The 72,089-nt window shown below is 38.6% G+C and overlaps 2 protein-coding genes across 2 annotated transcripts in view; both read right to left on the reverse strand.

Moving 5' to 3' along the window:
• Nucleotides 1–1,080: 1,080 nt before the first annotated feature.
• Nucleotides 1,081–48,813, reverse strand: LOC114668975 (aminoacylase-1-like). Its single transcript, XM_028825031.2, has 15 exons — nucleotides 48,618–48,813; nucleotides 41,882–42,039; nucleotides 36,605–36,669; nucleotides 36,189–36,293; nucleotides 25,843–25,937; nucleotides 25,522–25,598; nucleotides 24,354–24,443; nucleotides 21,788–21,844; nucleotides 18,123–18,196; nucleotides 16,774–16,823; nucleotides 16,021–16,165; nucleotides 9,530–9,598; nucleotides 6,517–6,596; nucleotides 6,367–6,427; nucleotides 1,081–5,751 (listed from the first exon to the last, which is right to left on the reverse strand). Exons 2-15 carry the CDS (start codon nucleotides 42,012–42,014, stop codon nucleotides 5,587–5,589), a joined length of 1,266 nt encoding a protein of 421 aa, XP_028680864.1. The 5' UTR covers nucleotides 42,015–42,039; nucleotides 48,618–48,813; the 3' UTR covers nucleotides 1,081–5,586.
• Nucleotides 48,814–56,924: 8,111 nt separating this feature from the next.
• Nucleotides 56,925–72,089, reverse strand: part of abhd14a (abhydrolase domain containing 14A) — a 15,789-nt gene continuing 624 nt past the window's right edge. Inside the window, exons 2-5 of the mRNA XM_028825033.2 lie at nucleotides 67,668–67,928; nucleotides 65,463–65,578; nucleotides 64,831–65,066; nucleotides 56,925–57,792 (exon numbers count right to left, since the gene is read on the reverse strand). Coding sequence (XP_028680866.1) covers nucleotides 57,610–57,792; nucleotides 64,831–65,066; nucleotides 65,463–65,578; nucleotides 67,668–67,909 — 777 coding nt within the window. The 5' untranslated portion in view covers nucleotides 67,910–67,928 and the 3' untranslated portion in view covers nucleotides 56,925–57,609. The remainder of the gene's footprint in view (nucleotides 57,793–64,830; nucleotides 65,067–65,462; nucleotides 65,579–67,667; nucleotides 67,929–72,089) is intronic.

A 72,089-nucleotide genomic window follows, 5' to 3' on the forward strand; every position in this document is an offset into this window, starting at 1 on the left:
TATAGTAAATGTGTGTACTTTAAAAGGCAAAAAAGCTGTACTGAAATTAATTAAAATGATTAAAACCTAAAAGTGCATGTGCATTTACATTTAAGCAGTTTACATCAATTAGTTTAATCAATGTGTGAGAATATATTTTTCTTTGCTAGAAAAATGGTGAAAACTAGTTTTTTTTTGTTTAATTAAGCTTTGCCTCGGATAAGTACATTACAGAAGAAATTAAACAATATGACAGCTTGTAATTATGAGAAGCAACACATTTTCTTTTATGTCATATACTGCATATTATAAATACTTTCTCTACATATTTTATTAGTTAACAAAAGTATATATTTTAAGAGAATTGTATTTAATTTAGCATGTTTATGGTCTCTGAACAATAAGCCTACAACATTTAATTTTGTTAATAAAAACCCACTGTGGTCTATAGTTCAATCCTAAAAATACCAAAGTTAACAGTTTAATGTAAACCATAAGGCTTATGCAGAGCTGGTCGTTCAGAAGCTTAGTGTAAAGTTTAAAGGGATAAAAGGAAAAGGGGAAAACAAATTTGAATCCGCCAATTCAATAACATGAAATCATTGATCGGCATCAGCCCACAAAAAAACTGATTGGAGCATCCATAATAACGGATTTGTTAAGAGCAAAAGAAAATCAGAAATCATACAAAACAAAACAAAAAAAATCAAATCAAAAGGTTACGGTGCAGGGGTTCTCTCTTCCGATCATCAGATACGACGACAATGGGAGGAAGAGTGCTTACTCGGTCTGAAGGGCTAAAGAGGCACACCAGTACGGTTCGACTGGCCGTCTTTCTTTGCTAATGATCGTTCACAATAAGTGAACTGTGCTGCACAGTCACAACTGAGCGTTGTTAGTTCCAATAATCAATCTGTGGTTTTCCAGTCCTGCTTCACAGCAACTGGGCCACACACTGAGCTGAATGTTAACGTTTGGTATTTAAATCTCTGCATCCCTCTCCCATTACAAGAACCTATAAAAATCATTTGTGTAACTGCCTCACTTCAGATCTTCCAGAATTTGAGCATTTATAAAATAAAATGACCAAATAGCAATTGATAAATCATTACAATCATTTAATACAGCCAACATTAAATACATTATAACACATTTTGAAATTAACTGACAACTGCGCTCTACAAAAGTGCTTAAATGAAAGGTACAATGAAATTAAAATTGGAATAAGTCATTTGTAATGATGAGCAGCAGAGCAAATCAAGTAAAAACAGGAGACAACCGACTCAGAAGAGTTTTCATTTATCCTTTCAAGGCATCGGTCACATTGTATCATTTACCGCCATCTCCTAAAAACATTCAAAGAAAGGATTCATCAAGTATTCAAGTTCCTTGATTTCTGCCTGATGTTTATTACCTGTAATCTGCCAGTTGAGGAGTTCGAGGAGGAGGAGGAGAAGAAGAAGGAAATGAAAGGGCAGGGGATGAAGGGAGAGAAATCAGGCCTGGCTGAACTGGGGACAATAAACAAAACTGGCAGACTCGAGGTGTTTGAGTTCTAAACTAAAAGCACCCGCCACTAGAAGCTACCAAGATCATATCTCGGAACGTATGTTCAAAACTACCATGAGCATGACAAGAGTTTGGTTAAGCTGGTGAGTCGTAGAAGTGATTTGTTTTGGTTTAGTTTTGCAGCAAGTATTTAGCGACAGGCGTTTATTGTCGAGTTCTTTATACAGAGTTAAGTTTGATTTTGTGCTTTGTAAAAGATTTAAGTCTGACAGACACTTTCACTTAGGAATGAGATTCGGTAGAAAGGTGACGTTTGCCAATATGCACCCTGGCGTTCATCCTGAAATAAAATATTAAAATACACACCCTGCAAAAAATGGCTGTGTGTTTGACTTGTAATATAAAACTGAAGACAAATATTGCCCTCCTGTTCGGTGTGACCAAACTCCAGTCACACGAAAGGCTATTTATTCATCAAGTTTTACTTGAAAGGCACTATACAGTCATTCTGTTTCTCACTCACTTTGTGCACACCACACTATACAGCTATTGGCATTAAATACACAAAAGCAACTGAATTACTAATGATCTGCTCATTTAGACAATAAAACAATACATGTAAAATGATTGCACATTATGTCTTTGTCATCAGCAAATTACAATTTAATTAGTGTTCACCCGCACTACACACCGTAAGTGATGAACAGCCAACAGGGACTCTCGCATGGCCTTTAACGCCTGTCTATAGAATACCCAAGTTTATTGCAACCAATACAACAGATCTTACAGCATTTGCTTTGGTAAATCTTTGGTCTAATGTCAGTTTCATATTTGCAAATGCAAACGTGATTACCAGATTCACACATCGCCAAAGTGCTTTGTAATATAACTTGCAATACCAAAAACATACTGCATATATGATTAACATCTGCACTTGTTGGTGCTTTTCTTAGACACGGACTGTTGATGCAATATGCCATTTCTTCTAAAAAGGTTCATAAAAAGATATGGAAGTCTCTAAAAACTTGATATCTGATGATTGGCCAGGAAGACCTGTCATCATTACCTCATTATTAGCAAGTTTCCACATCAGTTTAATATGCGATATGCAAAACAGAATTGCAATTTCGTGGAACCTGACCTGAGTAACACAAAAACTTGAATAACACACTTTAGCATCTTGTGTTTCAACTCTTTATGCTCTCTTCAGCATTTCATATATAGGAAGTACTGAATTCAGAGGGAAAAGAATGTCCTGTGGTGTTCAAAGGGATAAACAAGTCTGATATCCCATAGACAAGGGGTGAGAAAAGTCATTCCTGGAGGGCCGCAATGGCTGCGGGTTTTTGTTCCAACCCAGTTGCTTAATTAGAAAACAATCCTTGCCAATAATTACATTTCATGGCTTATTAGTGCTTTAACTCTGCTATGTCAAGTCATTCTCATATCCTAGATTTTTTTTTTCCATTCTAAGGATATCATCCAAATACTTTGAAGTGTAAAACGGATGGGTAATTCTCAATCCTTCACTTTTTTCTCTTCTCTTTCCTTCCAAGTATTTAATTAAACCAAATAGTGCACAATAAATACACACAGGTGTAAAGGGTAACAAGCAAAATGGATAACTGCTGGTTTCTTTTGTCATTTGCATCTTATTGCTAATAAGGAACAACTAAAAACCGAGAATGCAGCTGTTTAAAACTAAAATAAGCAATAAGGGTTCAAAATCTTAATGAGGGAGATAACTAAAATGAAGCAGAAGTGTTTCTAGAGCAATAAGTGCTTCTTATTAAGCAATTGGGTTGGAACAAAAACCTGCCGCCACTGCGGCCCTCCAGGAATGACTTTGCCCACCCCTGCCATAGAACTTTCTGAGCGATTACTATGGCCCTAGTGTGTGTGGTCACCCTGCCACCCTGTCCAGGATTTGCTTCTGCATGGGTTTCCTCCCACAGGTTAGGTGTGTGGGTTCACCCTGTGATGGGACTGGCATGCTGTCAAGGCTTTGCTCCTGCCTGGCACCCTATGCTAGCTGGGATAGGCTCCAGCACCCCCTTTAGTGAATTTTTAGTTCAACCTAAAATGCTGAGTTTTGATCTTTTAAAATTTAAATTATTATTTTTTTTTTTTTACACAGCAGATAAACTCTAAAAAGAAATGCGGATTGCATTTTATCATTTTAGCAGTAATGTCGCACAAACACTTGACTTGCTGCTTCCTGAGCAGCTCTTCTGTTCTCCACACTAGCGGCTCACTTCTTCTCTTCTTTCGTCGGCATTCTTTTGCGTTAAAACTGATTAAGTCAGTGTTTGTGTTGCAATTACTTAGTACGTTTTCTTTAATTTGTACTTTAGCTGTCACTTCAGTCTTCAATCTGCCTCTAGAATGATTTAAGATATGAAGAGGTAGGAGAAGTGATGGCGAAGGTGGTAGGGAGTGAGGATGGCGCCTGTACACATGTGCCACCCTGCTAAGAGTTGATTCTACAATAAAATAAAATGAGGAATAACCTTGGAGGTCAATCATCACCCCGAAAGCGGATAGTAGACGTCACGTAGTATATGTGTGCCAAATTTCAGGTCAATAGGGCAAACTGTTTGCGAGCTACAGGTGATTTAAAATCCTGGACCGACAAACGAACAGCTACAGTAGCGTATCATATATAAAGATTAAATCAGCAGGATGTCTATTTGTTTGTGGTTAGTGCTTAATTTTTTTTTGTTTGTTTAAGAAAACCAATTTCTTACTTTAAGTTTGAACTCCGCAGAATCAATCAGTTTATGAGTTGGTGCTTTTAGCCCCAAGGATATCCAAGCTGTGGGATGAATGGCATGGGTTTCTTCTATGCCGCCTCCTCCTCCTCTTCATCTACTTTTTAATATCTTAAATAAAACAAGCCATTAGTAGAGGAATTTATAGACAATACCATAGTAACAGGTGAATTGATTCTTTCATTTTTTTTTAATTTACACCAGTAGAGTGCAAGTCCAAATATTTCATATTTTTAGTTAAATTGTTTTGATTATGTTGCTTTTAAAGCAGATTAAAATGCATGCAAAATAACCTTGGGTGATATTGCATCGTGCATATATTGGCTCTGAGGGTTGAGATCTGCACTGACAGTCGGAAGGTTGCCGGTTCGAATCCCGTAAATGCCAATAGGGACTCTGCTCTGTTGGGCCCTTGAGCAAGGACCTTAACCTGCAATTGCTGAGCACTCTGAGTAGTGAGAAAAGCGCTATATAAATGCAAAGAATTATTATTATTATATTTTTGTAAATTCACATCATCAACTGTACTCATGGAAAAAGTTTTGTTGGCCACATTAGATTATTATTATTTATTTATTTTAACAGTTTGGCTCCTAAAAGGTGGAATTGTAGATTACATTACATTTCAAAAATTAAACCGAATCTCCATTGCTGGACTTTTTTCCCCAAGTATATGTCAACTTATCAAGGTGGTAGTGGTTGATCAGAGTGTGGAGAGAGGGAAGAAAACACACTTTGGGACCATTGACAATAAAATGAGAGGCAACAAGAGAAAATAAACAATGAAAAGCACAACAAAGGGATATTCACTCCTAATTCCCCATTTTGTCCTAAATGGAAACTGAAAAACATATTTCAAAAAGTGATGCATAAATAGTATGTGCTCTGTCTACGCGTTTCCTACAATCTTGGCGTCCATCCTCAGCTACCTTCATATTATTTGATTTTTTGTAATCACATTGCTTCATCTACATATATCGTTTATTCGTGATTTTGAATATGCTGAACAGGAAACCTTAAAGAAACCTATTCCTTTTCTGAATGATATATTGCTCAATTAACAATTTCTCTTTAGCTCTGAAACCCAAAATGGGTGCTATTGTTTTGTTTTTTTTATCAAATTAACTCATCTGAACTATAAGTGGAGTAGTAGATTTATTCTTCTTCATGACCCCTCCAGCTATCTGACCAGAACAGGACAAATTTGGCCTGTAAAACATTCGTCTTCATAAATGTTCAAGACAAGAGCAGGCTGAAGCTTGATGCGCTCCAGGAGGCTGTGGGTGCCACTTGAGATTACAGGATTTCAAGAGTGTGGCGAGAGTTTTTAGGCTTCACCAGGCTGTGGTGGGACGCTGGCCAAGGCTGGTATGACACCAAGGTAGATGTCGATGCCCCGAAGGAAGACCTTCTCATTTAAGAACTCATTGTGATCATGCAGGAGGATTGGAGTGAGATTAATGGGAGAGAAGCCAATGGCAGGTAAACCAATCTGTAGACAAAAACACATGGTGGGGAAGTGGGTAAGTAGAACAGGAAGTGAAGCACAAACATGTTTGTTTATCTTATTACATGGATGACAGAAAACAAACAGAATTCTGCATTAGCTGTTTAACTGACATATCAAAGGCAAACACACAAGCATGTGCCACAGAATGGAAAACATACACATATTTTGTAAGCAATATTCAACAAAGACACTTACTTCACTATTTCAAGTAAGTTAACATTATTACATGCTTTGCAGGAACATAGTGTTGTATTACTCAGTTACAGTTTGTGTGGATTTTGCATATTCTCTCAACATCTGCATTTTGTTTTCTCTGGGTACTCCGTTTTCTCCCATATCCCAAAAACTTGCCTTATGGGAACTGTTGACTATTACTGCATTTCCAGATTTAACTTGTAGCTGGGTTCCTGAATTGCATCGGATACCCCTATAATCTTAAACTAGAATGCGAGGTTTTGGGAATGTTGTTTGCCTCGCAAAAGTAAAATGACAAACAAAGTTGCAAACATACACACAAACAAGAACTCGCGCTTTCCATTTCCAGGATTATTCTGCTTTAAATCAAACAGACTGTATAGATGTATGCACGTAACTCACCGATCGTATAAAACGACTGTCTGTGGCTGCTGGGAAGATTTCTTTTTTAAGCACTGCATTCCTTACCAAAAAAAAAAAAAAAAAGTTATTAGTTTTTCTTTTTATTATCTTACATTTTGCAGAAATGCTTTAAAGAAAAGTCAGGCTTACTTATCACAGCAGGCACTGCTAAATGCCTTCCACCAGGGGTCAGATTCACTTGTGGAGGTCATTTCTGTGCTCATGAATTTCTATGGCAAACATGAAAGCTGTCAATAAAATACCCTCCATACCAGTTAAAACAGAGTCAGGGAAAAAAGCCCCCTTTTATTACTTTCATACAAGCTGGACAGAGGGTCCCACAAGAAGAACTTTAAGGGGAAGAGAAAAAGACAGCCCACCAGGGTTACAACAGAGGGCAGGTTATGTACTTACTCAGGGGAATACAGCAAGTCAGTTCCTGGAACTGAATGGGAAACTTTTTGATGTATAAAAAGTATTATGCCAGACCTTAGTACGGCCCACACATTATTTCAAGAAAAGTGGATGTGAAGAAATTAGCTCAGATGTACACAAAAAGACAAACAAAAAACTCAATAAATGAACACAGTAATGCATAGCTTCTGACAGCTGGAATATTATAACACTCAACAATAATAAGTGAATCTAGTTATGAAATTAGTCAAAAAGCTGAATTTAGGATACTCCCTCCTCTTCCTCCTCCTTGTGAACAGCTGGATAAAATGTTCTCAACAAGTGAGTCAGTTAACCTGCCCCACCTGGAAACAACGTTGGATATTCACAAAACACTAACCTAAAAACCACATGCCGCATGAATTGCATGAATCCCATTGGGATTAGTAAAGTGTCTATCTATCTATCTATCTATCTATCAAATGCAGTGGTGCATACAGAGGACCTCAAACATCTGCACAGCCTTAGTAACATTTCACATTTTGATCATTTAAAGGCTGAAATCAAGATAAACTTCAGACCTTTTTTAAACTTTGATAGCAAAGAAAAAAACAGGAACACAACAAAAATATCAAGTAACTAAACTTGGTTGGGGTGGCACGGTGGCGCTGCTGCCTCGCAGTAAGGAGACCCGGGTTCGCTTCCCGGGTCCTCCCTGCATGGAGTTTGCATGTTCTCCCCGTGTCTGCGTGGGTTTCCTCCCACAGTCCAAAGACATGCAGGTTAGGTGCATTGGCGATCCTAAATTGTCCCTAATGTGTGTGCTTGGTGTGTGTGTGTGTGCCCGGGATTTGTTTCCTGCCTTGCGCCCTGTGTTGGCTGGAATTGGCTCCAGCAGTCCCCCGTGACCTTGTAATTAGGATATAGCAGGATGGATGGATGGATAAACTTGGTTGCATAAGAAGTCACACCATTTATAGTAAATGTTATGATACTATTGGGAGTTTACCAATCATATTCCAAATCATGTGTAAAGGGAATTTGCCTTCATCTGACATGAAATAAAGTCATTTTGAATAGTCTTAAATTAAATGTTTCTTTATTTCTCTTACGTTTTCTTGGTTGCAAAGTGTAGAGATAACCAAGGCCCAGACCTATTTAACAAAATATTATTGAAATGTACAGATCTAGAGTAAGCTATATATAAAGAATCTTAAATAACTGTGTGAAGACTATCACTAAGAAGTGAAGGAAAGTTGGCTCATTGTAAAGATCAAGACATCCCTCAAAAAGCAAGTTACTACTCCTTGCATATTACATCCGTTTTGTGCGTTTCCATAGGTTTGAGCTGGGGCATAGGGTGGCAGGAGAGCAGGCAATTCTCGCTAAAATACAACATCAATATGCATACACATTTTACAAGACGCCATATTCAGTCTCTCCAAACCAAGTGGGAGAATGCCCTATGAACTGTTGAGACTAAAGGAGAAATGCTTAATCTTAACTCCAAAAGACATGTTTGACAGAAGCCCAACATCAGCTGCTCAAACAACAGGGCACCTACAGTCAGTTATAGCGGTGGCAGCATCAAGCTGTATATTTCCCTTCAGTGGAGGCAGCAAATCTGGACAGAAAAAAAGGAAAATCTGCTGCTCTGCCTCCAAAAGTTGACTTTAATGAGAAATATTTAAAAGCCAGCCAAAGCAGGGAATGGCTAAAAGAAAAGAAGTGGACTGGTCAGACACCAGACCTCAATCATGCATGTGAATCGTATCTATGGACTCTCTCAGAAAAGGCTGTACTGCTAAAAAAAAAAACAACCCTTGTAGTTTAACTAAGCTTGAACTCTTCTACAAAGAAGAGGTGGGGTAACCGTTTCAAAATACTGGTTGAATGGGATCTAAACAGACTTATCACTGCAATAAAACCAAAAAGGTGTTTTGACAAAGTGTCAAAGAATGTATATTTATGTAACTAAAAATTATCCTTTTGTTTTTCACCCAAATATTGTTGGTGCAAAGCTCTTGGTAAAGATGAAAAAGATAAAAACATTTTTGGTAAAGATTTTAGCCTTAACATCAAAAAGCCGAGATTTCAATACAAGTATGTATTCTCGATATCTACTATACGCACCATAGGCATTCACTGAGACACTGATTAAAAATGTGTGTGGTCTCATGGCAATCCACTTCCCTTTATTATCCCTTATACTAGGGGTCCTCAATCTCGGTCCTAGAGGGCCGCAGTGGCTGCAGGTTTTTGTTCCAACACTTATTGCTCCAGTAACACTTCTGCTTCACTTTAGTTGTCTCGCTTGTTAAGATTTTGAACTCTTATTCCTTATTTTAGTCTTAAACTGTATTCTTGGTTTTTAATTGCTCCTTATTAGCAATAAGATGCAAATGACAAATGAGACCAGCATTTCTTCATTTAGCTTGTTACCATTTACGCCTGTGTGTATTTATCGTGCACTACTGGGTTTAATTAAATACTTGGAAGGAAAGTGAAGAGAAAAAAGTGAAGGACTGAGAAGTACTCGTCCATTTTAGCACTTCAAATTATTTGGATGATGATCTCTGATTTGAGAATGACCCGACATAGCAGAGTTAAAACAGTAACAAGCCATGAAATTAAATTATTGCCAAGAATTACTTTCTAATTAAGCAACCAGGTTGGAAGAAAAACCTGCAGCCACAGCGGCCCTCCAGGACTGTGATTGAGGACCCCTGCCCTATACCAACGTCTTCCTTGGTTTTAGCATGGCTCTTACCTGAGCAAATTCATAGGTAACACCATCCCCTGCACTCTGACACCAAATCTGAATTTGTTTTTCAAATTCCTTTCACAGAGAGAGAGAGAGAACAAAAACAAAAATTAAAATATTGATTTACAAAGAGAAGACAGTGAACTTACACATTCAGTCAAACACTAAATTAGGGATAACTTTAAAATCCTAGTTTTATGGTTGAAACCACAAACATCAACAAGTAGCCATAATTGAAAGTTTCATATATGACAGTTTAAAACATGCTTTGAAGATCACCTGTGATCTTCATGAGTATACAAGAAGATTAAAAAATAAGTTTTTAGCCTGACTTACTAAAAACACACATTAGAAAACCAAAATAGTTATAAATTCTCAACCAAATCCCTGTGAGGACTAACACATGTTAAAATGGTCACAAAACTTGTCAGTAAGATGTCTACCTTGCTCAAGCAGCCACTCTTCTATAGTTAATCTGACATTTTTATCATTGACATAACTAGGCATATCACGTAGTACTCCAGATCAGGCAGCAAGTGGTAGTTATACAGGGCAAGGTCTGGAGAACAGGATGGGTACAGTATTTATTTATTTTAATTTTATTGATTTTATTGTCATCATTCCATACAAAGAGATCAATTTTTATAAAAAATAGGATTGAAAACAAATCAACCTCCACCCCTGAGAAAGAGAGCATGGCCAACAGAGTAAAACTTAAAGCTAGTTAAAATAAATGAATTGACGTGTTTAATAAGCAGATAAAGATAAATGGAGAAGAAAAAGAAATAAGAAGAGAATCTACTTCCTCAGTGCTTTAAGAGCTCATTCTAAAATGTTATTAATTAGATCCTGCCAGGTTTTGAAAAAGTTCTGCACAGATCCTCTAAGTGCGAATTTGACTTTTTCCAATTTCAAATAATATAAAACATCAGTTACCCACTGACTTAAAAGAGGAGAATTAGGATTCTTCCAGTTTAGCAAAATAAGTCTGCATGCCAATAGTGTAGTGAAGGCCATCACAGTTTGTTTGTCCTTCTCCACTTTAAGCCCATCTGGAAGAACACCAAACACATCTGTTAATGGGTTAGGAGGGACTGGGACAAGGCTGTCTGATTGGCACTTAAAGATTTTGGTCCAGAGTGATGTTAATTTGGTGCAGGCCCAAAACATGTGACCCAGTGAGGCTGGAACTTGATTGTAGCGTTCGCAGGTTGGATCTTGCCCTGGAAACATTTTGGACAGTTTTAAGCAAGACAGATGTACTTGATATATAATTTTGAGTTGAATAATTATATGCGTTGCGCATATAGAGCTCGAGTGATTTCTCTGCATTGCTACCTTCCACTCCTTTTCTGATATGTTGAGTGAGAGATCCTTTTCCCACTGTCCTCTTGGATCTTTGAAAGGGAAGGACTGTAAAATAATTTTACTGTATATTGCAGAAATGCTGTCTGAGTCCTCAAAAATGAGCAATATTTTTTCCAGCATAGAGGAAGATGAGAGGTGAGGAAAAATCGGGCAGGTTCTGTTTAACAAAGTTTCTAATTTGAAGATATCGAAAGAAATGTGTTGCTGGAAAGTTAAATTTGGAATGTAATTGCTCATTGGATGCAAAGATGTTCTCTATATAAAGATCTCTAAGCAATTTAATCCCAAATCTTTTCCAGATATTAAAAACTGCATATGTTTGCGACGGTTGAAAGAGGTGGTTCTCATGCAGAGGTGCCACAGATTAAAGATTATCCATCTTAAAATGCTTTCTACATTGGTTCCATATTCTGAGTGCGTGAAGCACAATTGGGTTATTAGTGTATTGGCGATAACTTGCATTTATTGGGGCACAAAGCAGGGAATATAAATAAGTACTGCAGGATTTTATTTCTATTGTGGAACAAGCCTGTGTATGTTCTTTTATTTGTGTCCAGGTTTTTATAGCTTGTATGCTTGCTGCCCAGTAAAAAAAAACTTAAAGTTAGGTAGAGCCATGCCACCTTCCGCCTTAGGTCTTTGTAGTGTCGCTCTTTGGATACGTGGAAATTTTAAGTTCCAAATAAATGAGGTTATGGTTGAATCTAATTGCTTCAAAAATGATTTATTGATGTATATTGGTATGTTTTGAAATAAAAAGAGAAGCTTAGGAAGGATATTCATCTTAACAACATTAATTCTTCCAGCTGGAGTGAGATGAAGGGTTGACCATCTATGCAAGTCTTGCTTAATTGTTTCCATACAGATGGCAAAATTTTGTTGATAAAGAGCTTTATGTTTACTTGTGATATTTACCCCTTGGTATTTAAATGGATCTGCAATAACAACAGGGAAGGTGTCCAATCTAATATTGCATGCTTGAGAATTCACTGAAAAGAGCACACTTTTATTCAAATTAATTCTGAGACCAGAGTTTTGAAATTCTGTAAGTGCTGTTAAGACTGCAGGCACAGTATTTTGTGGGTCTGATATATACAGTACCGTATCATCTGCATATAGAGAAACTTTCTGTTCAAGTCCTTCTCTGATAATCCCCTTTATCTGATAAGTATTTTGACAGTGCACTGCCAGTGGTTCAATGGCGATTGCAAATAGCAGTGGTGTCAAGGGGCATCCTTGTCTGGTACCACGTTCTAGTTTAAAGTTGTCTGAATTAATGTTGTTAATACAAACTGAAGCTTCTGGATTGGTATACAGTAGTTTGATCCATGAACAAATGTTTGGGCCAAACCCAAATTTCTCTAATGTAGTGAAAAGGTAGTTCCATTCAATCAAATGAAATGCTTTTTCTGCATCCAACAATAATATCATCTCTGTAGTGTTTGACTTTGCAGGTGAATATATTACATTAAACAGGCATCGAAGATTGGAAGCTGTCGGCCTTTAATAAATCCAGTTTGATCTTGTGATATTATTGAAGGCAGCACTTTCTCCATCCTTCTAGCTACGACTTTGGAGAGTATCTTAACATCATTATTCAGAAGTGAAATCGGCCTGTATGACGCACATTGTAATAAGTCCTTATTTTGTTTAGGAAAGATGGTGTTTAATGCTTGGCGAAAAGTTTGAGGTAGAATTTGATTGCCTCTAGCTGCTGTAAATGTTGCTAATAAGAGGGGAGCTAGCTGAGTGGAGAATTTCTTATAAAATTCTACAGGGTAGCCATCAGGGCCTGCTGCTTTCCCGCTCTGAAGTGACTTTATAGCATCTAGTAATTCTGATAGCGCCAGAGGTTTATCCAGTTCCTCTGCACTAAAAGTACTGTATCTATTTGTGGTATCTGTAATGTATCCATAAATGCATTAGATTGTGTGTGGTCTTCTTTAAACTCAGTAGAATATAAGGATTTATAGTAGTCTCTAAATTTGTGCATTATATTTTTATGGTCAATGATTTTATCTCTGTTTGTGCTGGTGATTGCTGGGATTGCATTGCGAACTTCTTGCTTGTGGATTTGTTGAGTTAAGAGCTTATTAGCTTTCTCTCTGTGTTCATAGTAATGATGTCTTGATTTTAAAATGAGTTGTTCAGTTTCTTTGGTTATTAAGAGGTTGAGCTCTGAATGCAGAGCCTGCCTTTTCCTATGAAGAGCCTCACCTGGACACCTGGCATGTTCTTGATGTATTCTAGTTATTTCGCTGCTTAGCTCTGATACCTTCTTGGTGTCTAATTTTTTTCTATGGGAAAGATATGAAATAATCTGTCCTCTTAAGATGGCCTTTAGAGTTTCCCCAGAGTATTCCTGCAGAGACCTCTGAGGATGTATTTGTCTCTAGGAAGAAACTAATTTGTTTTGATATAAATTCTGTACTGTTCTCGTCTGCTAATAGAAGTGGGTTAAGACGCCATCTGTGAGATGAGTATGTGGGGCATAATGATTTTAGCTCCAAGATCAGAGGGGCATAGTCGGAAATAACAATAGTGTCGTACTTCCAAGATTTAATAGTAGGCAAGAAATTATTATCTATAAAGAAATAATCAATTCTTGAGTATCAATGGTGCACTGGTGAGTAGAATGAATATGTTCTTGAGTTTGGGTTTAGAAACCTCCAGGGGTCTGATAAGTTGTGGTCAGCGGTACAGTATCTCTTAAAATCCCAGAGGAAACTTAGCAATCTATTGAGCGTAAGCATTATCGTAAAGCACGTGGGGAATGATTGAAACGTTTCCCAAACAAACTGTCACAAAGATCAAAGCAAATCATTTTACTACTGAGGCTTATGCATGCTATGCTTCTTGAGGAATGTAATTAAGGTGGACTACAGCCTTAATATCATAAAAACAACTGTGCACACGACCACCTTAACATTTGGTGTTGAGGAATCATCAACTTTTCCTTGTTTTATTTGTGTTTGGACTCTGGAGGTTTCATCTACAGTTCCAGAACCTCTGCCAAATCTGAATGAATTACTCAAGAGTCTTCTTGGAACACTAAATGCTTTATTCAGAGGCAGCTTTCTGGGCATCCAAACATGCACAGGCCATGTGCATAGTTAATTGTTCAGGATAAAAAGTGGATTCAACTGGCCAATAGCTAATCTCTGCAGGAACATCAATCTTAAATTGTCTATTGCAGTTTGTTCCATGGTGGCAACATTTTATACCTTCTTTCATGTCAAAAAGCTGCTGGACACTGGTTCATCTACAAGGGACATTGTGCCATGAATTTAGTAGCCCATCTCTTAGCAGAGCCATAAGAGAACTAGTGGTGGTACAAGTTTACTGGTGAGAAGAAATCTCCAGAAGGTATTGCATATGGCTACCTACTGTGATGCCCAGAGGCGCATACAGCCGCCCTAACATAAGTTTCCCACACAGCACACAGGTTTATTTATAACTGTGGAGCTCTATTTCCCTGCTCCCCACAGCACAGTACAAAAGCACCTCAGTACACGGCACACTTCGTCCTTACACTTCCACTCCTTCAGGCAAGCTTCGCTTCGTCCACCTCCTCCCGACTCTGGCTCCTCAAATGGAGTGAGGTGGCCTCTTTTATAGGGCACCGGAAGTGCTCCAGGTGCCTAACGAGCTTCTTCTGGCAGCACTTCCAGGTATTGCAGAAGTGTTGCCAAATAGGGCCCCAAAAATGTCCATGCACCCCCACGGGGTTGAGCTTCTATCCTCATGACCCGTGGCCCCGCTGGAAACCAAGGGGGCTACCCTCTGTTGGTCCAGGGGAGAAACTGTGTCTTGGAAATACTCTCTCCCCTGGTCTTTCCATAATCAGGAAGTCCTGGCCGGGTAAGTGCCCCAGCTGTCCGCCACACTACTTTCAGAAATTGAATGACAGCACAAAACCAGATTTTGTGGTTTTTGGCATGCATGTTGATTTGGTTCTGAAACAAGAAATATATTGTATAAACTATCAACACTAGAAACTCATAATTCACATGTTGTAGTACATACAGTAGGAGTTAAATCTTTGGCCACCTATAACATCTGCACTGCAGAATATCCCCTTTCAGTCTCAAAATGTTTTGATAGTTGCACATAAGACTGGAAGCCTACAGATTTAATACTTTTGTACCTCTAAACCATACGATTTATGGAAGGCAAATTGATTGTCATTATGCCTTAGAATACAATTAAAAGAATTTTGTGCTAGCCCTTGATGTATGGAAACAACGATCACATATCACAAATATAGCAAATGGTGCATTATTACATAGCACAAAAGACGCAAGTCAGTAGGCCGCAACATCTATAGCATATTTTGTGAGCCCCAATCTGGTGAGATGGCTTGGCTTAAGGTCTCAAAAACGTAAGGTGCTGAGCTAAGGTTTAAACTAGGGTCATTTGTTTTGACACAAACCTTTTGGTGTGAAAGAAGCATTAAGTACGTTCCAGGGAATTTGTCCCAAATCCTACCCGCTGCCCTCCCAAATAAAATTCACAAATAAATTGATGATCATTTCACAAGTCCAGTCTCCAAAAATACATTTTTCAACATTATTTTTTCCAAGCAGATCTAACTGTAATTAAGTAAATATGCATGAGAGTATTGCATAATTGTTTCTATTTGACACATGGAAATGTGTTATGTTATTTTGTTAAAGTGACATGTGTTAAAAGGAAAGCCAATACTGGAAAGGAAAAGTGAAGTGCAATTCCTGTGGATTTGCAGAAACAGTGTTGCCAGTCCAACGCATTACTTCTAATATATTAATGTTCTGAGAGGTTCAAACACTTATTACTTTATTGATGAAAGCCACGAATAAACAAAGCCATGAACTATACAACCGCAAAAAGCAAAGAAATTAAGTCACATTTACAACCCAAATCACACACAAATAGAGAACTACAGGCTGAATGTTTTAGGGGCATCTTTAATCGCTTACAATTCATCAGCAACTGGAGGGACCTTCTGGCTTTACTTGTGCATAAGAAACTTAAAGGAGACAGTTACAATAAAAAACATTTCAGCTGCATGTCTTTCCTCCATGATAAGTTACACAGATTGCTGAAATAAGCCTCCCATAAGCCCCTCCTCAAAAACTATGAAACCATACCTGTAGATTTACAGTTGGAGAGATGCGAATGTCAAAACTAACATCTATATCAGAAGGGATCACGTTGTAGGACACACCTCCTCGTAGCATGGTCATGTTGACAGTTGTAACATCACCCAATGTAAGACACACGTCACCATCTAACCTACAAAACACAGAAGGTAAGCCATGTTTGTATTTGCTTAAAAAAAAAATTAATAATTTAATATATATTAATTATACCTGGCTCTTCTGTTCTATAGATTTTTTATATGCACACCCCATACTTCCTCTTATTCACTCACACAACACCACAATTTGATTTTCTGATTTTCCATTCTTTTAATTCTTAACCTAAAAACCACACACCTTCTGTCCCAGATGCATGCATTCTCTCCTTATCTACTGTACACTCTGTTGTTCTCCCGAGTTAAACATCCATTCTCTTTTGCTAACTTTCTATGTCTAAACATGGATAGTAAAAATGTATATGGACACATCAGCTGTTACCCTCTTGACCACACTGCATGAATGCTCTCAACAACTCTTCCCATTTCGTGGTTTATAGCCAGACACCAACCCCCCAATGAACGTCGAGCCCTCCAGCTTAATAAATCTCATGCATGGTTCTAACTCCAATAATCTTCTTCTTGCATAGTCTACCAATCCATCTTCTATACATATTTATAGTGGACATCAAGCCCAATGCATTCAAACCTGCCTCTGCTAGGGGTTTTAAGGGCAAAACAGGGCAGTGTTCTCAATTCTTCTTACCTGCTTTTCTCCTTTTCCCTGAATTCCAGAAAGGAATTTATAATTCTTTGCTATGGAAAGGAATAATAGGATGTCAGTTGTCAATAAACATCAAACCATACAAGGAAATACGGTTAAGCAAGTGTGAACATTGTAGTGTAACTTATAACTTAGTGAAGTGTAGCGGATACAAACGTTACAACATATCAGCTAGTTCATCGCCCCTACTCATTGCACTACAAACATCTGCTAAATGATGCACGATGTAGTTGTCAAAGAGAATTGTCATCCAAAGATTATAGCAAGACATAAAATGTGACCAGTTGCATATTTAATTAAACAGCATTATATTTTCCATTTGACATGATCAATACTATAGACAGGCAATGGCTACCAAATGCAACATTTTGTTCAGATCAGGGTGTCAAACTCAAGATCCTTTAGGGTCATAGTGACCATCTAATTAATAGTTCATTGAAGCCAACAGAACATTTTATTTTGCCTTTATTTCATTTCATTTGCTTTTTATTATAGATACTTGTTTCTACCAGTAGTGAAACAATAACGAGATGCCACACTAGCCACCAAATGACCAGCTAACCCAGGAGTCTCAAACTGACTTCCTGCTGTGCCACCATTTTCCTCTTCAAACAAATCCTTAATTAGAAGCCATTTGTAGCTGTTAAAGAAGCACGTTATTTATTCCCATCGTTTGTTCCTGCTCTCACTTTGCCAAACCTTTTAACACCATCCCAGTGTTTTGTGCACCAGAAGAGAATCTCTCGGACTTTCACTTTTCTACTTTCAAATATTTTATTGAAACAGATACTGTTTGATGGACACATGCATGCAAAGGACATCTCCGGTTTAGCTGGTTAGCTGCTGGTTAGGGAAAAAACAAGCAATTAAGGATTATGAACCATAAAATGCAAGAAGTCTATTCCATTAGCGGTAGTAATTGCGTACTAATTAAGAAAGCAGCTCGAGAGAAACCTGCAGCCACAGTGGCCTCCAGCATTCAAAGCAGACACCCCTGGTTCAGGCAGTATTTTTCAAATGTTCATTATTTATTCTTATATGATTTTAAAACATGAATTGTTTGCCTTGGAAACAGCTGTGACTGTGTTATAAATACTACGACATTAAGACTATTCTAGGTCTTACACCCCTGAGAATGATACTCAAAGGGTTCATCATAGTGATACCACCATCCCATTGGGATAGTGGATTCCAAAAAAACAATCAACTAGATAACAGTGACCAGGCCCTGTCAGTTGTTTTGCAGCAGCATGCACATACTTCAGAAATAAGTAAATCATTTAAAAAAAATTTAAAATCTTCCACCTACATTAAAGTTAGGCACTACCTACCACCTTCTCAGCTGCTGTGTTCTCAACAAATCTTGAACCATGTCCAGGGCTTCCAGTGCACTTTACTGTGATCCCTGTGAACAGAAGGAGATGCAAGATATATCTGGTAGTACTGGAACACCATGTCCTATCATGCCTAAAGAAAACTACACCATGATCTTCATGAATGCATTAACACTATTAACATGAATGCAGACACGATTTCTAAATTACATTAAACATACAGGAAATCCAAGTTAAGTGAACACAGATAACGCAAAAGTTTCATATTCAATACTATCACCAGCCGAGAACTGAACAAGGGTCCAAGATCCCTTAGGGACTGTCTGTTACACAACTGTGCAGCTTGAAAACAGAATTAAAAAGGATACCAAAATATGTAACTGTCTAATAAAAACAAGTTCTATTCAAATATTTCAAAGCATAAATGAGATTTCATTTTGAATATCACGTGTACAGAACAAGTGGAGGTGGAAGCAGCATGAGGATAAAGACCGAGGAAAGCGAATCTCCTCAGTCACATGCAAGTTGTCAAAATTCATAAAAGCTATTAAGAAACTAAATTAAAATTCTTTCAGCTAAACTGTGAAATGCACACTCAAATTCCAACAAATTTACCATGACAAATCAGAAACAGAAAAGTGAGCCTCTAGGACAAAATGAGGTTTTTAAAGAAGCTTCTGTACTGAGCGAGTTCTCATGCTTTATATTGCGATCAGCGCTTTCATCTGAATGAGAAGCCACTTCCCTTTCTTCAAAATTGATGCTAAAACTGCTTGTGTATTTTCTTTGTTAATGTAAGGTGACCTTGCAGCGTGTTACTTTACCCTAACTAATAAATCTAGACAGTGTGAATTGTATTTAACAACTCCCCCCAGAACTGCTTTGTCTTCCTGACCAACTCATTAAGAGCTCTCTCCCATTTCATTGTCTTTTTAAGCTACAATAAACATTTCCAATATAAAGTAGCAGTGATTTTACAGTCTTCTTCAGCTTCTAAATGAACACTCCCATGGATTTTTATTAGGAGAAGTATAAATTATACACATGTACCTATGTGTACTTGTTTATAATGTATATTGTTTAACTTAGCTTATTTATGTTATTTGTATATAATGTTGTGAGAGAAGTATGTAAGAGTTGTACAGTATATGTATGAGGGAAGTGTGATCGTGGCGAGGTCTGTGGTAGGACTGATGGATGCATTCAATGTAGATGTAGGATTACATCAGGGATCGGCTCTGAGCCCTTTCTTATTTGCAATGGTGATGGACAAGTTGACAGACGAGATTAGACAGGAGTCCCCGTGGACTATGATGTTTGGTGATGACATTGTGATCTGTAGTGATAGTAGGGAGCAGGTTGAGGAGACCCTGGAGAGGTGAAGATATGCTCTAGAGAGGAGAGGAATGAAGGTCAGGAGGAACAAGACAGAATACATGTGTGTAAATAAGAGGGAGGTCAGTGGAATGGTGAGGATGAGGGAGTAGAGCTGGTGAAGGTGGATGAGTTTAAATACTTGGGATCAACAGTACAGAGTAATGGGGATTGTGGAAGAGGTGAAAAAGAGAGTGCAGGCAGGGTGGAATGGGTGGAGAAGAGTGTCAGCAGTAGTTTGTGACAGACAGGTATCAGCAAGAGTGAAAGGGAAGGTGTACAGGACGGTAGTGAGACCAGCTATGTTGTATGGGTTGGAGACGGTGGCATTGACCAGAAAGCAGGAGACAGAGCTGGAGGTAGCAAAGTTAAAGATGCTAAGATTCACATTGTGTGTGATGAGGATGGACAGGATTAGAAATGAGGACATTAGAGGGTCAGCTCAAGTTGAACGATTAGGAGACAAAGTCAGAGAGGCGAGATTGTGTTGGTTTGGACACGTGCAGAGGAGAGATGCTGGGTGTATTGGGAGAAGGATGCTAAAGATAGAGCTGCCAGGGAAGAGGAAAAGAGGAAGGCCTAAGAGAAAGTTTATGGATGTGGTGGGAGAGGACATGCAGGTGATGGGTGTAACACAGCAACATGTAGAGGACAGGAAGAGATGGAAAAAGATGATCCGCTGTGGCAACCCCTGACAGGAGCAGCCGAAAGAAGAAGAAGAAGTATATGATGTTGCGCTCTGCTATAAGCATCTCCACAGCCACTATGTTAAATTCCTGTACATTAAAGTACTGGCAAATAAAAGAGATCCTGAATTGCAAGATTTGAAAAAGAACAAGACATGTGGACATAACAGAAATAATGAACAAAAAAGTAAAGAAAATGAGAAGGATCAGAAAGCAGGTGAACTATTCAAAATATTTGTCACTAGGTGATGGACACGCCAAGCGCAGCAGATCAGTTTAAAAGGTGGCTGTTCAATTAACTTCATTGCATATATCTTACCACTTCCTCTGAAAAAACGTGGCTGCCAGTTCAACCTTGCTTTGCAAAAATTGACTTCTCCACATACAGTGCTGTCAAAAAGTATTTGCCCCTTCCTGAGTTCTTATTTTTTTTCATGGTTATCACACTTAAATGTTTCAAATCATCAAACAAGTTTAAATATTAGACAAAGATAACCCAAGTAAACACAAAATGCAGTTTTTAAGTGATAATTTTATTTATTAAGGAAAAAAAAACTATCCAAACCTACATGGCCCTTTGTGAAAAAAGTAATTACCCCCCTAAACCTAATAGCTGGTTGTGCCACCCTTAGCAGCAACAACTGCAATAAAGCGTTTGTGATAACTGGCAATGAGTCTTTCACATCGCTGTGGATATTCAGGCTATTTTGCTTTCATGAATACATGCAAGTATCAGGGTCAAACAAGAATGTCAAGATCCTGTATGCAATCTTTTTTTCAAGAAAGTCAAAATGAGTTCAGGCTACAGAGATTTTACAACAAATCACACTGAAGGGTGTAGTGCACTTAAATTATATATTTTTTTTACTTACATTGTTGCAATCTGTGATTAGCTCGCTCCGTTTTAGACAAGAGGAAGAAATGCGTCTTAAATATTCACTAAAGGCAACACCTCATTTGAATAAGCTGTTCAAAGTGATCTATGACTGGCTGGTTCCATTTTAAAGTGTAATATGATTGATCAGCAGAGGGAGTCATCTAAAGTGATCTGTAACTGGCCAGCACTAGCACTGATTTCCCTATCTGACTACCTTGCTAGCTACCTTTACTTAACTTAATGGAGAGTGAGGACGTCTTTATTTAGAGCCACTCCTGGAAGCTCTGCAATACCAGGATCAGGCCTTGGCCCACTGAAGCAAACCCCACATAGCAGGACCAGCATTCCCAAACATCTGCTTAATATTCAGCAAACAACCTCAGAAGAGGAAGTCCATCAGATATCAAACTGACAGGAACAAGGCTGCATACAAAATTACAACCCAGTAAATACCACGATACTGTGTTGGCTAGATATGGCCCGACTGCGGGGTGGGGCTCGAAGAAAATCGCTTCTCACATATCACACTATTACAGTGGACATTAAAATAATAAAATATATAAGAACTTGGCTACTTTTACAGAGTTTATACCTTACTACCCATCCTATTCTGCAAGCCACAAATAAACTGAACTTAAGCAGTCTTGAGCTACCAAATAAATATTTTCTGCCCAAACGAAACAAAAAACGGTCTGCTTACAGCAGACTGCAGCCATCTTACTCACACCATGGGTTTCTTTCTCCATAGAACACTGTATACTTATCTTCAGGATTTGCCAAACCTAAAGAGAAAAAAAAAAAACAAAACATCAGAGGGCAAGATTGCCTGGGCTGTTATTCAAGAATTCTCAATCAACCCAGAAACACTAAAGGTTTTCAATTATATAACCATACAACACTCCAGAATTCCACAAATATCTCTCTCTGTTATAAAAGATAATTTTGAGACGATATGAGACTATTGCCAAGAGATTTTTTCAAGTCCCGCCATCCTCTCAACCATTTCCGGTTTACAGCCCACACCCACAGTCCTCTCACCTCTCATTTGTGTGAATGCTTTTGTCAGACACAGTTCCTGCGCTCTTAGCTCTTACAAATTTTTACGTTTTCCTCACTTTCAGTGCCCAATAAAAGAAGACTTATTATGTCCAAATCTTAATGAAGAATTTCAACCCGAAGAAGGGTTATCAACAGAAGAAATGAGTATAAGGGCAATTCTAGCACCGAAAAACGATGAAGTGAAACGAATTAATGCGAAAATTGTCAATCGGTTACACGGCAAATTGTTCAAATGTGTATCGATAGACTATGCTGAAACAGTTGGTGGTGATAGTGCAGAAGATGAAAACATCCACTTACAATATCACGAAGAATATCTACAAACATTAACACCGTCTGGCCGAATTACTGTTGAAAGAAGGATGTATTGTAATGTTATTATGTAATTTATGTCTAAATGGGATGGGCTAAGCAATAGGACAAGATTAGTTGTATTCAAAATTGGTTGATCAATTCTGACATGTTGTTGTGATGTGAGATTTTACATATAACTTGATAAATATTTTGTATGTCTTTATTTGTAATTTAGGCAAAGCAATGTAATTTAGTGTTTGTTTACCCCCCAATTAGGAATGGGTCTGTTTGAATTTTATGACAGGATTTGGGGGATGTGTCTTAAACCAGTTTGCCGAGTGTTTCTTCGCTAAAGTCATTTCTACCCCCCACAAGTAGGCTAAGGTGTACTTTAACATATGGTTTAGGGGCAGGTTTTAAGATGTTCTATTCCCCCATTGGTCTCAGGTATGGCTGTTTGGAATTGGCTTGTCTCAGAGGCCTTTAAGTACCATGATGTCCTATTGGCTGCAGGGGTTGGACAGAACATCTATAAATGTACGTGTTTAATCTCACAATCTCTCTCTTGCTAACCTGTGATGATGTAGAAGTATCTCTCTCTTACTAACCAACATCTGAAAGAAGCATCTCTCTTGCTAACCTGTGATGATGAAGACAACACAATGAAGAGCACAGCTCAGCAGCCATTTTGAACAGACATGTGGCTGAAAGCTGAGCACCAATGATGCCTTAGCTAGAGACATTTAAGTAACTACAAGCCTGTGTGCCGCCTGAACTACATATCACCATTTAATCAGGTTGTATGGTTGCCAATATTCAAATGTACTTTGCATTTTGTTATTATTTATGAATATTATCAGTAATACATTATTTTATATGTAACTTAACTTCTGCTTGTCTTTTTACTATATCTAATTGCCTGAGGTTATAGATATAGAAGGGAAGGTGGGGATAAGTTATATACAATAATACCTTATAAACAGTGGTAAGTCTGTGAGATTTGGCATTCTAAAGCTACATATTAATAATACAATAAGGGAAAGTAGAGCAATATATATTACTCTACCAAGACAAAACACATGTAAAATTTTAACAGGCGACAAGAAAGGTAATTTAGTACATCTTCCACAGAAAACATTAAACACCAAAAGAGATCTTGATTTTATTGATGGTATTAAAACGTTTACAAAATTCCGTTAGAATAGCTTTTGCTATGACAATTAACAAATCACTGGGACAAACATTTGAAAAAGTCGGTTTATTTAATAGACAGAAAGAAACGATATTCACATGGAACATGGAATCAAAATTCAAAGCGTTATTGACAAAAACTTAATTCCAAATATTGTTTTTACTGAAGTTTTACAGTAAAAGCGTAAGTGTAAAAAGTATTTGTGTGTTAATTTCAAAGCCAAACAGAACAAAAACGTATAACGCAACGGATACCTCTATCGCAATATGAAACATCATTTTCTGTCAATTTATTACATTTTACTGTGGTTAATTGCTCGCTGTAATGTAAAATAGTTAGTTCTATTATGCATATGTAAGTATTCCAATGAAAATAACAATCTGTTTAAATTGTACATCCGCTTCCCCATACGGGAGCGGCAGAACTGCGAAGTGGCTAGCACGTAGCATCCGCACAGGGGTTGGTGAGCGAAGCGAGCAGGGGGCAGAGCCCACTAGTCTACTTAAATTGAAACTTAAATTGTTTTCAATTTTACAAAACCAATAGCTTTTAACTAAAAACTGGCACAACACCATAAGAACACATACAGACAAGTAAAACAGTACCAGGGTCTTAAGATTAGAAAATGAGCAATCACTTAACACTTCTCATTTAAAGGGTAGGATCCCAAAATGCAGGAAATAAATGAACAGGTCTCTCTTTAAGTCATTTCCATGCATATTGTATATAATACTGTAACTTCCTACCTTCGTCTAGGGAAAATCCAACATTCAGGGCTTTAAACTCCGGGTGCTGGATAAAGGTTTCCATACCTTTGTGACCACCCACTTCTTCATCTGAAATACAGCCATAAGAAGACAAAAATTTAAATTGTAAAGATCTTTGCTACATCTCAGGTTCACCAATACATTTATTATTTACAAAACCCTCTGACAGGTGCCCCAATAGGGAAACACAGGGACAGTCCAAGATGGCTGAAATACTGCCAAGGGGCATTAAGAACAAAAGTCAAGAAGAGAGTCTGAAAAGTAGTTATGTAGGGGTATAAAGATATTGACTTATAAGTGGCAGAAGTAAGGTTTGTAGTACAGCCCCATCTGTACAGGGCGACAAATACGTCATGGCATTAGCCTTGCCCTTTTAAGAGTAGCTGGGGCTCAGGACAATCACCCGAGGTTAGTGATAGTGGAGGAGGCTCTATGAGTAGGCCCCCAGGATTTTCAGAGGTCCTGCATTACAATGCTAGTAATTTGAAGTTTCTACAGTACAGCAAGATATTCCTTTTCAATGTCCAAATGAGCGTAAATCTAGAAGGCTAGACAAACCATGCGCTCAAAAGGCAGTAGACACGAGGTTAGTGGGTTGAAGAGAAACCATATGGGAGATCAAAGAGAGTGTATTGGATTTTGTTTAGGAAATCCCACAGACAATAAGGTTTGTCATTTTCTCTTACTTTAGACATTTGTCTCCCTCTGTCCGCTTTCTTTGCTGTGTGTTTTATTTTCCAATGGAAACCTTTCTAAAACTTCTTTTTGGCTTTCAATCGACTTTCAGGGACTGCTCATAAGCACCCCCTCCTTTTCAATACCTCTAAACCCCAAATAAATGAATCTTGGAGGTTCCAATCAACAGTTGGGAAATTTGCATTGGCTTATAAAACACCCCACCACATGTACACTAAATATTAACAGCCTGGTCTCAATGGGCTACACATTACACCAAGAAAGGCAAAAGATTAGTGTAACACCGAGAGTCCATGGAAGAGCTTGGAGAATAGGGAACACCGCAGAATCTCAGCACACAGACAGAGGGGGTCAAATACACACACACAGATAAACACCCTAAAAATGGACAGTACTTGGCTACTACATTTTAAAAGTTGACTATAAAATAAACATAAAAGGATCATATAACCTGGAACAAACAGGAGGTGAACAGTGCGAGCAAATCTCTTCCCCTCAGATTTCAGTTTTCTAATTGCTTCAATGTACCTGAACAAACAATTTCTGTTAAGAATTTTGTGTATGTACTTTTCTGATAGGTGTAACAGTAAAATAAATAAATAGATGATAAATAAATAAATATACAATGGCACTAAAAACAAAACAGCCAGCAATGTCACAAATAAAACATTAAAAAGCAGAATCTGTATTTCAAAGTAGTGGTTACCAAAAAAAAAAAAACAAACTACATAGCACCAAAAAATAGTATAAAATGCCTACTCATTAAACTCACTGGATGGTAACACACTTCATGTCCTGGGAACCCCTGCCATAAATATTCCCCTCTCCATCTTTGTAGGCAGCAAATGCATCATATTTCCAGTGTTCCTACATTAAAAAAACAAATAAATAATAAAAAAAATTAAATTCCAACCACAAAGCCATAAATTTTACCATTTTAAGAGATCGAGTTGCAATTTCTTTACAGAACAACAACTTGACAATCCTTTCCCTTGCTACTAGATCCTCTGTCATTGCTACAGAGTTTAAATGAACAGTTCAGGAAACAATCACTTTATTATTGAATTAGAAAAATAGGTGAATTTCCCAATCACTCTCATATATTTATATTAATCAATGTCAAGGAAAATTATGTTTTGAAACAACTGTTTCTCATCTTTTAAATTAGATACTCTAGATCAGGGGTGGGCAAAGTCAGTCCTGGAGGGCCGCAGTGGCTGAAGGTTTTTGTTCCAACCGTTGCTTAATTAGAAAACAATCCTTGCCAAACATTTAATTTAATGCCTTGTTAGTGCTTTTAACTCTGCCATGTCAAGTCATTCTCATATCCTGGATTTTTTTTTTCCTTTCTAAGAATATCATCCAAACAATTTGACGTCTGAAAATTCTCAGTCCTTCACTTTTTTCTCTTCACTTTCCTTGCAAATATTTCCTTAAACCAAATGGTGCACGATAAATACACACAGGTGTAAATGGAAACAAGCTAAATGGAAAAATGCTGGTTTCTTTTGTCATTTGCATTTTATTGCTAATAAGGAACAATTAAAAACCGAGAATACGGCCGTTTATGACTAAAAAAGCTACATGTGTTCAAAATCTTAATGAGTGAGACAACTAAAATGAAGCAGAAGTGTTACTTGACCACTAGTGGGTTGTAGCCACTGTGGCCCTCCAGGAATGACCTTGCCCACCCGTGCTCTAGATCTGTGCTCTGCAACCGGTGTGCCACGGCACACTGGTGTGCCTTGAGCCGATACAGGTGTGACGCGGTCAAATAAGACAATGTTCTAACTAAATAATATTTCAATGGTCCTCCTTAGAAACACAATAACGAGAATACGTGCAATGAAATATTCGCGTAAACAGCCTTTTAAAGGTTTCATAATTTTATGTGTCATTTCTCTGAAATAATAAATCCCATCGCCTGGCGCCTACGACTTAGGCCCTATGTAGTCGCCAGACAACTCCGTAGTATGCTTTGATAGACAGAGCGTTCCGTGCCCTCACCTAGATTCAATTCAAGCCGACTTATTAGTCGTGCTACGTCGCATTCACTCGACTTGCGACAGTAGTTATCACTCATTACTATTAGTTGTGTTGCTGAATTGTGTATGGTTAACGTTCTTCGTGTGATTCATATTTAGTTTTATACCCCTTTAAATATGGATAAATTTTTACGTGGAAAAGATTCGTCTTCACGTACAGATGATGAAGAACCCAGCACAAGTGTTGCAAAAAAAAAAACAAAAAAGATTGTGAAAAGGAAGTACAGTACAACGAAGACTACATTCGATATGGATTCTCGTGGTGTGGCGACGAAACGGCTCCAAAGCCACAATGCATCATTTGCGGCGATCAGCTATCAAACGAGGCAATGGCACCCAGTAAACTAAATCGCCATCTAAATTCAAACCATCCCAGTTACGCCAAAAAAGACAAACAACTCTTGTTTTAATTAAAAATGATAAGCGGTCATGCTTAAAAGATCTTGACCAAGAACTTCGGGTTGCGCAGTCAAATATTGAGCCGAATATAAAACTTTTGTGTTCATTGAAACAAGTGCAGGTATCACATGTTATAATAATTATTAAGATTGCATAAAAGTAAATATAGTATAGTTTTTATGTATGTATACTTATAATAAATGTATACTTATAATAAAAAATGAAAATTTATTGTAAAATTTGTGTATTAAATTAATATCTATATATCAGTGGCGTAGCTGGAGATCATGATGCCCGGGGCGGTGAAAAATTTGACGCCCCAAAGCTGAAAGAAATTTTTTTTTGCGCCTCCTCAAGGAACAAAAAAAAAAAAAAGGAAAGTACCGTAGTTTGGACGCCCCTAAATAGCTGGAGCTCGGAGCGGACCCCCCCCACCAGCTACACCACTGCTATATATTTTAGCTTTTGACATGCCACGGAATTCTAGGAAGAACTTTGGTGTGTCGTAGGGGAGAAAAGGTTGCGGAGCACTGCTCTAGATGAGTGTAGCAACAGTAATCACCAAATACTAAACACAGAAATGACCGGGTCAGTATGGTAGGTACAAAGCATCAATTATTGAAGAAATTAAAACTAGGGGAGAAGACCTGAAATACACAGTTAAAGGTAGTGATGTGCACAGACCTTCTGACAGGCAGTGTCTGAAATGGGGAGAAGATTTGTTACGTTTTATTTGAGAACACAAATTAATACACGATCATCATCAGTGTTTATTAACTTCTCAGGGAAATCTATTCTAATATTTATAACCCTTGCAAAAATATTCTTTCTAGATTGCTGGTTATGTTACAAATCTTAAGATGAAAGACCAAATAAATGAATTTCCATGTAGTTCTATAAAATCCCATTTGCAATTTCTTTCCATCCCAACAGAAAGAGTTTAGAACTATACTAAAATCATTTCAATCAAAGTCTTTTGTTCCTCCATAAAATGCCTTTTGAGAGTCTGATATTTAGGAAGCCATATGAACTGATCAACTTGTACCACCGATCAAGTTCAGACTCCCTGTAAACTGCAGGTTTTGATCTCAACCAGTTTCACAACTGACCAGTCATTTTACCTGTAACTGATGTCATTGCCTAATTAGCTGATCTTTTATCTTACGAAAATACAGAAACAAAGCAGCAGTTTGAGATTTACAGGTATTAATAAACTCTGAAATCTGTATTTTTGCCCTAATGCGTAACTACCTATTGTCAAGTTTTCTGCTCTCTTAATTGCATCCCGCTGTTGACAATTAACAACAAACAGAGCAGGCACAAGGGAAAACGCTTAATACTGGAAGACTGCAGCTTTTTCAGTGTTATTCCTGCTAGCATGCGCTTTAGTAAATAACAGCTTAAATAACCAGAACACCTGGAACAATGGAATGATGATGCTGGTAAATAAATGAAGATCATCCCAGATACGGAAAAGATTGCTACAGTCCAATAAAAACGTAGGAAACAGAGTTTTGTAATTTCCATGTTGACACCAAAACATGGAAACTAAGAAATAGCAGTTTGCCTAATTGCAGTACTACAGTCCAATTAAAATCAGGAGATGAAAAACTGCAGTTACAGGGGTCCCCTGGGACTGAACTTGGAAACCAGTGCCATATATCACCAGTCTTGTTTGTGCATTAGACTTTCTGCAAGGAAAAGTAACATTATCAGCATACACGATGGATTCAATAGTGTATACAATGTTAAAGGGTTACAGGTTTATACACACTGTATGTATATTTCTCAGTAATAAAACAAAAACAGGGCTGCTCTTTGATTAAACAATTTAATCATGATTAATCATGCAATTTTTTTTTTTTTTTTATCAAACGTAACTGCATATTAATTGCAATTTGTTTTCCCTTCAAGCATATTCAAATTTTTCTATAAAAACAGAAATAACTTAGAGATTAATTTATAATGCAAAAACAGTTCTAATAATCACTTGCCTAAGAATACTAATTAATTCCAGTCAGTTTATTGAATAGCTTTGTGTAACAGAAACAATATTTGAGAAAACCAGCAGATTTGGTATTAAATGCTGTTGCAAGACAACATACCAAAAAGCAATAACAATTACACAATTAAATATTAATAAACAGTAACATTAAAATCATGGTTTAGTTTTTGTGCACAATCAGCAGTGTGCGTGATACACACAAGTCAGCTCCGCAGCTGTTACCAAGAGGGGAGAAGTCATTAATTAGAATGAAAATGTGCAGAAATTAGGCTTTAAAATAGCAAACGATGTGCCTGACAGGGCTATTTATTTAGAGGTTTTAAATTGCACACCGAATGCATTATTTATGAATTATAAATAAGTCTAACCAACCTATTTAATCTTCAGTCAGAAAGATGAAAATATTAGCGTGATTAATTTGCACTGATTACTGCCTAGTTTTATTGGTTACAGTATAATATAGGCTACATTGGGATTAATAAAGTATCTATCTATCTATCTATCTATCTATCTACAGTAGGTAGCATAAAATTAAACAACAACAACATACTGTGCCATGCCTGCTTTGGTGGAAGTCTGAGTGAGGTAGAAGGAATCGAGCAAATCCACTCTGTGTCATCTGTTCTTTAGCTGCTTAGACATGGCTAGCACCTGCACCGTGCTGTTTCAGGTCAGATATCATTCAGTGGGCAACCAACAAAGCTCGATGTCAAGCACATTTGAGGCCAGGGACAGGGCTGATCCACTTACCCAATCGGACCTACACCTCGCCAGCCTCTTTTACAAGCGAACTTGGATTAGCAGACATCAACATTGTAACATTTACACTGCAGGAGGCAGGAAACAGCCCTAGATACGGCACCAGGCCATCACGTCTTCCTGCCATCCTCATGGACATTCCCACATGTATGCTCTCACAGGGGCCAGTTTGGAATTGCCAGTTAATCTAACACACATATCTTTGGGGGTGTGGAAGGAAAACCGATGCAAACATTCTGTCCAATATCAAAATGGACTCCAGCCTCCACACAACACTGAATTAGTTTAAACAAGATTGAGAATGTTATGATATTAAACAGGAGGAGACACTGGTGATCAAATATTTACTGTGTTCAGCAGTACTGGATTTAATGTATTTATTTATTTTTTTTAAGTTTCAACAGATTGTATATGTACTGAAATATCAAAAACTTTGTGAATTTGAAAAAAACAAATATTAAGTTGCTAATTTTCTCTGATTTTTTCCAGTTTTCTGTCCAATGCCATCTGATGAAAGTACTGTACTGCTACCTGTGATGTTGACCGTCTGTCAATGAGACCTACTGCACTGAATCATCTAGGACAAAGCGTGAAACAAAAGGAACGTCTTAGGCACATTTAATGTTCGATAAAATGGCAAGTGGGTACTGGGAGGGCTTACAGCCTGGGAACCCCTGCAGATTTTTTTTTTTTTTTTTAAACTCTCTCCAACATCTCGTCAGCTGGAATCATTTTTTTTCTGTCTCCCTGGCCATTTAACCATAGTATCATACTTAGCACTACAACCATAAGAGGCTTAAAAACAAATCCAAAATTATGTACTCGACAATATCTGTTACTTGTATGTCTGTATTTAAGCATACAGTGTATTGATTTTCCTTTTTTTTGGTAAATCATTTATAATTACTGATAATTTTTGTTCGTTTTTCTTCAACCTTTTGTATAACACGTTCAGTTTGATGTCTTGTACGAAAATGTTACAGAGAAACACATTTTCTTCTCGTTGTCCACAAGACAGCATACAGATCTAATAGGGTCAGTTGCAGTGTACTCGAGATAGTACCATATCATATTAGCAGAAGATCAACACCAGACTACGTGCTACAGTGCTAAGAGGATAGGATCCTCAGGTCCAAGCGCTGTTGCAGTTAGCAGTTTAACAAAATCAGTACCAAGTTGAACTAATTTTCAGGTAGTCTTATTGTGTTTCAGTTTCTCCTCAGTTTGTTCATCTAGCCATCTCACTGGCAGCACACCAAATAACATCTCAACCTCTCTCAATTTGGAACTTATAGTTACACATTCTGTTCAATTAAAAGGGAGGCAGAGTACAAGGAAAGTATGTCCTCATGTAAACGCAATAAAAATAATCGCATTTGTTAAGCTACATTAGATGGAGACGAGTGTTGCCGTCATTGTAAATATTATTCACCTGGAGCATCTGAAAAGGCCATGAAATCTATGGAAAGTACGTAGAAAGGAATAACAACTAAAGGCAAACTGAACTAGAACAGTACCTGAAGCATACCCATGTCTTTGTAACTCATGGGAGGATCTACCATCAGGGTGACCCGAGTACACACCCTGGCATATGCAAGAAAAAAGTAATGCAGGTGCTGGGATGAGTTCATCCTCTCCTACCGTATAAACACATCAGTATGTCATCAAAAACCAAAAGGTGCTATTTTATCTTCCTTAAGGTAAACAAGTAAGTGCTACTGATTCATTTTCCTGATACTACAAGGAAAGCCTAAAGCAATCGTAAGATGACATTTAATTTATACTTTGTGTGTTACTGCATTTAACATTAATAATAATAATAATAATAATACATTTTATTTATACAAGGCGCCTTTCAGGGAACTCAAGGACACTGAACAACAATAAATAAATAAATAATTAAATAAAAGACACAATTATAAAAAACTTAAAACATCAGAAAATCTAGAAATTAAAACCAAACAAAACCATTATAATCAGGAGGAAAAAGAAAAAGCCATTTTAAACAGATGCGTTTTAAGTTTACATTTGAAGGATGAATATGATTTGATATTTTGGAGATCCGCAGGTAATGAATTCCAGAGCTTGGGAGCAGAACAGCTGAATGCTGTGCTCCCCATGGTGGTTAGACGGGCGGGAGGGACGGTCAGATGGGTGGAGGAAGAGGATCTAAGGTTACGGGATGGAATGGCAACATGAAGAAGGTCAGACAGATATGGAGGGGCGAGGTTATGGATGGCCTTAAATGTTAATAGTAGAATCTTAAAATCAATACGAAACTTAATCGGGAGCCAATGAAGCTGCTGCAAGACCGGAGTAATATGGTGAACAGATGGGATTCGAGTGATGATACGTGCTGCAGAATTCTGGACTAACTGAAGCTTATGAAGAGATTTATTCAGGAGACCAAAGAGGAGTGAATTGCAGTAGTCCAGCCGAGAAGTGACAAGACTATGAACAAGAATGGCAGTGGTGTGAACTGTAGCTGCAACCGGATTTTAGGATGTTGATATCTCCCATGCCGAAATAATCCAGCCCCTTAATAATAATAATAATAATAATAATACATTTTATTTATATAGCGCCTTTCCCATGCTCAAGGCACTTACAGAATATAATAAAGAACGGCAGAATATACAGTATATAGCATTGTACAAACCAGATAAATAAACAAAGAAGATTAAGACAGTAAATTCTGAAAAAAAAAAAAACAGACAACATAATTGATGGTCTAGCACACACACACAGGTTACATTAGCATCTTGACAGAGATGTAAACTGAGAGAAAGGTAATAAAGTCAAATAGAGCTAAAAGCCTTCCTGAACAGATGAGTTTTGAGTTGTTTTTTAAAGGAATTCATGGAGTCAGCTGACCTGATTAATTTCGGTAGGTCATTCCAGAGTCTGGGCGCTATACAGCTGAAGGCCCTGTCACCCATGGAGTGTAGATTAGTGAGGGGCACAACAAGATTACCAGAATCAGAGGACCTTAGTGGGCGGGCAGGCACATAGTGATGGAGGAGGTCACTGATGTAGTTTGGTGCGAGGTTATTTAAAGCTTTGTAGGTTATTAGTAGGATTTTATATTCGATTCTGTAGGACACAGGGAGCCAGTGAAGACGGAGCAGGATGGGTGTGATGTGCTCGCTGCTGCTGGTCCGTGTAAGGACTCTTGCAGCTGAGTTTTGAATAAGCTGGAGCTGTGATATAAGATTAGAAGGGGCACCTGCCAGTAGGGAATTACAATAATCGATGCGGGATGTGATAAAAGCATGGACAAGTTTCTCAGCATTAGAGAAGGAGAGGAAGGAGCGAACACGGGATATGTTACGGAGGTGAAAGTAAGAAAGTTTCTTAATGTGATTTATGTGGGCGGAATAAGTGAGGGAGGAGTCAAAAATGACACCAAGATTTTTTACAGTAGAGGCAGGTCTGATGAGATCACTGCCAAGATGGACAGGGAAGGAGCTCATTTTATTAAGTTGCATTTTAGTCCCAATTTGCAGGAGTTCAGTTTTATTGCAATTTAATTTTAAAGAGTTCTGCTCCATCCAGGTTTTAATTTCACTAAGGCAGGTTGTGAGCTGAGAAAGCTCTGATGAAGTTCCACTTTTAACATTGAAGTAGAGCTGAGTATCATCTGCATAAAAATGATAACCCAATCCATAACTACGGATAATATGGCCAAGGGGAAGCATATAAATACAGAAAAGCAGAGGACCAAGGACAGAGCCCTGAGGGACTCCTTGTGTGACTGGCACGGAGTTGGATCTGCTGTTGCCAAGACTAACAAACTCTTGCCTATCAGTCAGATAGGACTTGAACCACTGGAGGGCAGTGCCAGAGATACCCAGCATGTTCTCCATTCTGGACAGTAGGATGTCATGTCTGACTGTGTCAAATGCTGCACTGAGGTCTAACAGAATTAATATGCTGGTTAATGTCAGACAGGAAGGTCAGGATCAGTTCAGATGTCACCCATTGACACCAAATGGCATGTAGATTATGCCTGAGGTCCTGCGGTGGGTTGGCACCCTGCCCAGGATTGGTTCCTGCCTTGTGCCCTGTGTTGGCTGGGATTGGCTCCAGCAGACCCCCGTGACCCTGTGTTCGGATTCAGCGGGTTGGAAAATGGATGGATGGATGGATTATGCCTGAGAAATTTCACTAATTGCTAAAAGTAGCTGTTGCAGTCGTGAAATTACAGGGCAATTATAACATGTCACCCTCTCACTTTTTACTTTTTCAGCAGTACTTTGTGTTCTTCCACTAAACATATGTATGTGGCTACTCACACATTATATCACCACCCCTCCATCTCATCTAAAAGTGACCACAGGCTTAAATCTCCGGCAAGCAAAGGAGACTGGCGAAAATTGAAGTGAAGAGAGATCATTTATAAGAATTATAAAAACACACTGGAACAAAGTTTCAGTTTCTGCAGATGATTATGCCAACCCTGTCATCTTCAAGGAACAAAACTATCGGTTTGCCAACTGATAATCAAAAAAATCCGCATGGAATGTTCCATGCAATACTTCCATGTAGATTTCCTGTGGTATCACTAAACAGAGGATTTTTACAATACAACCAACTGTACTGTGCAATAATATACAAACAAGTATATTAACTTTTATAATAATATGTACACAAATATATGCAAAATAAAATGAACAGGAAATTTAATAAAGTGAATGAACTAAATATTTAATTTGAAACTAAACACATTGGCTCAAATGAAGTAAACAAGCTGCATAGACGGACAGATTAGTACAGAAATGCCTTAAACACTCGCTCTACGTCCACCTTTACAGATCTCGGTGTGTGTGTTTGTGTCCTTTTCTTTCTCTTACCATGCAACATGTGCTTTAGCAGGGATGAACTGCCAGCTATCTTCCCTTATAAATGTATTTGACTGTGTATGTGAATGCATGTACAGTATATTTAAATGAATTATATGCCTCTCAGAAACTGCTCATGCAAAAACTTTGCAAATCAATACAGTAGGCCTGTACCCATGGAGCACACGGCTAAAACCTCGCCTAAAATAAACAAACCCCATGCAGTTATAGTTGGACATTGGCCAAACTGTTTTTGAAGGTTATTAGGATAAGTACTAGTACAGAAATAATTGGCCTGGAGCCTGTAACAAAATAAAAAATTATAAAGCTTGTTAGAGAAAGGTAGGTTATTTTTTTGTTTTGGAAGTTAACATTTTTCATAGGTCTCGGTGTTCAAAGCTTGTTTTTATATCTTTCCTAGAGTTTTAGTCATCCAGGAGCACTACACAATAAAATTTAAAAAAGAATCATGTATAATTTCACCGTTGATTTTCCACTAACGGACACAGACTTCATTTCGGTGTAGTGTCTATACAACATTTCTCAACATTTTAAACAAATATTGCAGAATCAGAATCTAAACTTAACTTGATTAACAGATTTTTGACCACATCAAAACTCCATCTACATGAAAGCAAAAAGAAGATTTGACTATTTTCTGCCATTTTTTTTTCTAAATGTGTTTCACTACTATAGACACAACATAAAAAGGGCAGGCAGTAGTGTAGCGGTTAAAGCTTTGGAGGTTGTGGGTTCAAATCCCGCTACTGACACTGGGTGACCATGAGCAACTCACTTGATCTGCCTGTGCTCCATTTGGAAAACCAAATATAATATAACCAATTGTATCATAAATGTTGTAAGTCACCTTATATAAAAGGTGCCAGCCAAAAGGGTGAATGCAAATAAGGAAATGGAAAAATAATCACCCAGAAACCTGATTCGTCTTCTTATAGTTTATGCATGTGGTGAAAACATCTTCGTAAGAATCGAACTTTATAAAGGCATTCTGCTATTCAAAATTACATTACATACACTGTTCACTGTATTCAAATATACACTGCCTTACCTGGAACACAGGCACAACATCTGTATGGGAGTTTAACAAGATGGACTTCAACTTAGGGCGAGTTCCTTCCCAGGTAATAATGGCCACAACACGTCTGGGGCACACCTTAGCAGAACAAGCAAGTAGGGTTTCAAATTTTAAATGATAGCAAATACTAATTCAACACATAACAGAAAAGAGGACTGTGTAACATTTCACCAATCTACTAACAGTCAAAGGAAAATACATTACAATGTACTTCTTATACCAGTCTGAAGATCTAGCATTCGTTATACAGTAAATCAAGTGAACTGTAAGAGCGAAGTGTAAAGTCAGAGACATTTTTGAGAAGTGTTCTCTAGTACACATTCATTAGCCGAGAGCTTCCTCAGTGACAGTACTGTGGAGGCAACTTTTGCCCGATTATTTTTACATACTTCAACTTTCTTGAATGGCAATCCTAGCTCTGTTGCAATCCTCTCCAAGAATTTCAGTGCGGTATCTGGAAAGAGAAAAAGGCACAGAGATGACAACGAGGCAAAAGCAAGTCTTTAAATCACACAACCTAAGTGCCCTACTCTCCGTGCAGATTTAGAATGGCCAGGATTTCATTTTTCAGACAATTTAACCCAAGACAGCTTATAAATCACCATACATTATTATACTACTTCTTCACTATATTATTATCTTTAAAAAAACAAAACAACCCACAAACAACTGAAGCCCTGGCAGATTTAGATAACTGCTCAGCCTAACAATGTGAGACAGGGGCAAGGTTCAAATCACTCTGGATTTATGCCGCAAAATTAAACTAGGCAAAGTGATGTAAATATCAACATTTAGCTTGTATTTGAAGCATCCCAAACACAATAAAAAACGCGTTCAAAGAAGAATGACAAGTATAGTTTAACACAGCGGGTGGAAATTCAAGTCAAAACAGCGTATGTTTTGGAAGCTAAGGAAATTTTCAGGTGGAAAAGATGCAAGATTCTATTTAAACAAGCAGAATTCCAATGTTAACAATACCGTCCACACTTAAATTAAACTGAGTAAATATTAGTCTGAAAAGCAGCACGGCAAAAAATGTTTGATTGTACAACTAAAAAAAGATCAGTAATGTAGGAAAATAAGAGATTCCTGTTTCTGCCCAACCAGGGATACCAAATAAATGTAGGAAATTGCGTATGGATGCAAGACAAAAATTGATTGATTGACATTAATCAATCACTTAATCATCAGTCTTGCCTTTGCCAATGCCTTTAATTAACTTTCGTAATTTGGTAAGGCTCCCACTTTATCTTCCTTACCTTTCTCTGTAGGAGGGGTTTCCGACCATTAGACATGTTAAGATAACTGAAGCACACTTATTTTTAAAACCACATAATACACAAATATGATAACTGCATACATATTGACAAAGAATACAGCTTACAAACACACAACACAGAAGAGGCTGGCTGTTTATTAGCTATTTAGAGCTCTAAAATATTCAAACACAAATCAACAGCTTTATGATACCAAGTCTTTAAGCATAATGTGCAATAGCGTGTGGAGCTGTTCATTGTTGCTCCGGGTTCAAGTGGTGAACTCTGCTTGCGTTGGAGTGCACTCTGTGTTTGCTACACGGTCCTTTGTCAGTCGTGTGATGCGGACTTCCTTAGCACTAGAATCCCTGAAGGCCCACCTTAAAATTTCTCTGCACCTCTCCATCAGCGTCTTTTCTTTTGTAAGTGTGTGTCGATCAGCACAAGCAGACTGCTGTCCTATTCCCCCCTACCGACGGAGCTCAACTCGGGCAAAAAAGTTCTCCCAGCTCAAGTCTTGTTTATCTGCACGTGAGGTGCCTGGAGTTGTATAGAGTACATAATATCGTTATTTTGGAACACATGCATTTCATGCGTGTTCCGTGTCTACAACGATCTATGTAAGTGTAGGATGACGGGAAATGAGAGAAATGCAAGAAATGTTGAACACATACTGTACCTAAAGCAATTTTTTTTTTGCTTTAGTACTAACAACAAAATTTTGACAGTATTCCCTAATAATTTTTAGCATAGCCCCATTGCTGGCCGTCTACATTGTATTAGTGTGCTAGTTAAATATATTTAGCATTTATATATCTTTATGCTTTAGTTTTCTACTCATTTAACTCTTTTTTGAACAACGTTGTTCACACATCTTTCACTTTTAAAATTTTTAAATATACCATTTATTTATTCAATTAAAAAATGTATGAAAAAGTATTTTTAAGTTATAAAATTCAACTGGAAGTGTCATATGGGTGAATAAAAATATTCACATTAGATTAGGATTGTGCACACAAACGACACTGGTGATTTGATTAGACCTGTAAGTAAGAATTTCACTGCACTCCATTCATGTGCTGTTAATCCTAAACTGAACTATTTGATGCTGTTTTAATGCTGGTCTACTAGAGAATATTTTCATTTTATAGGTTTTAAATTCATAAATTTGGTTTCTCAACAGGTTTTACAGAGACACCACTAAACACATCAGAAGGAACATTGTTTGTAATAAGTTTAATATAATGCAGCAGCAAGCACTTACTGTAAAACGTTAGACTAAATATATTACACATCAAAATCAACATTTAGAATTGACCGATGATTGATTTAAATGAGGAGTTCACCTCAAAAGTTAAAATCTGTTGATGTAAAGTTGAACGTTTTTTTTAAAGAAGATTAATAACAGGTGTCTCTTTGTTCTTGAGTCCTTCAGCCTGCGACCCAATTACGTCAACTGGAATTGAGATTGGATTAAAGAAATCAAGTGGGAAGTTTCAGTTAACACTGGCATAGGAGACGCTCACTGCAATGCCATGCAAACCAAGGCTGCATTGTCTTTCTTTCTTGAAAAAGGACCATTTATTTCTATAAAACTGGTGGGCTTTTAGGTTTTGTAAACCTGATTCCTTAAGACAAATGCCAATTTTATTAATAATAATTAATAACTAAAAGGTATTTTTAAACAAACACAATTTGTCCACAGAGGTAAATGGCAAAAATAATTCAACAGGGAAAGGGGACATTCATTTATTATGTGACTGGAAAAATAAAGACTACAGATGCATTATTTATAAACAGGGGGTCCTCGGGTTACAACGTCTCGACATGCGACGTTTCGAGTTTACAACGCTCACTCCCATAAAAACTTAAAAAATTGAGATGTGAGTGTTTCGGCTTACGCCGTTAGCGTCGTACTTACAGACTATGTGGGCGAACTAGTTTGGTCGCACGGCGTTTGAGTGAGGGAGTTGGCAAACTAGTTTGGTTTCGCACGGCACACGTGTTCTGTTTGCGTTGCTTGTTTGCCGACTTTTTGACCCTTATCATGGCTCATAAACGAAAGTCAGAGTCTTCAGATGGTAGTGCTTCGAAGAAGAGGAAAGCCATCACAATGGAAGTGAAATTAGACATTGTAAAGAGATGAGAAGGAATAACAGTAAGGAATTTTTTTTTTTTTACACTCATTTTTTTTGTCATTTTTTATGTTACTATAGTACAGTAAATTTATGTTCTTTTCCTTTTTCTGTGGCTTAGTTGTGTTTTTATGTTCTAGATTATCATATTTCAAATGTGTTAGGATAGGTAAGTGACTTAGGCTAGGGTGTGTTTCGACTTACACCAAAATTCGGGTTACATCACTGTTGTACGAACGGAACCGTGTCATAACTCGAGGACTCCCTGTATATATAATTTTAATATTTTCATCGTTTCTTATGTGGAAACTTTCTTCATTGTGTAATGAAAGTCAGAAAAACAACATGCTTAATCCAAACCTGAAGACAGAACCTGTAATGATCTCTGTGGAATAACAAAATATTTCCATAATATTCTCATTATGGTCAATTAAAGTGGAATTGAAATGAAAATACAGTCCTGTCAGTTGTGAATAGGTATGCGCAATTCAGATCTCACTGTGTCATAAACTGGAATGGTTAGTTTTGGGGTTTTTTTCCCCCTTCATTAAACACATGCGGATTGTGTCCCATCGGCTCGGTAATAACTTCATCACACACACCATGAACCGTCCAAACTGTTTTACACACAAGTGAACAATTACAGCAATAAGCATGCGCGCAAAGATCAGGTTAGTGACATACCCACCTGCTGAATGCCTGGTTTGTTCCTTTTCTTGGTATAATTATAACACAGAATTCAAATATCATTACGATGTTGTACAATAAACAAGCTTATCTACTGCACAGTTGAAACATTTTTACAGAAATCTCTTCACAATCAGGTTGTTACACTAAACCAATTACTTACTCTAGCGGGGCATTGATACTGAAAAAAGTACAGATCTCAGATTTGTAGAAACACAGTCAGAAGGCAGCAGGCACCACAGAAAGTGGGTAAAGTAGATTAATGGCTTAAAAGCTAAACTGGTTGCATGTTCATAGCTCACCTGCTTATGCTCATAGACAGAAGAATAATACAAAACACATAACATGTCACAGCCACCCAGGAGAAATTCAAAAAACAATTAAACAACTATTATCCTGGAAAAATAATGTTGTAGCCGCACAGTCTGCAGCCTTGCGACTGAGTATATCACCCAATCTGGTGTACTTCAATTGAAAGCACACAGTCTTGCCTTCATTTAATTTAAACAATTGGTCACAGAATAACATAGCATTATGTTAAAATCAAAAACACAGCATTAAAATCAAAAAGTATTCTGAACAAACTGTATTTAAAAAATGCTTGCACTCATTAAAATTAAGCAAATCTGTGGTCCAGCCAACTTTATGAGCTCTCCTGTTTCTCAAGCTTTCCCATCCAATGCATCATTGCCATGAGAGTGCGAATTACTATCTCATCTGTGTTATAGAATGTTAAGCTGAATACATGCAGTTTAGTAGTCAATAACTGTTCACAGCGAATCCCAGAAAAAGAGAGAGGAAAAACTGCTCTCATACAACAAGAATAAGCAAAACCAGAGCATACGCAACATCAACCACTGACAGATGAAGTGAATAGCAGTCAACATCTTGTTACAATGGCACCTGTCAAGGGGTGCGGTATACAAGGCAGCAAGAGACCAGATAGCTCTTGAATGGAATGTGTTGGAAACAGGAAAAATGTCAAAGTCTCTCACATATTTACTCTTGCCCAAGGGCCAAATTGTGATGGCTAGACAACTGGGTCAGAACATCTCCAAAATGGCAGGTCTGGATGGATGTTCCCAGGATGCACTATATAGTATCTTCTGAAAGTGGTCCAAGGAAGGACTACCAGTGAACCGGGGACAGGGTCATTGATGTATGCAGGGAGAGAAGGCTAGTTTACCTTGTCCAATCCCAAAACATTTTCAAGGAATGGTTTGAGGAACAAGACAAAGAGTTCAAGGTGTTGACTTGGTATCCAAGTTCCCCAGTTCTCAATCCAACCATGGGATGTGCTGGGGAAAGAAGTCTAATCCATGGAGGCTCCGCTTTGCAACTTACAGGGCTTAAATGATCTACTGCTAATATCTTAGTGTCAGATACCACAGAAAACCTTCAGAGGACCAACATAATATTAAGTAAGTGTTTTTTATTGTTGTGGCTGATGGGTGTATGTATAAAATAGACATGGCTTAGACTTTGTCTTTAGGGCTTTTTATAAAGAAGAAAGGCTAAATTGCCCTTGAGCAGCTTTATATCTGAAACAAACATTAATAAATAAATAAATAAATAAAATAACACAGACCATAGTCCGGCTCCGGATGCACAGTCTTGATCCTCAGGTACTCACGAAACAGGCTTACAGAAGTGTGCTCACTTGGGTCTAAAGGATTCTCACATCTGCCACTCCCGCCGAGTCCATCTTTATCTGGAAGCATACTGACCCAGAAATCTTTGTCAAACCTAAAACAGAATGAACATCTCAGCGTCTCCCCAAAGCTATAACATATATCAGCAAATCAATACAAAAAAGTACTGATTACAGCTTACAAAATATCTTGTATTTCACAATTAAAAAAAAATTGATTTCCAGCCCTAAATCCTTTAAAATTACTAGTGTTATTCTGGAAGAGGCAGGGCTACTCGTGTGTTATAACCCCGCCATTCAACGGCAATCTTATACTTAACGACGTTAGGAACTTTGCGACAGAAGTAATGTTTCAAAAGTAACTAATCTAAATTTACATATTCATGTTTTTATTTTGTAAAAAAAAGAAAAAAAGTAAAAAAAAAAAATATATATATATATATATATATATATAATGAAGTTTTTCTCTTCCCTGTGGTGGGGGTTATAATACACGAGTACCGAGGCAGGTACAGTCAGGCAAACCTCCATGAATTCTCTGTTGGATAAACAGATAGGCAAGAGAAACTTATAACTATCACTAGAAAGGAACCTTCAACATATCTCATTCCCAATTTTTTTCCTTCACAATATGAAACAGAATTAATATTTACAATACAACTTCTTGTATTTCATGTTGTCAATCTGACTCAGATTTTTATAACTTCTTCTTCTTTCAGCTGCTCCCGTTAGGGGTTGCCACAACGGACCATCTTCTTCCATTTCTTTCTGTCCTCTACATCTTCCTCTCTCACACCCATCACCTGCATGTCCTCTCTCACCACATCCATACACCTCCTCTTAGGCCTTCCTCTTCTCCTCTTGCCTGGTAGCTCTATCCTTAGAACCCTTCTCTCATTATACTCAGCATCTCTTCTCTGCACATGTCCAAACCAACGCAATCTCGCCTCTCTGACTGTCTCTTTGTCTTTGTTTTAAGCTACATAGTAGTGTGGTAGACAGTAAGACGTTGGGGACTTTCAAAACTCGACTTGATGTTTCCCAACCGTCCAACTTGAGCTGACCCTCCAATGGCCTCATTTCCATCCTCGTCACACCCAGTGCAAATCGTAGCATCTTTAACTCTGCTACCTCCAGCTCTGTCTCCTGCTTTCTGGTCAGTGCCACCGTCTCCAACCCATATAACATAGCTGGTCTCACTACCGTCCCGCAGACCTTCCCTTTCACTCTTGTTGATATCCGTCTGTCAAGACTCAAATATATTTAATCTTCAATTTGAGTTGTTTATGCACAAAGAATATTTCCAAGTATTAGGCGATTTTTTAAATTCTTTTTAACATTAAATAATACACAGAAAGTTTAATACTGCTGCCCTGTGTTTTTCAGTTAAAATCAAGGGTATCCCAGTTGCATTTGTTATTAAGGTTACATACCAGATGGTAGAGAAGGTAATGGTCGAGTCTGTAAAAGACACGCGTCTTTATGTGAAAGCTTACAAGTGCACACTTGACATCTGCGACTTTAACAGCACATTGTTGTCTCTGTCCAGACCACCAGACCTGCTGCATCAGCCCGTCACGGTAGCTTAGCTACAGCAGCCCATTCATTGGCTGGCCAGGTTTCATTTCTCGGTTACCCAAAAATCAACTTATTACTCACTCATTTGCTTTTCTGACTGATACTAACATGGAAAGCATAGGTTTGTTGGCACACATATTCAATTTTCCTCCTGTAAAATCCCCCATGTGCACTAAATAGTGTGGCGACTTTTGTTTCTTGGCAGTCATTCACCGCCTTAATCCAGTCTCACATGCAAAGGGACAAATGTAGCTCCACAGCCTAGAGAACAGAAGTTACTGTGCAATTATCAGGAAAAGCTGACTGGTTCGCAAGAAAAACAAAGAGCTAATGGAGTGCAGGGTGGAAGGAAAGAAAGCCTGTATTTTTGTACTGTATGATAAATTAAGAACTGTGTCTATTATACTATAACAGTTAAATGCTTGTCAGACATCATGTGGTGTCCCTGTTTTGTCAAATATTCAAATACTAACATTTCCTAACCCTACCCCTGTTTTGTCAAATATTCAAATACTAACATTTCCTAACTCTACCCATTTTGTCAAATATTCAAAAACTAACATTTCCTAACCCTAACACCTAACCCTGTTTTGTCAAATATTCAAATACTAACATTTCCTAACCCTAACCCTGTTTTGTCAAATATTCAAATACTAACATTTCCTAACCCTACCCATTTTGTCAAATACAGTAATCCCTCGCTACTTCGCGGTTCACTTTTCGCAGATTCACGACTTCGCGGATTTTATATGTAAGCATATCTAAATACATAACGCGGATTTTTCCTGCAGACAATGCGTCTTTTTACTTCTGGTATTTGCTTCCTCAGTTGGTTTGCCCAGTTGATTTCATACAAGAGATGCTATTGGCGGATGGCTGAGAAGCTACCCAATCAGAGCACGCAGTTAAGTTCCTGTGTGCTGCTGATTGGCTCAGCGATGGAGTGCTGCATTAACCAGGAAGTCTCATCTCACTCATTCAACATTAACGTGCTCTTGCTACTGCATTCAGGGGATTATCACCTTCAATCGTCATCATTTTTACTAGGCAGCATATTCATCACGTCATATATAGCTACGTGTACTTCGCTATACAGTAAGTGTAAACTTATCTACCGATTTTATATTGCTTAGCAGTTGTCCCTGTTATTAATAGAGTAAAGGGTGGGTTGAAACAATACAGGGAGGGTTTAAAAACGTCCAAATACATGTTAAATAATAAAATAAATATGGTGTCCCTACTTCGCGGAAATTCAGTTATCGCGGTCGGCCTTGGAACCTATCTCCTGCGATAAGTGAGGGATTACTGTATTCAAAAACTAACATTTCCTAACCCTAACGCCTAACCCTGTTTTGTCAAATATTCAAATACTAACATTTCCTAACCCTGTTTTGTCAAATATTCAAATACTAACATTTCCTAATCCTACCCCTGTTTTGTCAAATATTCAAATACTAACATTTCCTCACACAAAGGGTCTTAAGAATATGAATGTACTTAGTCAAAAAGTAAAAAGAAAAAGAACCAAGACGAGACACTGGTACAACTTCTTTATTAGCTAGCCAAAGAAGACTGATGAAGGAACTCGGACTATCAAACTTATTGTGCTTTTGTTAGTTTTACAGTCTTTTCTGCGTATTTTGTTCCATTGCAGCATTTTATCACTCCTCTACTTGATATTAAACCAAGTAGGGGCCCATATCTAAATCACTATGAATCAATTCCATTTCAACATACATTGTATTGTGGTTGGGGACAGCAAAGTGGGGCACTGCTGCCTTAAAAACTCAAGGGTCTTCGATTTGAATCTTGCACCCTATCATTGTCTGCATGGAATCTAACCCACCGTGTGTTACCGAGATAGGCTCTGGTCCCCTGAATTGGATTTGTATGCATGTACACTCTGATTGCACACGTCAAAATAAATGAATTTGCTGCATGTTTTGTAACCTAATACACTCCGGCTTACTCACAAGATTTAAGAGATGATTGCTCCATTTGGTTAATTTCTGTAATTGCAAACATTCTAACAGTTGTGGTGTCATGCTTTGAAATGAAATACTTGGCTCAAAATCAAAAGACAAAAAATGAATAAAAACATCACACACATATTGGACGGGTTATTTTTGGGGTTTCCCTCCTGCTTTACTTTTAACTCTACAGTTTTCATTCATTCACTTTATGAAGCCAACTGCTTAGGATTAGGCAACATCAGGATAGGAACAAACCCTGACCGTTATGGTGGTCCATCGCAAAGCACCAAACACACTCTCTGTCATCCACAAAAGACCAATATGAAACGTGTCAGTCCACCTGATAGTGTGTGCTTGGACTGTCGTATTGTTCTCACATTTTAACTTTGTTTTTATTAAAAATCTGTGTGTGTGTGTGTCCTGTGGTGAGCTGGCACCCTGCCCGGGGTTTGTTTCTTGCCTTGCGCCCTGTGTTGGCTCCAGCAGACCCCTGTGACCCTGTGTTAGGATATAGCGGATTGGATAATGGATGGATGGATGGACGGAACCATGTGTGCAGTCTGTGGATAAATTCAAAAAAATGATATTTGAAGGAACAACAAAGGATACCTAGTGCAGACATACAATTATTATTCTTTAGAAAATTTGCATCCATATGTCAATTAATATTCCACATCCAAAGATGCACCCTGACCACTTCCATTCTAAACCCAACCATAACAGGTCTTGACATTGATGACACTACTAAGGACTTATTTTATATTGCCCGTTTTCCAGTTGCTTCCCCAAAGAAGTGCAATAAATTACTATTATTACAAAAAAAAGGAGTGAAACACGAAGTTAAAGTAACGGTCCTCAGCCTAATGATGTGCCACCATAAAATGACTACTTTACGTGAAACTGCGTCTCCGTTTCAAAAGGACTCAACTGCTTCTTCAGTTTGCATCCAAATGCTGCGTAAGAAGAGGGCGGACAGGCTTTTAAATGAAGTATCCAGCTTCAGAGGGCATTCTTACCTAAATGCATGTCTACAGGATAAAGGAAAATAGCAGAGAAGGAACACTTTTAAGTTAAAGGTGAATTAATCCATCGATTGAAACGGCACAAATTGTCCACTGCTGTGCATTTAATTGCAGAAATGATAAGGTACAATATGGCTTGGCTTAAGGGCTTTCTAACCCAACAGTCCAACATGGACCCTCATTCTAGTTGTGTTTCTTTTTCAGCAATCCCCTTGGCTAATTTTAAACTTGAGGAAGAGACAGAATTTCACCTTTCTTACTCCCAGCTTACAGAACGCTTTACAGACTGTTAATTGTTTCAAGTCTTAATTTTACTGTTTGGCCTGTTCTTGATTTAAATGTGTTTATTTTGTGTACCAGTTTAAAATCTCATTTTTGTTATTCTCTATTGTCTGCGTGGGTTTCCTCCCACAGTCCAAAGACATGCAGGTTAGGTGCACTGGCGATCCTAAATTGTGTTTGGTGTGTGTGTGTGCCCAGCGGTGGGCTGACGCCCTGCCCGGGGTTTGTTCCTGCCTTGCACCCTGTGCTGGCTGGGATTGGCTCCAGCAGACCCCTGTGTTCGGATTCAGCGGGTTGGAAAATGGATGGATGGAGATATTTAAATATTTGTTTAACTTAAGGATGCTAAAAGCAACAAGTTCTCTACTTAGAAAAAATAATTCAAACAATTTTACTGTCATTATAAATAATGTATTAAAAAAATCTCCACATCTGCTCTAGTGCACTGCTCCACATTGGTCTGCATTTTAATTTATTGTGATAAAGAAAAACACACACACACACTCCATAAAACACTCAGCGGCCATGTCTTTATTTTATGAGTTTGTCCTGTACTGGCAGCAGAATTGAGACGGGTAGAAGCAACCATGCCAGTCTGCTACTGGGTAGACCCACACATGCACTCTGCCGTCTCAGAAGTAAGAAATGGAAGAGCAAATTAACAACCTAAACATGTCAGCCAGTAGTCCTCACAATCCAGGTGTGAAGAGAAGTGAATGTCTCCGTCACCTTGTTATTGATGCGGAGTTTGTCTCAATTTGGTGATAATGTTGCCAGTCGAGATGGCACCAACTCAAGACCCGACTGGTGACACAGTGCTTATTATTCTTTAACAGCTCAGAAACACCATTCTGACCCTGTAGCTCGTATCGCACATTAGGATACAGTTATGGAAAGGCAAAGCGATTCTTAAACAACTATACATTCTACTGCAATTTCACACACTCGGGTCAACCATTTTACTACACGTAGGGTGTAAGACCAAAGCAGAATTCAAAGAGCGAGTGTCAGTGGTGTTCGCTTGTGCATACCTGCACCATAGCCTACGACCTGTGAATTTGGTCGCATTGCAGTCGGTAGGTAGATATCAATAGTATCTCACAGTTCCAAAGTAATGGGGTTCAAATCTCGGCACAGCCATTTCGTCTTCTCTAAGCACGTCGGTGCGTTTCCTCTGGATGCCTACACTGCCCCTCGTTTATGTGTGTGTGTGATGCACGGCGCCCCGTCCCGGAATTGCTCCTACCTGACACTCGATGATTGCCAGTCAGCTTCTCCGCACACCTACACTGAATAGGCAGGTTTGAGAAATGGACGGGTGGTTGTTTGTTTCACCCTCATGCCAAAGACGCGATACCTTTATTCGCGAAATCTCTAAATCTGTTGGTAAACGAACAAAAGGCGCCTTGGAGTATTTCAGATCACGTTCTCTGTGTCACCATCGGGTCATGCTTCGTTCCCTCGCACCTGGAAGCCTGGATCCCATTGCAGTTGCGTTTCCTTCTCTAAAAGTGTATTATGTATTTCAAAGTGATCCGTCAAATGACGCGACTCGACCTCACTCGGGTGTCTTCAACTTTACTGAGAAATGTGTTTACTGTCGATGTGGAACCTCTAACGAGTGCGCGTCCCTGAGCGTACTGTCGTTTATGTTTTAGTGTTTTCCCCGTTAAATACACCGAAAAAGTCCGCCACTGGGTCGTCGCCTTGCGGCTGCGCGTGCGCAGAATTTACTAGTTTTTTTTTTACTCTACAACTCAGTCCGCATGCTTTGTGCTCGTTAAACATCAAAAAAACGACAGGAGATATCATGATTACCTGACGAAGAAGACGGCGAGTACTTGACGCGATTGAAGCTAATACGGAAATAGCAAACCACGCCTGCTCCGCTCCTGCAATCCTTACACAGAGTGAAGTTCAGACGAGTGCGTTCCCTGCCGGACTGTATGATCGGTAATTGGCAAACCCGCAAGGCATGAGCAGTCGATAGAAAAGCAAGCGATCGCTAGACAGCCGCAGGTCGCGGGGTTTCTTTTATGCGCCCGCGGCTTAATTTCCACTCCCTCTTTATTTTTCAAAGATAACACATTTTGACTTTTAGTAAACTATTTATGATGTTAAGGATTATTTATTAACTAAAATACGTGTTGTGAAAGAAAGGCCATTTTCGCAATGCTCGACTTTACACTTTCTTTATCACCTTGAGAGCAGGTGCCCAGTTCAAGTGCGATCGTCGTCACTGACGATGTATCCGACCTTACTTGCCCGTGTCCTTCAGTCAGGGCCGCCTCTCGCTTTTCTGCTGTCCTAAGCGAAGCTGTAAATGGCACCCGGTCGCCTATTTTGATTTGAGTGGAGTAATCAATGGCAGACCTGTACGTTGAAGACACAAGAGAGGAGCCAGGACTGGGAAGAGCGAAATATGGATTACTTGGCTACAAAACAGCGAATTTATAATTTGAGAATGTTGAGGCGGGCGTTTGATTGCGTACAGAAACGTCTGTTTACAAAACTATTTCAGAAAAATACACTTTTGAAGGAGATGACATTTCAGAATATACGTAAGAATCGGACTGTATCAGCAGACTTTATTTAGTTGTAGTACAGTATAACGTTTCCCTAAAGATTTTGTAATCTTAGTTAGCCAATAAAAGGTGTAATTTTGCAATAATTCTCCCTTTTTCTTCTTCTTCTACATCTTCTTCTTCCGGCAGCTCCCGTTAGGGTTTGCCACAGCGGATCCGCATATTGATTTGGCAAAATTCTACACCGGATGCCCCTCCTGACGTAACCCTCCCCATTTATCCGGGCTGGATTCTCCCTAAAGAGAAAAAAAAAGTGTTTAACATAATCAAGTGTTTAAAACACCAACGAACCACGCACATTACGATGATGATGACAGTCTAGTTATATTCTTACCAAAGCTGCCTTTTATTTAAAACTAGTTTACCAACGTACAACATTTTATAATCATAAAGTCAGTGAAATGTAAGTCTAATTATTATATGTAAACACATTATTTGCATTCACTATGCATATGCAAATAATGGAATATGATTATCCAATCAGTGCGCGACTTTAGAGATTTTCCTTTTCCAGTAAATGGCGGACTACCGATAACTTTTTGAAGCGGCGTCACTATCGGGTTTTAATGTGGGCCCATTTGGGAGATGCGTGTGGTTTGAGTTAAATCAGCTGTTGAACAAACATTCAAGAGCCGCAGGCCTGGTGACATTTTAATCGTTTAATTCTGTTTGCGATATCTGCGTGACTTCCTCGACTATGCTACACCAGTTCGGTATGGTATTATTATTATTTATATCATAATCATTATTGTTCTTGTTCGTGTTATTGCTGGATAGTTTTCTATCTTGTAAGCCCCCACCGCTGGTTAATGAAAAGTCACAGTCACACTTAATGAACAAAACTGAGAAGCGTCCAGGTGTCCAGTAATGTCACTCACTCTCAGTTTATAGCTGTAATGCACTCGACTATAAGAGTGGTCAGATCCACAAGTGACGCCAAGAAGAAGTGGCTCTATCCTAAGAACAAAAGCCACTGAGAGGGAAAGGGACATCTTGTACCCATACCAGAGTACAGTTGTCATACCTCTTTGTTCTGCTTGGCAGTGGACAGTGGAAAGTGAAAGAAACACAAGCTGGTCAAGGGTACCGAGTCTGTCCAAGAGATACAGACAGGTACTAAGAGGGTAACTTAATAAAAGGAGCTCCTTCCCAGTCCATCTTGGCAGTGATCCCATCAGACCCGCCTCTACTGCAAAGAACCTTGGTGTCATTTTTGATTCCCCCCTTTCTTATTCCACCCACGTAAACCACATTTAGAAACTTTCTTACTTTCACCTCCGTATCATATCCCGTGTTCGCTCCTTCCTCTTCTTTTCTAATGCTGAGAAACTTGTCCATGCTTTTATCACATCCCGCATCGATTATTGTAATTCCCTACTGGCAGGTGCCCCTTCTAGTCTTATATCACAGCTCCAGCTTATTCAAAACTCAGCTGCAAGAGTCCTTACTCGAACCAGCAGCAGCGAGCACATCACACCCATCCTGCTCCGTCTCCACTGGCTCCCTGTGTCTTACAGGATTGTATATAAAATCCTACTAATAACTTACAAAGCCTTAATAACCTCGCGCCAAACTACATCAGTGACCTCCTCCATCACTATGTGCCTGCCCGCCCACTAAGGTCCTCTGATTCTGGCAATCTTGTTGTGCCCCTCACTAATCTACACACCATGGGTGACAGCAGGGCCTTCAGCTGTATAGCGCCCAGACTCTGGAATGACCTACCGAAATTAATCAGGTCAGCTGACTCCATGAATTCTTTTTAAAAAGAACTCAAAACTCATCTGTTCAGGAAGGCTTTTAACTCTACTTGACTTTATTACCCATCTCTCAGTTTACTTCTCTGTCAAGATGCTCATGTAACCTGTATGTGTGTGCGAGAACATCAATTATGTTGTCTGTTAGGCTTTTTTCTCTGAATTTACTGTCTTAATCTTCTTTATTTATTTATCTGGTTTAGTAAGAATGTGAATTTCCCATTGGGATTAATAAAGTATCTATCTATCTATCTATCTATCTATCTATCTATCTATCTATCTAGTACAATGCCATGTACTGTATACCCTGCCATTCCTTCTTAAACTCTGTGAAGTGCCTTGAGCATGGGAAAGGCACTATATAAATAAAATTTATTATTATTATTATTATTATTATTATTATTACTACTACTAAGAGGTACTGTTTAGTGTGCATAGAAGGAGGAAGGCATGAGAGACATGCGGCACTATACCCCAGGGTTGGCGATGTCGGTCCTGGTGAGCCGCAGTGGCTACAGGTTTTCATTCCAACCCAATTGCTTAATTAGAAACCAATCATTGCCAATCTCAGACCTTATTTAATTTTATGGCTTGTTAGTCTGTGCAATGTAAGGCTCTTATATCGTAGATTTTTTTCCTTTCCAAGGATATCATCCAAATGATATGAAGCCTAAAACAGATCATTTTCAGTCTGTCACATTTTTCTATTAAGTGTTTTATTAAATCAAACAGTGCATGATGAACACACACAGATGTAATTGGAAAAAAGCTAGCTGGAGAACTGCTGGCTGCTTTGTCTTTTACATCTTATTGCTAATAAGGAGCAATTAAAACACTGAATGCAGCAGTTTAAGATTGAAATAAGCAATTAAGGTTGGAGAACCTTAACAAGCGAGACCACTAAAATGAAGCATCAAAATGTCACTTAAGCAATATGTGCTTTATCAGCAATAATTGAGTTCTCGTTAAGGAACTGGGTTGGAACAAAAACCTGCACATACTGTGGCACTCCAGGACCGACATTGCCTACCCCTGCTATACCCACCTTCAACATCTTCAGAGGACCACAAATACAGCAGACTGCTTGGAAGAGCATTGACAGCCATATCATAACGCGGCTAATATCCAGAATGCCTTGGATAAGCAAAGCAGTGAGCAAAATCTCATCAACCAACTGTGGTGCTGGACATGCGTAAAACATTAAATGTAATATCTTAAGCAGTAAGCATTTGGAAGTCTCTTTTTTACAACACACATGCACACCTACACTTTCTCATACTGGGGCCATTTTAGACACACCAAGTGATCTGCACACTCACCTTTAGGGATGTAGGAGAAAATGCAGGACACCCAGAGGTAAACCAAATCAAATTCAGAGAGAGAGAGATTGTGCAAACTCCACACAGACCATAACCAGGCATCAGATTCAAACGCAGAATAAGAGATTTAAAGATCTTTACACTATAAGAGCATAGTGAAATTGTTGTGCCACATTTGTCAAGCTGCGGTGGGTTGGCACCCTGCCCGGGATTGGTTCCTTCCTTGTGCCCTGTGTTGGCTGGGATTGGCTCCAGCAGACCCCCGTGACCCTGTGTTCGGATTCAGCGGGTTGGAAAATGGATGGATGGACATTTGTCAAGTCAAGTTGGGGAGCATGCACTGGTACAGCGTCTTGACACACCCACTACATGAAGAAACAACTCGGGATCACAGTTGGCAACCCCCCAGGTAGACCCACCCTCCAGAAATGACCCTCTATCTGCCGCCGCCAGGTGTTACGTGGGCGACCCCTTGGCCTGGTCCAGCCACTCGGGTCTCCAACAATGAGGATCTTACAAGCCGGATCATCCTCAGGGAAACGTGCCACATGGCCGTAGTGCCATAACTGACACACTATTTATAAATGCAGTAAGTAAATAAGCGTAGCAAAAGATAAATAAATCAAACTGCCTTCCCAGAAGGCACAAGTGAAAACAGAGGATGAGCTGGATGCCTTCCTTTAGAGATGGATTCAGCATTCCTCAGACACCTGGTATGAAGCTCTGGGAGGTCAGCCTCGATTATTTTAGAAGCTGTCCCTTGGAGGAGTTTGTGGTCCTGGCAATTCAGGTTAGCAAACCACACTGCCATGCATCCAGTCAGGACATTTTCAATAGTGCAGCAGTAAAGGTTCACCAGTGTTTTGGTTCTCACCTCAAAGCTCTTTAGCTGCCTCAGGAAAAAAGCCTTTGCTCAGCATTTTTTTCAGTATGCAGGTGGTGTTGACTAGCCACAAAAAGCAGTTGGTTATCTGGACACCCAGATATCTGAAGTTGCAAACTGTCTGGACGGAGGAGCCATTGATGTGGAGTGGAGCGTGACTGCTTTTGTTCTTTGTGCAGTCAACAATGATCTTTGTTTTATCGACATTCAGGGAGAGGTGGTTGTTATGGCATCATGCACTCACGGTCTTTTAGTGTCAGTAGTGTCATCTGTGAACCTGATGATTCGGTCACCCTCGTGCTTTGTTACAGAGTCATAGTTGAATAGCAGTGGGCTGAGGCGGCAGCCTTGTGAAACGTCAATGTTAGTGAACAGCATGGAGGAGTTATTTTTTCCAATCCTCACTGCCTGGGGTCTGTTTCTCAGGAAGACAAACCCGGGATGCTGGATCTGTGAGGTGAAAGAGTACAGTAATACATAAATATATTATGTTAAGGAGATTGGGCAAGAGGTCAGAAGAAAACAAATCCACAGAAAATTAACCTTCTAAGTCTCTGGTCACTAAGATTGAGGTAGGTAAGACCTAGTGTTAAATTAGTGTAATTCTTACTTAAAGTTGTTATCTTTCTTGTGTTTTGAATTAACTGTAGAGCAGTAAAAGGATAACCAGAGTAGCTTGTAAGTAAAGCATCTTCATACCAGAGAATGACCTCTAAGATGGGGACTTCTAGGCATTTGGAAAACGTGAGAACTAAATGGTAAGTTAGATCCAAAGATAACACTTAAATTTTGTGTTCATTGAACCAAACTAAAATGTAAGCTTCTTGAAATTTAAAGATATCAGTGATATTTCCTCAGAATCAGTTTCATTCAGCCTTTCTTGGCCAACCACACAATTTGTCCAGAAGAAAACTACCTGAGCAAAACTTTGGAGGAAAACACAGTCCAAACGTAAGACCCCCCCAATGAGACAGGATTTAAAGAGCAGGAATTGGAGATGACAGCAAACACCGGTTATCTAGCTACTGTGAAGGCTAGGGGGCGCCAGTGAGCCCCAAACATGAGCACACCGACACAGTCCCAGGTTCAAATAAAGGGTGTTCAGTCTACAAGTACAAAACAAGTGGTGTCTTCTCCTCCTCTCCTCTCTCTACTGCAATGCTCTCCTCCAGTCGAGTGTTGCCTTCTTTCCTCCCAGCTCCGACTCGCCTAGACAAGGCAGTGCAATCCTTTTTATTGAGAACCCAGGGGTCCTTCCGGTACCAGGTGTTTGCCCATTGGAAGCACTTCCTGGTCATACGCATGTCCTGAATAACAGGGAGGATATCTCTCTGCAGCACGCTCTTGTGGCGCCAATGGAACCCAGCAGGGCTGCATTACCAGACTACAATACCCGGCATTCCCTGCTGGTGTGCAAACGGGCCCCGATATCCAGGGCTGCTGTCATCTAGCATCCTGGGGGGAACGAACATCTCTTATAGCCAGTTGTCTGATTTCATCCTGGCCAGGGAAGGTAGTACAGACATGTCTGGCCAGGGCGCCTGTCCATCTGCCTGGGGCTTCCCATCCAGGTAAGGAATCCTCTACTTTTCCTGGGATGTCTGTCAATCTGCCTGGGGAGTCTAGTTTGGGTGTGGCTCCTTTCTCTTCCTTGGCTGGGATGCCTGTCTGTCCTCTTGGAGCCTTCCGTCTGGGTAAGGAACCACCCCCTCTCCTGGATGGGATGCCCGTTCATCCTGTGTGGCACTTACACTACACAGAACTTCCACTGTTTTGTAACAAATGAAGCAGACAATGCATTGATCACCACTGTTGAGAATTCTAGGAGAGTAAGACTGAAAAATGAGACTTGCCAAGATGCAATGGAGATAGAATCATCAGATTTCCAGTAAGAAGCTAATGATGTCTTTGCAGCTATTGTGTCCAAGAAAAACACACTCCACTGGATAGAAGTGAAACAGAGAGAGACAAGAGGTCCAGTAAAAGAAAAATTTGAGGAAGGAAGGAGATATTAAATTTAGTAATAGACCACCACAAAGATGAGATATGCCAAAAAGTACCTGAGGTGCTCATCTGGTAGAATGGACATTAGAGATCAGTGGACAGATCGATGGCAAACGCTTTCGGAGAGTAAAATAAGTGCAATTAACAATCTGAATGGAACATTTTGAAGATTGGGTTTCTTTAACAAAAATAATATACGACTAAAAATTGATTTCAAAGAATGTGGGAGTGTTGAGGGAAGGTCCCCCTGCTACAACAGGAGTATTGGTAAAGATCAATATGAGGTCTTGCACCGATGAACATATAGAGATGCCACAGGTCTCAATTACAGAAATTGGAAAGAGGACAGGCAGGAAAAGCAGAAGATATGGAAGCACAGATGCTTATAGATAATATAAGTACATCTTAAGTAACTTACACGAACAAACTGTATGTATTTACTAAGTATAAAGTGATCCGTTACAATTTTACAGTGCAGGATGTCATCTATTGTCCTCGTATCATAGCATTATTATCTGTTAAGATGTCTGCTTCACCAGCTCAGTACCTTTCAGCAAACAGGGAACAATACCTTTTTGGCTGAGGGGAGACTCATTATAGTACCTGATGACCGCGTGTAGAAACCGCCTCACACGGCGCTCTTCAGAGCAAGGCAGTTGTCCCAATCTGTTAATGGATGTGTTCCTCTGTTTGGCCAAGACCTCATACGGGGCTGACAGTCATTCTCCATAGTCCAGGCTAGTAAGCAGCTTCCTGATTGACCTCTGTTCTACCGCTTCCTCCAGTTAGACCAGTCTGACTACCCAAATTCAACTAGCCGTTTTTAATCAGTGGGTTTAGTCTACTCGCACCACCTGCCACTTTTCTAGAACATTCTCACATAGAAGTTGGCACTGACCACTACTGGCTGGAAGAAAACATATAAAAGAGTGGCTTGCATACATAAAATGACCCCAACCTTCTCAGGAAATAGAGGCGTCTCTGACCCTTCTTGGACACATTAACTAACTATCAGTTTTTCCTGTGCAGTAATCACATTCTTTTATTAATTTGTTGGTACAAAAAAACTACACCGGAGTTTTTTTTCAGCTTTTCTTCCCCTCAGAAAATTTAGGGATCTGGGAGCAGAAATTAAACAAGTGACACTGAAGCAGGTAAGCGGATTTGTGTTGTCTGTTAAATAAGATACGGGCAATTCACTGTTTACTCATGATGGCGCCAGAGAGTGGCAACACATCACTTGTAAGTAAGACTTGCAACAATGCTACTGTTACTACTATTTATTAACAGATTAGTGAAAACTGAGGATCTTCCAGAACTCTCTTTGCCATTAGACACCAAAACAAATTTCCAGTGTGCTACAGTAATTGGAGAACAAGAAACCCATCAACCTTAGAATAACATCAAGCTCATCGTGCCAGTTTTTAAAAACTCTAATAAGTGACCAAATTAAATTTCAAAATAACTTAATACAATATTCAGTTTATTTATTAACAATACATGTGTGTGAATGAACATGTTATTCTAGTCTTTAAATTGTATTTTTTACTAAATGTTTCCAAGAACATTTAATGGAATTGTTTTACTGCACTCCACATAACTTTACAACATACACAGACAGCATACCACTTATTCACAGCCTTACACTGGAAGCCATGTTTCATGAGCTCAAACATATATTTATGTATGTTAACAGCTTTTCCGCAGCTGGTTATTTGCTTTAGTTACATTTTCACCAGTTACTCCTTCCCCATACCTTGAGCAAAAAAGAATACATTTGTAGTGCATTGCACAGAAAAACACTGCACGTGTGGTTCCCCTAAACTTGAGTGATCATCCCCAATGGTGATTCTTCAATCTTTTTCTGTTTTGCAGTACCACACTTTGCTGTCAAGACAATCGTTTTATTTGACTGTCACTGTACTTCCATGCAACACAATTGAAAACAAAAAACTGAGTTAGTGTTGGGACTTCCATAATAGTGGCAATGACATCACTACCAGAGTTTTGAGAAGCACAATAAGCCCCATACAGTCATGTTAGCCTGACTGCTGCTATGGATCAAGGAGCAGCTCTGGTTTACGGCACTGTCTTTGTGAAGTTCAGAGGCCCCAGCTACCTGAGATCATCTTTACAGAAGGTACTTCTACAGAGTGCTTACTCTATAGCCACTAAAGGAAGGATCCAGAAGAACACTAAACTTGCATGAACATCTGTAGCACAAACACCATCTCACACCACACACCCCAGTTGACATGAATCTCAACGAAGTTTGTTCAGAAAGTCCAGCAGAGCCTGATGAAACTCTTTTGGCTTGTCCAAATAGCAGGCGTGCTTGGCTCCCTTAATCTTTGCCACTGAGTGTTGTGGGAGATTGCTCAGGCTGTCCAGGGATTGTGCTCCCAAATTACTATCCATCTCACCATAAACAATTAAAGTTGGTGTCTGTAGTGGAAAAGAAATGACAATGTGAAGACCACGTATGCAGAGCGTAAAATGTTTCTCTTAATATGAAAAAAGTAATTAATCCTTCCCAAGCATTCCAATACACATTAACAAAACATTTTTTAAGAAGTCATATTCAATCATAATCTCATTTATTTGGAATTCAAAACATCCATGCATCCAAAGGGTGACCCTACAAAGACCGAAGGCAGAAGATGGCATGGCACTAGCTGGGCGGCAACTATACAAGCTATAAAAACCTGGACATGGACACAAACAGATGAACACACACAGGCTTGGCCCGCAATAGAAATAAAATCCTGCAGCACTTCTTTATATTCGTTGCTTTGTACCCCAGTAAATACGAGTGATCACCAATATACTAACAACCCAGTTGTGCTTCATTCACTCAGAATATGGAGCCAATGTAGGAAGCACTTCAAGACAGAGAAGCTTTCATCTGCGGCGCCTCTGCACGTGAACCACCTTTTTCCACCCTCTCAAATGTACGCAGTTTTTAATGTCTGGAAAACATTTGGGATTAAATCACTTAGAGATCTGTACACTCCAAATTTAACTTTCCATTAACACATTTCTTTCACTACCTCCAAATTAGAAACTTTGCTAAACAAAATCTGCCCACTTTTCCTCACCTCCCACCTACTTCTATTCCAGAAGAGATATTGATCAGTCTTCAGGACACAGACAGCATTTCTGTAATATATACTGTAAAACCATTTTAAAGTCCCTCCCTTCCCAGAGTACAGTGGGAAAAGGATCTCTTACTCAGTATTTCAGAAAAAGAAGTGGAATTCACTCGAGCTCCATATGCGCAAAACATACAATGATTTAACTTCAAATCTTTTATCGAGCACATCTGTCTCGTTTAAAATTGTCCAAAATGTTTCAAGGGCAAGGTCCAACCTGTGAACGTTGCAATTGAGCTTCAGCCTCAGTGGGCCACATGTTTTGGGCCTGCACCACACGTATCTGGACCAAAATCTTTAAATGCCTATCAGACAGCCTTGGTGTCACACTCCCTCCTAATCCACTAACAGCGGTGTTTGGTGGGCTCCCAGGTGGGCTTAAAGTGGAGAAGGACAAACAAACTGTAATTGCCTTTACTACACTATCAGCACGTAGACTTATTTTTTTCAAATGGAAGAATCCTAACCTACCTCTTTAAAGTCAGTGGGTAACTGATGTTATATATTATTTGAAACTGGAAAAAAATCAAATTCTCACTTAAGAGGATCTGTGCAAAACATTTTTAAAACCTGGCAGGATCTAATCAAGAACATTTTAGAATAAGTATTTATATTGGGGAAAGGATTTTCTTCTACTTTTTTCTTCTCTTAAATTTTCTACTCTTAATTCAATAAAATGTTAAAAAAAGAGAGTGATACTAATTTAGTCTTACTTTTTTTTAAAAAGATCTCCTTTAGACTGAAAAAAGCAGACTAAAAGATCCAAAACTACTTAAGTGTCACTGTAGTTGCCTTAAATGTGGTAGAAATGTGCATTTAATGTTGAGACAATGTTTACAAGGCATTTAGTGGTAAAGTGAATAAAAATAAAAACAGCATTCTTTGTTGCAGTTCAATGGGAAGATAAAATTACATTGGACTATATAAAAGTAATAATATTGAAAAAGATGAAATTACACTATAATAAGGTATTCTCCTCAGTTTATAGCCAAAGGGAACAAAACTAGGAGTAAGTATTTGTGGGCATCCTAACTGACGACGAGAAAGATCCTTACCTGATAAGATCTCTCTTCTGCAATATAGTAATACTACTCACTTTGACAACAAATGTACATTTTCATTTCATGTTTGGTAGAAGAAAAAAGGCTTAGTACACCTGCTAATAACCAAAGGCTTAATGTATTAAAGAAGCTGCTGCTCAACAGGTCACATCTTATATGATTCACTAATATACCTGCTAATGGCTGGATCTGTTTACACTGCAATAAAGGCAGCTACACCAGCAAAGACCGACTGTTGCAAGAGAGGACATACAGATTATGGAAATGCAACAAAGTCCAAATAAAAGCCACACGCCTAATCATTTAGAAGAGTATATAAACACCAAACATCTTCAGAAGAAAAAGAATCTAGCTCAGCTGGAAGAATCCTAGCCCACCTCTTTTAAGTCAGTGGGTAGCTGATGTTATATATTATTTGAAATTGGGAAAAAATCAAATTCTCACTTAGAGGATCTGTTCAAAACGTTTTCAAAACCTGGCAGGACCTAATCAATAACATTTTAGAACAAGTATTTACTTTCTCATGGGTTGGGGTTGATTTGAACTTAAGTCTTGTCAAATTTGATTTGCTTGTATGGAATGTCCCACTTTTTTTTTTTTTTTTTTTTAAAAAAAGAAATTCTTTGGACTGAAAAAGAGCAAAATAAAAGATCCAAAACTGCTTATGTCTAGGTCTAGGTCCACGGCTGAGTGCCTTGAGAGTTTTTGTGTGACAGTTAGATGCACCTTAGTATTTTATTTATATATATTATATATATATATATATATACACACCAGTAACGGCGCACTGCACGATAACGTCCAGTGAATACACTTGACTTGAGCATTCCTAGTTTTCATCCTTTTTCTTTCTCTGTACATTTACCATTCATTCGCTCAGAGGTTGATGCACTTACTGCTTCCTGAGCAGCTCTTCTTTTCTCCACCCTATCGGCCTGCTTCTTCTCTTCTTTCGTCTGCATCTTTTTGCGTTCAAACTGATTAAGTCAGTGTTTGTGTTGCATTTTCTTTAATTTTTCACTTAAGCTGGCACTTATGTCTTCATTCTGCCTCAAGAATGATTTAAGATATGAAGAGGTAGGGAAAGTGACCGCAAATGTGGTAGAGGTGAGAACGGCGCCTGTACGCATGCGTCACAAAGCCACCCTGCTGAGAGTTGATTCTACAATAAAATAAAAAGATGAATAACTTTGCAGGTCAATCATCACCCCGAAAGCGGATAGTAGATGTCACGTAGTATATGTGTACCAAATTTCAGGTCAATCAGTCAAATGGTTTGCAAGCTACAGACGATTTAAAATCCTGGACAGACAAATGGACAGCCACGGTATAGCGTATTGTATATAAAGATACGTATATACAGATATTGAAGTTTTAGAATGAATAATGTAAATCCACTATCTAAGTGCTTGCACTGAAAGACACACATAATCAATATTTGATGTAAGGTTTATTAATGTAGGTGTCATATTTAGCCTATTTTGATATTTTGTTTTGTTTGCGGGGAAGTTGAAAATTAAACTCTCATGTAAGCACACAGAAGCAGTGTGGAGAGTTGTGGTGCGCCTTCACTTAAATGTCCTAATTCACTATGATTTTTTACCTAAAATGTATCGAGGTAAACTTGTCTTCCAATTTTTAATATTATTATTTCATTATTATTTACTTATTTTTTAGAGGTCTTTTTCCAAGACGACTTCACAACACCTGAGATACAGTTGGTTACGTTTTTTTGTTTTTTTCCAACTGGAGCACAGGCTGGTGAAGTCACTTACTCACAGTAACACAGTGTTAGTAGCAGGATTTGAACCCACACTCTCCTTAACCACTACGCCACAATGCCTGGCCAAACATAACGCCTAAGAAGATCTCAGCCAGCATATCTTCCTCATTCATAGAGAGATCACTCTTTGAAAGGACCCAGAACCCACAAAACACTTTCTCTTGGCTCCTGAACTGTAGGAAAATAGTCTTCAAATTCAATCAGTTACATTTTCAAGTGATTCATCACAATATATATTTTTTTTCAATTCTTTCTATCCAAAGCTCAGTTTTCTTCTTTGGACCTTCTACTTTTATTTTAACTGTAAAATATTCTTGTATATATTTCCTAAAGAGATATGTTTAACTTGTTCAAATGTTGTCTGCAAGGTAATATAATTTCATGTTTCAATAAGTATCTTCAAAGAATTGCAGAAGGTCAGAACTTAGTAGAAAATATAGTTACTTCTGGTCGCAGGTCATCGCAAAGTTGTTAAAAGAAATCTAACTTGAGTTGTATACTCAAACTGGTAAACAAATAAAAACACCACAGTAATATTAATGCTTTAGGTGCAGTTAATGCATGCAACTAGATGCACACTGATAAATGAAATGCTGCATGCATTGAACAGCAGATGCGCTTAGGAACTATCATGACTGACAATGGAGCCTCTGCTTTCTGGTTTTGGTGATCTCAGATCAGTGCCATAAGAAATACAACTACTGTTTCATAAACCTCTGGATTGTCTTTGGTCATCGCTAATTTCTCCAGTAGCTACATCTGAACCAAGATATTAGGACTGATGGCTCATAGAACGCCCATAAATTTTTTACACGGTTTAAGAAACACCGGGCTTCAACATAAAAAATAAATTTAGTCACATTCAATAGCCTATCCACAACTACTTGCTGCTTAAGTTTGGAGATCCTGCACTGGTATTGATAGCTTAAGCGGCAGAAGACCGCAGTAATCAAGCAAAGCATTAAAAAAAAAAACTCAGACTCACTTACGGAGCTTTGATACACAACAGAACACTACTTGTTGAAAAGCATTGTAGGCTACTTTGGAGGAATTTTTTTTGCCAGGAAATTCACCAGGCTAATACTGTCGATCATTTTTAAAAAACTGCTAAAAACAGATTATTTTAGTATGGATTTATCGTAGCTACATTTCAGCTGTATTCCCAATATACGGGTACTATATGGGTATAGAATTATCATATACTTCAGGGATCCGCAGTCCCTGCTAATCCCCACTGTTCTCCACTGTCTTTTCCAGTTCTTCTGTGGTGGCAATCTGCACCACCACCACCACCACCTGATCAATGCACCATGCAGCCCCACTGAGACGATGGAATGAAGGTGGGTGTCTCAGCTGTCCATGAGACCAACTTCATTAAATTCTATTATGTGAAGTACAAAAATATGTAATAAACTAAGAGGTGTGATTTATGAACATTTATGTTAGGTAGAATGCCCAGTGAGGGCTTGAGCGGTCTTTTGGCCTTGGAACCCCTGCAGATTTTGTTTTTTTTCTCCAGCCTGACTGGAGTTTTCTTTGTTTTCTCTTCCCTCGGCCATTTTACCTTACCTTGTTTTGTTGTTACTTATTCTTTTATATTATTGCCTAATCTTAATTGTTTTGTTCTTCTAACTTTCCACTTGTCATCTTGTAAAACACATTTGATCTAAGTTATTGTATGAAAATGTGCTATATAAATAAAATTTGTTGTTGTTATTAAAAACCTGCCAATTAACAATGAGAAACAAATGACAAAAGAACTATCAGCTTAGCATCTAACTTGGTTCCATTTGCATCTGTGTGCGTTCATCATCAATTTCCTATTTTATAAAGTATTTGGAAAGAAATGAAAGGCAGAAAAGTGAACTACTGAGAAATAGCAATCTGCACTGATCCACAAATGTTTTAAATAATACAGTGTCCTATGAGAGGAAAAAAAATATATCTCTATTATATAAAAAAAATCGTGTGACAAGACTTTTTTCAAGAGATTCTTTCAAGTCCTGTGAGACGAGACTTTTGCCATGAGATTTTTTTCAAGTCATGCCCTCCTCTCAACCATATTCAAACATGCCTACGGTCCACTCAACTCTCATTTGTGTGAATGCTTTTGTCAGACACAGTTTCTGCGCTCTCAGCTCTTATAAATTTTTACGCTTTCCTCATTTAAAGTCGTTTAGGAAAAGTCCTTAGTTTCATCCTTTAAAGAAGCTTTTCTGGACAGTATTTTTAGACATACAATTTATTTGTTCCCTTTGATGTAGTCCTTTTTTATCTGCAAAACACGGACAAAGAAGTTTTCTTGGATTTCTATATGAATCCGAAAAATCACACTCAGTCATATCTTATATATAATTCGCCAGCCTACTCACTCACTCACTCACTCCCGTCCGAAGCCAAATGCACAGTCGCCTTCTGCGCAGCTGCCCGAAAAACCTTATGAGACCGACATCACGGCAGGCGGCGGATTTACGGCCACGGAAATTCAAAGAGAAAGGCGACTTCGACGGACATGCAACCCCAACATCGCGGCAGGCGGCGGATTTACGGCAGCGAAAATTCAAAGAGAAAGGCGACTTCGATTAAAGCTCTAGAGGCCTGAAAAGCGATTTTGACTACAGCTCGAGGCCTAATTACGCATTCATTCAATACACCTATATCAGGTTTGTGGTGCTTATACTTATTACTATTCCACTCGTGCCCGTTTCATCTTACGTTGTCGAAACAGGCTCTTTGTCTAGTTTATAATAAACCAACATGTGACAAATTGTCAGCAATAACAATTTCGAAAGACGGAGATAATTTCAAAGCCAAACAGAATGAAAATGCATAACTCAACGAATACCTCTAACACAACATGAAACATAATTTTATTTCAATTTATTACGGTTTACTATTTTTAATTATGGTTAATTACTCACTGCAATGTAAAATAGTTCTATTATGCATATGTAACAGTTCCCATGAAACTATCAATCTGCTTAAATTGTACATTCGCTTACCCATACGTGAGCAACAGAGACGCGAAGTGGCTGGTGCCGGGGGTTGGCAAGCAAAGCAAGCAGGGGGCAGAGCCTCCTAGTAAGTACTAAAAAAAACACTGCATAAGTTCAACTATTGTGAAAGATTAGCTTGTGGAACAAAAGTCTGCGAACACTGAAGTCCTCCAGGTCTGAACTCAGGAACTCCTGCTATATAAGCACATGTTCAACTTCATGCAAACCACTCAAAGATCATCCTCACAAGAACACTGTAACTTTTAGCCAGAAATGCAATGGCGCTCCACAATCAAATAGTTAATATAAATTATTAATGTGAAGCATCAAAAGATGTTTTATGGAATTTTCATTGGTATTGAGCATTAAACTGTATATAGCATGCTCTGAATATATTAAATAGATAACTGCTTTTAACATGAAACATTGAAATTTCAATTGTTGGTTCACACAGCAGCCCTGCTATAAACCTAAGCACAGACAAGCCATACCTGTATTCTCTTGTACTGCTCAACGCTATAAGCCTTGGTGCCCACAGGTGCAATGGGAATGTAGCCCTTAAGACGGGAACTATGCAGGCTCAGGAGGGGCAAGGAAAAGCGGCCACTCATTGAAGGACTAACCACAACTGGCTCTTTTACATCCAGCTTCTCCATAAATTGCAATAGCATTTCTGCTCGATTTTCATCAGTTTTCACTGTGTCTAGATATGGAGAGTTTCCAAATCCTGTATAGTCAAGGAAAAGACCAAATTCAAAATAAACTTAAATTGAAACAAAACAATTGTGTAAGAAAGAGAAACAAAAAAAACATTCATTCATTTTCCAAACCCACCTATTCAATACATATGGTTGGGGTGGGTCTAGAACCTACCCTAGAACTGGCTCAAACACAGACTCTAGACAGTGTACAAGTCCATCAGAAGTCACACTAACTTGAAACATGACAATTTAGCCTGCAAATCCTTGTTATGTTGGAGGAAATGTCCATAATGTGACCCAGAGAAAACACACAGGCACACAGAAGGAACATACAGACATTGTTAATCATAGTACTAATGTCCCATCTTACACTATATTCCTATATAAGAAAATTTGACAGAGGGGCGTAAACCACATCTTACCTGGCAGATCCAAGGCCAAAGCACGAAAGCCTTGAAGAGCTAATAGATTCAAGGTTCCTAGATCTTCCCAGTTCTTTGAAGTAAAAGATTGCCCATGCAGCAACAGTACTTGCAACCTTTACAGGAAAAAAACAAACAAGTAGATGGCATTTACAATTTCAGCATATTTTGTTAAATATGGCATAAACATATTCCCTTTGGTGGTTACTATATCAACGTATCCTTGCAGATCATTTCTCACTATTATAAAAGAAAATCTTGAGACGAGATGAGACTATTGCCAAGAGATTTTATTAAGTCCCGCCCTCCTCTCAACCATTTACAGTTAACGGCCCACGCACATGGTCCTCTCACATCTCATTCGTGTGAATGCTTTTGTCAGACATGGCTCCTGCGCTCTCAGCTCTTATAAATTTTTACGTTTTCCTTACTTTAAGTTCCCAATAAAAGAAGATTTATTATGTCCAAGTCTTATTGAAGAATTTCATCCCAAAGGTTATCAACAGAAGAAATGAGTACACGGGCAATCCTAGCACCGAGAAACAATGAAGTCAAACAAATTAACGTGGAAATTGTCGATCGGTTACATGGCAGATTGGTTAAATGTGTATCAATAGACTGTGCTGAAACAGTTGGTGGTGATGGTACGGAAGATGAAAACATCAACTTACAATATCCTGTAGAATATCTATAAACGTTAACACCGTTCGGTCTTCCACCAGCCGAATTACTCGAATTACTGTTGAAAGAAGGATGTATCGTAATGTTTTTACGTAATTTATGTCTGAGTGATGGGCTATGCAATAGCCCCAACCCCCCTTCACAACGCAAGCGGCAGAGACGCGAAGTGGCAAAAGGACAGCTGCAGTACAGGCTTTCAAATGATCGACATGCAGCGCGACAAACAGAACATGCAGCTCGCCAGCAGCAGCAGCAAGACAGCAGCTGGTCCGACTGCATCTCCTTAGCGTGCGTTCAGCCGATCCCCCTTCACCACACGAGCAGCGTTATACGTCCTGCAAGAGAGAGATTTAACCTCGACCAGGGCCGGAAATAAAGGACATGTATTGTTTTTACAAAAGTTTTAACGTAAAAGTGAAAATAATGCATATGTAACAATTCCCATGAAAATAACAATCTCTTTAAATTGTATATCTGGTAAACCAAACCCGGGGTTAGCGAGTGAAGCGAGCAGGGGGTGGAGCCCCCTAGTATTTTGTGAGCTGCGAAGGTAATCGTACCCCCAAAAAGACACAGACACCCCTGGGAAAAACCCTAGGAAACCCCTAGGAAACACAGACAGACTACCTTCACATTTCTCCTTTCCCTTCTGGCCGACTCTGTCGCGTAATCTGCCTCCCGCGCGGTACTCCACCTTGTCAAAAAGCCTGTACGGGCTTCTCTCAGTTGCTTAAAACTGATTTCTTGCTTCTCCTTATCTCTCTCTCAGATTTTCTCTCCTCCTGGGGAAACTGTCATCTCTGAATTGTCATGGAGGAACACGTTTAAACGTTTGAAAAGAGACAAATGTTTGTTTGCAGTGTTTTGAATAAAGTTCCTTTCTTTTCTACAACTTCCTGTGTCTCTGTGCAAATCTGTGACCCAAGCGTGACAAGTGGTACCAGGAGTGGGGTTCGAACCCACGCGGACATTTATTTTATAATAAATATTATTATAAAAGTGTTTTTTATTAAAGCTTTAACAGTAGAACAGAATGGATAAAATTTCAAAAAACAGTATGAACAGGTCACATTGCACTACAAAAAACAAATGCTCTCTTGCTTTCGAACCACAGTTACATTGAGTACAGGACAAAAGTGATGACTAACCTTTGCCACCATGAGTGCCGATAAATTTTCTTCACATAACACGCAGTGCCATCTTTACATGCTTGTTACAGCAGGATGCCAGTCCAGTTTCTTTTGTGTGTCAGTCAGATTGAAGTCATTATCAGTTTCGTGTCCAGCACCCCTTCCACTTCCAGGAAATTGCATCATTCCATTACATTAAAAGCAGCATATGCAATCACCCCTGTCACCCTCCCAAAAACACAGTACAGCCATTTCTGTATGAAAATCTTATACTTAAATCTAAGGTATCCTGATAGTCCACCTCTAAAACTGAAAAAAAAATTCTTTAAAGATTGTGAAAACAACCCATTTTAAAATTATTATGAATCATTTTGCAAACGTGAAAGCAACCTACCTGCCCGTCCCATCGCTAGGCACTGTCTCTCGAAAGAAGAGTGGCAGGTCTCCAGATAGCTGTCGGGCATGGACAGTGATGTTAGCCGATGGTGCAAGAGATCCTCCGGCAAGCCCCATCCTCTGGACATTTAGAAATGGCTCCATGCTGCCTTGACGGATGGCAGGCAGAAGCAGGTACAGTAGTAATGTGCCAAGAAGCACCAAACATAGAACTACCAAGCGGTTCCTGAAGAAATTCATTACACTGCCAAGAAACAGTCTATAGGAGGAGAAGAAAAAACAGCAAAGATAATTAATAGTCTGTGACTACACCTATGAAATACATGATCACTGAAAACTTATAACATCATGTAGGTTTTTCTCACGTTGATCAGAAAGTTGCTCCACACAAACAATTAAAATTAAAAGTTTTAACGTTTCACTCAAGAGATCTTTATTTTATACAGTGTCTTTTATTGTAAGAACTAGTCATTTAGCCCGTTACAATAACGGGCGCTAGAACAGTAGTGCATAAACATTAGTAGGAACAGTCTATATTAAATGGCAAGGAACTTTGACCTCATTCTTTTTGTTGGTCGTATTTTTCTTTGTCTTTCAGCCTTTCTTTTGTTGATGTTTACTTGCTGAGCTGACCGTTCTTCGTGGGCTGCCGCCGTGTATTGTGTGTCTTTAATTTTCTTTTACAGTAATACTGTCTTGTACATCCGCCAGCTTGTACATCCGTAATATACCTTTAATTTTCTCTGGCGGTAGTACAGGCGTGCGCATCAGTAATATGCCTTTAATCTCCTCTGACAGTAATACTGGTTTGTATGTAGCTGTAATATGCGTCACTGTATTGTGTACCTTTAATTTCCTCTCGCAGTAATACTGGTTTGTATTTCCGTAAAACGCCTGTAACTTTCTCTGACAGTAATATCGCGCATCGCACCGTGCTCCGCGCATGTGCACTTCACCAGAAGACACACACACATGGACACCTGGACGCACACAGGGATTTTATTAAAGAGGATTACAATATACATTATGAAAAGCTAGCAGTATGATTGAGCTTTTAAACAATGAAGTTAATATCCAGTAGTCCGTCAACATAACAACCTAATTTTGGTAATACGTTACATTTATATAGCACCTTTAACAATCACTTTACAAAATAAAAAAAGGACTATGCAGTGGAGGAAAAAGAAAAATGTTCATTAACTAGAACCGTCTTTAAAATCAGATTTTAATTTAGAGAGGGAAGAACAGTCATGGAGAGACTGGGGAAGAGAATTCCCGAGTTTAGGGGCCATGTCACTAAAGGACACCTGCCTTCCAAGATGGAAAGTCTGGTGCGGGGAACAGCAGGTAGATTACGGCTAGATGAGCTGAGAGAGTGAGAATGGGGGTAAGAAATGAAGAGTTCACTAAGGTAAAGAGAAGTTAAGGTTATGGAGGGCTTTTAAAGCGAGAGGCAAGATTCTGAAATCGATACGCGCCTCAACCAGTAACCTATAGCTGAAACAGAACAGGGGTGTTGTCAAATCAAATCAAATCCAAATTTATTTATAAAGCACAATTTTAAAACACCGTAAGTGTAAACCAATGTGCTGTATAATAAAATCAAAGAAATATCAATAATAAATCAGTGAAGAAACGAAAGACAAAAATTGCACAAATACTAAAACAGCTAAAAGTTAAAGGAACCGATTAGAAGATAAACAAATTACATAAAAACAATGGATATGAAAAAAATAATTAATTATTAATAAAATTGATACCAAAGTTACTCATATACAGTTGAAAGCAATTGAAAACAAGTGTGTTTTAAGTCTTGATTTAAAAATTTGGATTGATGATGCTGACCTAATTTCAATTGGTGGAGCGTTCCATAACTTTGGTGCTAGATCTACAAAGGCACGATCACCTCTAGTCTTCATCTTAGACTTTGGCACGACCAACAATTGCTGCTGAAAGGAACGTAAAGAGCGGACTGGTGTATATGGGATCAGCAACTCAGCTAGATAGGATGAGGCAGCACCATTTAGTGACTTATAAACCAAAAGTAAAATTTTAAAATGAATCCTAAATTCAACTGGGAGCCAATGAAGCGAGGCCAGAATTGGGGTAATGGACACAACTTTCTGAGACCCGGTAACAAATCGAGCAGCAGCATTCTGAACCATCTGCAGCCGAGAAAGGCGAACTTTACCGATGCCAGAATAAAGTGAATTACAATAATCGAGACGCGATTTACTGTAATAAAAGCATGGCATACGTTCTTCAGATCAGAGTGCCCCAGGAACGGTTTGACTCTAGCAAGCAGTCTAAGCTGAAAAAAGCAGCTCTCGACAATGGACGAAATCTGTTTATTAAAATAAAGATGGGAATCAAGCATAACCCCAAGATTTTTCTGAGTATATAGGTGGGAACTCTAGCTGCAGAGTACTAAATATAATGTCGATTTTGTAAAGACTTTGCAGGAAGGCCAGTGAAGAGAGAATGACAGTAATCAACATGAGACATAATGAAAGCATTAACCAAAGTTTGTAGTGAGAAGCGGGCAAAGACTAACAATGTTACAGGGGAGAAAAAAATGAAAAATACAGTCGTGGTGAGAAACTGGACATTCCACCAAGATTTCTGACAAAAGGAGCAGGCTTCACAAGCACACCACCACCTGTATATTAACAGAAAAATTAGATGGTTTAGATAGTAAAGATTTAGGGCCAACCGTTTTTGTCAGTGTTTAATTTGAGAACGTTAACCTGTATCCAAAGTTTTAAATCTGAAATACAACCCATTAAAATATTACTCTACTACTGTATACCTGATGGGATTTGTTACACTCAAGACTAAGAATACATACAAGAGTTGACAAAACCCTTCGAGTGACATACAGTGCAAACACTCAGTGGCCACCTTATCAGGCACTGCAATCCAGTACTGGGTAGGGATCACTTTCACCTTCATCCACAAGGCATGGCTTCAACAAAATGTCGAGAACGTTCCTTAAGGACTTTGGTCCTTGCTGATTCGATACAAGCACACAGCTCGTGCGTATTTTCAGTCACATTTTCATGAGGTGAACATCCTACTCAAAATGCTCTGCTAGATTGAGTCACTAGAATAAACTGAAGTCCCTGTCACGTTGGTGGAACAGCTTGAAAAGATGCATGCGTTGTGAATTATCCTGCTGGCAACAACAATCATATCACTGGAAATGTCGTTTAGATTAAGCGTCTTGGCCATTCTAACGTTTGGTCGTACAACTACTAAGCCTCTTGACTATGTCTTTATGCTATAAGCTTTAAACAGCGGTCACAATTGTTTAGAGAAGCAGAATACATGTTCCTAATGAAGATACAAACACATATCCTCGACACTGTGTGATTTCATTCCGGGTTGCATGCACTCTATATTTTAATGCACTAAGGGATTTCTGCCATTACAAACCCTAAATTACACACCCAAAAATAAACAGTTGTTACACCTTTAGTGTAGAGAAAAGCCAAGCAAAATGACACCTTTTATTGGCTAACTAAAAAGATTACAATATGCAAGCTTTCGAGGCAACTCAGGCCCCTTCTTCAGGCAAGATCTGAGTAGCCTCGAAAGCTTGCATATTGTAATCTTTTTAGTTAGCCAATAAAAGGTGTCATTTTGCTTGGCTTTTCTCTACATTCATAATGGCTAACACGGTAAAACACCCTAGTACTACACCTTTAGTGTAATAATGGAAATGCAAGTGGCTGAACAGTACTTAGCACAACACTTCACATTTTTAAAAGAAAGTATTTATATGATTAAAAGCCTATATTTACACCAATGTCAATTTAATAAAATGCTCCAAAAAACTGGATGTTATACTATTTAACAAAGTCATGTTAAGATGCACAACCCTGGCCCAATCTGTCAGCTATCATTAACCCAGGATTTAATATATGGAATACCGAAATTAAATGAATCATTAAATTCTGAAAAAAAGTAATCTGATTATTACAAAAAAACAATGTAGTCATCATTTTATTTTGGTTCAATAATGTAGTTACACTACATTTATTTAAAAACTGCCATACTTTCAAAGATTTTTTTTTTTCATTCTGGAATAAATATTGTTGGAATTAAAATAGCTATTTGGAAATGTGTACTTCAGAAAAGTCCCATTGATCAATAAAAATGGTGTTTAAAAATTAGGCAGTTTTGAAATAAATCTTGCACTAATTAAATGTAAGCTAAGCACATTATTGAACCACAGTAAAACAGTGACACTATACTTCAAGTGATATTTATTTAATTATGCATTTTTTCACAATTTAATGACTCATTTATTTCATTGTACTTTTTATTGTGATTATTTAATAATTGGTATTTTATGTATTTCATTTTGGCACAAATGGTATACATGAAGTCTTCATGTTAAAATAAACGTCCCGTCAAA

The sequence above is a fragment of the Erpetoichthys calabaricus genome, chromosome 18 (assembly GCF_900747795.2).
Source record: "Erpetoichthys calabaricus chromosome 18, fErpCal1.3, whole genome shotgun sequence".
NCBI classification, from domain to species: Eukaryota; Metazoa; Chordata; class Cladistia; order Polypteriformes; family Polypteridae; genus Erpetoichthys; species Erpetoichthys calabaricus.

Bases quoted from the DNA above. Each gene is read 5' to 3' on its own strand.
- LOC114668975 (XM_028825031.2), bottom strand. From the start codon at position 42,014: ATGCTTCCAGATAAAGATGGACTCGGCGGGAGTGGCAGATGTGAGAAT. The intron at 36,294-36,604 runs GTATGTAAAAAT...TGTTCTGCTAAG, and splicing joins TGCCATTCAAGAAAGTTGAA to GTGTGCCCCAGACGTGTTGT. The intron at 6,597-9,529 runs GTAAGAGCCATG...TGTTTGCCATAG, and splicing joins TTACCTATGAATTTGCTCAG to AAATTCATGAGCACAGAAAT.